The following is a 72,089-nucleotide window of genomic DNA, read 5'->3' as shown; positions in this document are numbered from 1 at the left end:
AGTGTGACTTACTCCCAGCTCAGGATGGGGGAGGAATTGGATTCAGGGGATATTTAAAGGTGAATCTTCCAGTTTTGCACTTTCGAAAAACAATATGAGAACCAAAACACAGACATTCTTTGAAATTCACATGGATCTGAATTTTGGGATGAGGTTCTCCAACCAAGCAATGTTTACCAAAAAAATAATGAATGTTTTTGGGGAAAGTTTGCATAGAAATGAAGATATTGATGAAAATAACTACCAGACTTTTAGAAGACATCTGAAGGCAGCCCTGTTTAGGGAAGCTCTTAATGTTTAACTGACTATTGTATTTTAATATTCTGTTGGATGGGCAGGGTATAAATACATTATTATTATTATTATTATTATTATTATTATTATTATTCAGAAAAATGCATAGCATTAGGAGAAATTGCTTGCAAAGAGATGCCCATTAGTCAAAACTGCTTGTTAGAAGAAATTTGTTCTGAAGAATTTTCATAAGAATGCATTTTTAGGTTGTGAATTGCTGCAGAAATGTAGAGAGGCAAATTTAAGAGTTAAACAATGAGGAATTGAGACAGCGAAGAAGGTCAGGCCCTTCCACCCCGCATCCCAGGCTTGTACACATGGCCTCAAACCCCACATACATTTACTCAAAGTAGCTCCACCTCTCCATGACTGGAGGCTGATTGTCCTAAGAGGAGCATGGAGAGCTGCGAACCCATAAATACTTTCATCCTATTTTCTTGGTGGCATTTTCTTCTCCTGTATTCATCTCTGTGCTGACGTGAATTGCGCTGTCTTCTACTCAGCCATAAGCCTCTGAAAAGGCCTCTCTAGAGTCAGGAGCCTTTTGGCACCATCTCTTTAGTTTTTGCGAGCACAGAAGACCTCTGAGTTTTGAGCCTCTGTCAGTCACCTTTCACGAAACGCAGTTGCAATGCTGGAGAATATGGAGGCAGCCTTTTCCCACTGCAGAGAGCAGCAGTGCCGGGAAGATGACCACATTTGCATAGTGCTTGGGGTTTTGAAATAGCCCTTTTTCCATTTCTTTGACTTTTTTGGTTTTGTTAAAAATCTAACTGCGTGGTGGTCTTATACAACATCTTTCCTCTGGAACTGAGGCTTAAAAAAACAATTAAAGTTGTTAGGGGCAAGGAAGAGTAGAAGACTCTAGAGTCCTCGTTGGCACAAGCACTAATGACACCTATAGGCCTGAGCACAGCCCTGCAGAAATATGGCTTCTAACTGCAAGTCTTAACACACACAAAATAGTTAGGAATATTCTGGAGGAGACCCAACTGCCTGTCAATAAGGCGAGCAGTAGTTTCAGATAGACAGCACACTTCAGACTTTCTAATGGGGGAGGATAGGAAGAACAAACTGCCTAGCATTGGGCCTAATTAGTCAGAAAGCAGATTTGCAAGAGCTGAATTCAACAGGATGCAAATTTCTCTACCAAACTTCAGATTCAGAGCCGAGTCCTTGACAACAAATATCCCAACCAAATAATGCGTCTGGTGGAAATATATGAACTTTAATTTCCTCCCTCCTTGTTTAAAACCAGGGTACGTGTGATTTAAAGTAGTTGACATGACAGATGGAAAACCCCAGAAATGTTGCCTGAATAATACGCAGTAAATTTGTGTGTGTGTGTGAGTGTCACTGGGGAGTTCAGAATGCAATAAGATTCCTGCCTGGCTCTGCTGCTTATACAAGGGACGGGGGGGGGGGGGGGGGGAGAATGTATTTATGCTGTTTCCCTCGGAAATGTATCAGAATGCGCCTTGCCTTTAGCACGCTTTTTATAAACAACCAGCACACTGCAGTTTATTAACAGTTAACACATCATCTCTCCAAATGGGGCTTGTTGCAAGTGGCAATGTGCCCTGCACGAAGCTAATGAGCAAACCCCTGCCTAATATTGACAATTAATCAGGCATAAAAGCTTCTAGGATCAGGACCCATTGCCAAGCAAAGGAAGCTCATGGAGACTTCAATGAACCAAGATAGGTGAACAAATTTGTCTAATTATATAACCGTCTCATGAACAAATTTCCCACCAAAACACTTAATTATCTATAGCATAAGCAGCTATGCATCAGCCTTGCGAACAGAACAAGGGTGTTTTTTTCCCGGAGACTTCTCCCCCCCCCTTTTTTCCCCTCTCTCTCTCTTTTTGTAAGCCATCTACCGTGAGTAATAAATTGAAGGAAGTGCTATTATGTTTCCTCAGCAGTCTTCCTCTTTTAATTGGCCTTGTATAATGAAGCCAAAGTTTTAGCAGTGGCTAAAGTAAATGAATAAAGTAAATGAATAATGGTTACAGACTAAAAAGTGACTGTCAAAGATGGGATGTGAAATTATGTCATCACTGTTGAGATTTCTCATAGCATTTTTTTTAAAAAAATTAAAACTTGGGACACAGCTTGCTAATATCAATTTGCAAGGATGCGTTGTATGTTCAAAACCCATTTTTTAGAGAGGTGCCCCTAATTGTTATTTCTAGATTCATTCCCTGGATGCTGTCTCAAAAGGAAAAAAAAATCTCTTCCTTGCTCCCCTGCCATCTCACAAGATCTGGGTTTATTTGTTTTTCATGTCTCCTTCCAGTTAAAATCATGGTAGATAGTCTTTTTTTCCTGGACTCGTCAGCACAAGGTCTGCTATGTTACAAAAGAGTCTGTGATGACACCAAAGGGGGAAAATAGTTTGCACCAGAACTGCTGTTTGCTAGAGAATAAAGATTTGTGCAAAGATGTGATGGTTTGGCATTGAGTCTCACACAAGTAAATTGGCTGGTTTTCCCAAGAAACACTCTTGTTGACTTGTTTTCCCCCCAATGTATCTGGTGACAGCATGAATCTATCGTAGATTTGTTGGAACTGCTGTGTGATAAAACACACACATACACACAAACCTGTATTATGCTCTCAGATGTGTTGTTTATACAGTCACATTGTTCAAAGTATTGTCTTAGAGTTCCCAAACACATGAACTAGCCTTGCGGTATGTGTGCTTTTTTATTATTATTGGCATTCACAAAGTGATATTTGAAACAGAATGCAGAACAGCCGTACGTACACCCTACTGGCGATATAGTTCGACACATCTATTTCATTCCTTTGAAATTGATTATAATCAGGTTCCAGGTTATCGGCAAGATAAGTAAACCAATTAAGATGGATAATTTTGCCTTACAAAGTGAAGTCCCATTAACAAAGGCCAAACTGGATGTGGCATTAAGCACATCATCACCCTCTTGCGTGATTATTTTGAAAAATAAATAGATGCAGCAGGAGGGATAGAGGACTAAATGGAGACCATGATATGAGGAGGAGCTTTGACCTTTTGCCCTGCCATGGTCCTGATCTACTATTTTACTCTGGGAGGGAATGCAAATGAGAGTAGGGGGGTGATTTGGATTAGAACTGTGGTGAAGTCCAAGGGCTAATGTGCCTCCATAATGCCACAGTTCCAATTTGGACACAGACACATATACACACAATTTGTTTGTTTTTCAATAATTTCACAAGGCCTATTGACATGACTTACATTACATCCAGTTTTGCCCTAGCTTAGCTGAATTCCAGGCATATACAGTGGTACCTCAAGTTAAGAACTTAACACGTTCTGGAGGTCCATTCTTAACCTGAAACTGTTCTTAACCTGAGGTACCACTTTAGCTAATGGGGTCTCCCCCTGCGGCCCCTGCCCGATTTCTGTTCTTATCCTGAAGCAAAGTTCTTAACCCAAGGTACTATTTCCGGGTTAGCGGAGTCCGTAATCTGAGGTACCACTGTAAATATAAATGGCTTAAATAAATTTCATGGACAGCTGCTCTGTCCTGTGGATGCATGGGGTCTGGAGAAATCATCAGCATAGCTGTTGCTGGAGAGTACTAATTGGAGAGGGCTATTTCTTTCCAGCCTTGTTTTGGGGCATCTTGCCTTCTACTGTCAAGCCAGATCTGGTAGAGAAACAGGTATCGAGCTTTGATGCCACCCCAACCCTCTAGATGAAATGCTGTCACAATTACAGGTGGCACCTGGAGCTGAGTCAAGTAAAAGTCACCTTGGACTGACAAAATACCCCTTCCTATTGCTTATTAATGTTGCATCGAATGATTGTGTTTTGTTTTCCATTACAGCCAGCCAAAGGTAAAATTAGGGATGGAGTGAGAAGGCTAATTCCACCCCACTGCAGTTTCTCTCATGCTCATGTTGAGCCGTTTGATTCTGCAAATTTGTTGAAAGAACACACACAAAGCCTGCATTTAAAGTGTACTCACTATTTATGTCAAACATGCAATTCTCAATTCCTTTCCCCATAAATTATGCACATTGTATACATTTGTAAATGCAAAACACTCATTTTTATGTATAATGGGTTTTTTAAAATGCAAAATACTTATTTTTTATGTACAATACTTACCTTGGGTGCACGTTTTGCACACTTAATCTGCACTGCAAAATCCGAAGAAGTGTGTCGTTTGACTGACTGTTGCTTTCTGATCCACAAGCAAGTTCAGGAGTGTCAGGCTGGGTTGGTCCATTGCAAAAGGAGGACCAAATGACTTTCTTCCCCATCATCCCTACTGTCATGCAATATACCTGACAACCCTCTCTGCAATCAGGACAGGATGGCAAGCAGCAATCTTCACACTATGCATACCTCCAAGTCAAGTCACGATAAAGTGACTTGACTTGGAGATTAGGGTTGCCATATTTCAAACAGTAAGGGTGGCGCTGTGGGTTAAACCACAGATCCTAGGACTTGCCGATCAGAAGGTCGGTGGTTCGAATCCCTGCAACGGGGTGAGCTCCCGTTGCTCATCCCTGCTCCTGCCCACCTAGCAGTTCAAAAGCACGTCAGAGTGCAAGTAGATAAATAGGTATCACTCCGGCGGGAAGGTAAACTGTGTTTCTGTGTGCTGCTCTGGTTCTCCAGAAGCGGCTTAGTCATGCTGGCCACATGACCCGGAAGCTGTACGCCAGCTCCCTCGGCCAATAAAGCGAGATTAGCGCCACAACCCCAGAGTCGGTCACGACTGGACCTAATGGTCAGGGGTCCCTTTACCTTTACCTATTTCAAACAGTGAAAATCTGGACGGTAAAGTTGTTGAGCTTTCTGAGCGAAGACACACAGACAGACACACACAGAGACAGACACCACTTTGGGGTATTTTTATGGGGAAACGGCAAAAACGGCACTACATCGGATTTTCCCAGACACTTCCCCTATTCCTGCCCGGACACTGCTGCCGACTGCTGGACATATGGCAACCCTATTGATAGTATGCATAGTATATGGTATATAGTACAGTAGGCTAGTTTCTACACACACTCACACATCCCTGTCTCTTCAAGGAAGCAAGAGGCTTTATCAATACTCAGGGACACATTCCAGCCAAGCGAAAACACTCAAGAAGGGTAAAAATCAGAGTTGGTGAAAGGTATGACTTGGGGAAAGGTGATCTGGCTGAGGAAATGCTGTGGTGAGAACAGAGTCACTGGCAGCAGTGCCAGGTATATGGAGCAGAGGGGGCTTCAGCTTCCCCAATATTTTTTGGCAGGGAGCCACCAACCCCTGCCAATGCCAGGTGCTCTCTGAGCACCCCAGCCACAACCTCTGCCCATCAGCTCAGGGACCAGGCCGAGGCTGGGAGGAGTGAAGCAATGATCGCTTAGACTCATCCCAGCCTCCGTATGACTGGGACCAGCGTGGGCAATCTTTGCTTTGCTCATCTCAGCTGCAGCCTGGCTCCCGCCTGACGCATGCTGAGTGGCATCCATGTCACATGACACATCACATGACTGCGCCCTCTCAATGTGGGGGCAAGTCAGTGTCCCTGGTCACTGGGACCAGATTAAAAAGGGGTGGAGGCCCTGAGGTTCCCCACCTCTGGTGTAAAGGATTATTTTCCATCTTCTGAGACCCTTTAAAATACATGCCTCTTACAGTATAATCCTGTACATGTCTGCTCAGAAGAAAGTTCCACTGAATTTAATGGGTCTTCTTCCCAAATTAATATAGGATTGAAGTCTTAATCCAGTAAGTAATATCTTCTTTCTTTCATGTTCCTAAGGATTGTTTAAAGCCCCCCTTTTGCTCTCTTTTGTCTTGGCTTAGCATAGTCTCATTGTTTTGGCCTGTCCTTTACAGGATTTACCTTCCAGACCCCTTATCATCTTTGCAATTCTCCTTTGAATCCTTTCCAACTTGTCAACATCCCTCTTGAACTGTGCTGTGCAGGGTAAACAGACAAACCTCACAGCAGAACAACTGGGCAAATAAGGAATTTCAATGATGTGATAAATGTTTGAATAGAATAAGGTGGCTGATAGAGGGCGTAAATCAAAGCACACCACAAAGAGCTTGGCAACATATTAGAACAACCACACTCACTGAAACATGTTTGCAACATCCAGACTGAGTATAATTTGAAAATAATGACTCACATTTCTTTCAAGCTTGGCACCATTTTGGAATGGCTGGATGGATCACCATTAAAGAGAAGGAATAACACCAGCAGTACAGTGGTACCTCGGGTTACATATGCATCAGGTTACAGACTCCGCTAACCCAGAAATATTACCTCAGGTTAAGAACTTTGCTTCAGGATGAGGACAGAAATTGTGCTCTGGCGGCGCGGCAGCAGCAGGAGGCCGCATTAGCTAAAGTGGTGCTTCAGGTTAAAAACAGTTTCAGGTTAAGAACGGACCTGAGGTACCACTGTATATGCTCCAGGCTCCACATGCAGAATGGGTAGAACTGTGGCAGAGGAGACACATTTGACTCATGGGCACCACAAATGCCCCTCAGGGGTGTGATTTTATACCTATTTATGTGGCATCACATCCTTTGAACTTGGTGTGGCTTACTTCTCAATAGGCACGTCTAGAATTGCATCATAAGAAGAAATGCTATCTGCCATGTCATCTCTTGAAGTTACCTTCTTGGTCTGAAAGAGCTTGAATGTGTTTCTTGAAACACAAGCAGCTGTCTAATGTGTTAAGCATGACAACTTTTCACTTGTAGGCAACCTTTAAAATGAAGGTGGGCACGGCTTTCCAGTTGTTGTTGGACTATAACTCCCATCCTCCTTGACCATTGGCTCTGGTAGCTGGGGCTAATGGGAGATGGAGTCCAACACTATCCAAAGAGCCACAGGTCCCCTTTACCTCCTTTAGGAGATAAGGGGAGCATCAGTCTTCAGATGACTTCAACTATCAAGTAGATAGTTTCTTTACTGTAATCAGGGGGTTCAGCTAATTGTGGGAATTAATGAAGCACTGATTCCATGATCAACTGACAAAGCAGTTGAACAATATTTGGAACTGTGCGGAAGATGTATCCATTGTCTGAATATGCTTTCAGTAGGTTCTCATGAAGAGATATTTCTTGACCTATAGCCACCTGGGATGCCAAAGCCGATAGTTTTGGTTCCACGTGAGCACCCATATTCACATGTGGGGCTAGGAGCAAAATTACTCAATACAAGTATTAGCAAGCCACCAAGTGATGATTTAGGACCTACAAGATTATAGGAATTTTTGGATAAGGTGCCTGACCAGCCACTCAACAGAATATTAAAAACACAACATCAAACATTAAAAACTTCCCTAAACAGGGCTGCCTTCAAATGTCTTCTAAACATCAGATAGCTGTTTATTTCCTTGACATCTGATGGGAGGGTGTTCCACAGGGCTGGTACCACTACCAAGAAGGTCTTCTGCCTTTGCAACATTAGCATCTTACAACTCAATGATTCTCCAACTGAGAAGCTCATCCCTATACGTAGTCCCTACAACACACTGCTTCTTAATGTGGTTAAGCCAAATGTCTGCATTTGCTTGCACCCTGCCCAGCCAAAGAACAACAGCTATTGGATAAAAGTTCAGCGAGAAGTTTCCGGATGTAATAGAGAGAAGGATATTTCTTTCCTTCTCACTTATTAAAAATGTCTAAGTCAAGTTTACTTGTACTCTTTCCTTCTCTTTCTTAAGTCACCTTTCGGGTTGAGATAAGAAATGTAAAAATTTAGCCCCTGAGGAAAGGATGGATGAAGCTAGCAACTGAAAATGGAATACAGAAACCAACTTTAACTAGAGCTTCCTTGGTCTGTAAAGATAGAGAGAGAGGGAGAGAGAAAGATGTGCTTCTATATGGCCTATATATAGCCACTGAAGTTATTAGAATAGTTATGTCATATCTATTTAGCCTCTCTTTATAGGAAAAATATTATGGGAACCCTAAATGGTATGGTACACAAAATATAGAACTCCGAGCTTAATGTCGATTAATTTTTAACAAGAATTCCTATGCAGTAGGCAGATAGTTCCCACATTCCATTGTGATTGACAAGCCTGACATATGGAATAGTTCACAAATTCCCAGGTGACTGACAGATGGAGAATAGAAAGGCGGATAAAGTTGCCTAGAGAGCTGAGGACGATTTCATATTCAGCGGTTTTGATCAAAAGGATTCCAGATCTCACACTAAATTTAGCACCGCTGGCAATTAGAGACTGATTTATTCCGTCCTTTCATGTGCTGGTTGACAAATGGAAAACAAGCACAAAATTAAAAAATAAGTTTATTTCCAGCATTTTGGATATTTAAAATGTGTGTGCCTTTGTTTGTACATAAATTAACATGAGATGAATTTATAGTGAAATTAAATCTGAAATGGAGATGCGAGCAATAAATAAGAGCTTTTTATGTATCTTTTGGGCAGAACAGGTGTTTGAATTAGGAAATACTAATATGTTTAGCAGCATGGCTCCACCTTTAGCATTAGGGAGTTAATGCTTCCCTAAATTTAGAATAATCTTTCCACAATTTAGGATTCTCTTCATGTGCTTCCAGCATAGGTGACCATCTGTAAGAAAACACTAATGCCTTTTTCTCTAATAATGATGAAAATCAGTCAAGCCCTACCCTCATGTTTTGCTAAACATACAGTGAGGCAGGCATTGGTGATGTGTGCACATCAAAAACTGGATTTATTCCACAACACGTTCTGATAGACATCAGCTACCAATCCAATACAGATTTAGGTGTGGTTTTAAACCTATTGGAATCAAGATATTTGATGAAAGCTGCACACAGAGATTAGTGCATTAAACCTTTCAATGCTGATGGGGAAATACAACTTTCCAGATATTGCTGTGTACAGATTTCTCTGTGCACCGATATCTCTGTGTACAGATTTCATCAAATATATTGATTTCAATAGGCTTAAAACCACACCTAAATATGTATTGGATTGGTAGCTGATGTCTATCAGAACGTGTTGTGGAATAAACTCCATTCCTCATTAGTCCCACCAAGCATGGTCAATGGTTAGAGAAGGTGGAACACGTACTCCAACAACAACTGGAAGGCCATAGGTTGCCCATTCCTGCCCTATAATGATAAAACAAACTCCAATTCTGCAATAACTTTTGTTGTTGTTTAGTCGTTTAGTCGTGTCTGACGCTTCGTGACCCCATGGACCAGAGCACGCCAGGCACTCCTGTCTTCCACTGCTTCCCGCAGTTTGGTCAAACTCATGCTGGTAGCTTTGAGAACACTGTCCAACCATCTCTTCCTCTGCCGTCCCCTTCTCCTTGTGCCCTCCATCTTTCCCAACATCAGGGTCTTTTCCAGGGAGTCTTCTCTTCTCATGAGGTGGCCAAAGTATTGGAGCCTCAGCTTCACGATCTGTCCTTCCAGTGAGCACTCAGGCAATAACTTTTACTCGAGGGTTTTATCCAGCCTGGTGGAAGCAGAGGTAGATTTAGGAAAGTACAACTGGTTTGGTTGCACTGGGCACAGGATCTTGGGGGCACCATCGGGGACACCACAACTATGATTTAGAATGGAGTGCAAGAGGTGGAAGGGGGTTGAATTATGGCATTGCACAGGGCGCTACTGAAATTTGAGAGCCCAAGGTCCTCCATTGGGGGGAGATGGGGGCAGGGAAGGCCCATTGCATTAGTGCTAACCATCATGCTAGTACATTCATTTAGTTGCACGCCACCCAAAACTTCCAGAATCTGTAAAAAGAGACTTCCGGAGGCGGCGCGAACGGTAATGGCTGCCCTTTCCTAACCGGGAGAGGGAAGCTACGCTGGAAAAGGGTCGTCCGCTACGGCGAAGCGGAGACCCATTCTGGAAAACCGCAGGCAGCCGAAGCCTGCGGTCTCGGGACCCGGCGGGCGCCAGGAGCTACCCCCGAAACGTTGAGGGAACCCCGTAAGGGGCTCCGGATCGCAGAGGGGGTAGCGGCGCTGTGGGTCTATGCGCATTCAGCGGAGCGAAGCCGCGCTGCCGTTGCCGGTGAGCGCCGACCTTTCTTCCTTCAACACAAGATTCTAAAACGCAACAACCCGTGAGTAATTGAGGACTTTACTAAATTTCGGGACTAAAAATATTGAAAATTAGCTGAAAGCGGAGAGACGAGGAAAAGGAAGTCCGTCCTCCGCAGCCATTGACTTTTAAAGCAAAGAGCAGGAGGAGTGGAGGCATAGAGAGAACTTTTGACAGCTCAGATTGAGCACCCGCAGAAATTACTTTTCCCTTTAAAGACTGTAAGCAATTGATTTTTGGACTTTTATTAGGACTTATATATTCCTTTCTTTGTGGATTACAATTCTGTTTAAGAAGCCCAGGTGTCAGAACTGCCTGAGCAGCAGAACTGTCAGACTGCAAATTTGGATACATTCTATTTAAACTTTGAGACAGTCTGAGGGAGCTCAGAATGGTTACGTTCTTGCATTTTGGAACTCCAGTAAGCACAATTTGAAATATTGTGGCAAACCTAAAACCAACTCTGCTAAAACTACTCTTGTGAAGATCCCTAAGTATTGGTTAAGATTTCGTATGTGGAATGGACTCTTCTTCCTAGGACATTTTATGCTCCCCCTAGAGGATTGAGGATTTACAACAAAAATTGTTTTACTTTCTACTTCCCGGCCCTCTGTTTGATTGCTACCACCTGGGCCGTAGCTTTCCCATGGGAACAACTCAGCTTGACCTTGACTGCTAGATAACTTTGGAATGAGTGGCGCAAAAAGAAAGGGATTAAGAACCAGACAAACAACTCTGACAACCGTAACTGCAGCCTCACAAGCACGCAGATCATCTGTGCCCACTTTGCCCTCGGAGGAAAAAGCTACCTCCCTGTCACAGGCAGGGGAGGAAGAAACTGAGGTTTTACAACTAGAGGAGATGGCCTCAGGAGGATCTGGTTCTGTATTAGAGAGAATTCTTGAGAAATTGGAGTCTTTGGAGAGGAAAGTTGACCAACAAACTGCGAAAATTGACCTTAATACAGAAACTTTAAACAAATTATCTGGGCAAGTTGCACAGAATGCACAAGCAATTGGACAACTGAAGGAGGCTGCAGGTGAAAATCAGAAACTGGCCGAAGAGACCAGCCAAAGAGTGGGAGAGTTGGAAAAAGAAGTAAGGCCGCTCAGTAAGCAGGTTGGGGAACACCAGACCTATCTCTCCATGTTGGAACTTCGGAACAGGGAGATTAATTTAAGGATAAGATCGATACCAGAAGTGGAAGAAGGTAATCTAGCTGAGTTTCTGACCAAAGAATTCTCCAAGTTCTGGGGTCTAGAGGAGGAAGACTTTAAAATTGTGTCAGCCTTCAGACTTGGAAGACTTACAAAGAGAGAAAGGCCCAGAGACTGTTTGATTACGTTGAGATCAAAGGAGGAAAGGGACAAGATTTTGGGCCTGCACTACGGAAGCTCCTTGAACATTTCGGACAAAAGAATTGAGATTTTTAAGGATATTCCTAAACAGCTGTTGGATCTTAGATCTGAATATTTGGACTTAGTAAAACTGCTGAGAAGCAACTCAATCATCTTTAGGTGGGATTTTCCCCAAGGACTATCTTTTACCTTTAGAGGGAAGAAGATTAAAATTAGAACTTTGGAAGATAGGGACAAGTTTTTGACTGCCTACGGAGAGGACCTTCATAAAGGACTTGAACTACCCTCAGGGCCTGAACCACCACAGGTGCCTGTACCTCAGAACCCTGAAGACTTACAGAACAAAATACCATCCCAAGGAAATTAAACAGATCTATCCAGGATGTCTCTGCAACTTTTAAGTTGGAATATAAATGGCTGCAACAGTCCGGAAAAAAGGAAGAAAATCTTTCACATATTAAAAAAGGAGCAACTAGACATTACTTGTTTACAAGAAACACATGTGACTAGGCTCCACAGAAAAATATTGGTAAATAAAAGGTTAGGCCAAGAATTTATATCTTCGGACTTAGTTAAGAAGAGAGGAGTGGTGATATATGCAAAGGAGAGCCTCTCACCAAAATTTCTATTTAAAGATGAACATGGAAGAATTTTGGCAATTGAAATACAGCACCAAGGAGAGAAAATTTTGATATTAGGAATCTACGCTCCAAATGAAGGGAAATCAGAATTCTACAAGAAGTTGCATGAGATTATGCTGGATTATCTGGACTATGATAACATCATTATGATGGGAGATATGAATGGGATCGTTTCTACAAACATGGATAGGTCACAAAGCCAAAAGGTTACTAAAGAAGGCAGACTACCAAAGACCTTTTTTGAAATGACAGACAACATGGACTGGATTGATATATGGAGGACAAAGAACCCCTTAGGGAAAGAAGGAACATTTTTCTCTGAAGCCCAACTGACTTGGACAAGAATTGACCAAATATGGATTTCTAGAGGTCTGGCTCCTAAGGTGAAGAAAGTGGAAATCTGCCCAAAGACCTGCTCCGATCATAACGCGTTGAAAATGGACATGACATTATTACCAACCGGCTCCTTTAGATGGAAGATGAATGACAACTTGTTTAGAGATCAGGAGATTATCAAGAAGGCCAAAAAAACAATAAAGGACTATTTTGAGATAAATTTGAACACTGCTGTGGAAAAAAGAACAATCTGGGACGCAAGCAAAGCTGTGATGAGAGGGTTCTTGATACAACAGAACGCCATAAAGAAAAGACTACAAAATGAGAAAAAGGACAAGATTTTGGGGAAAATTAAAGAGTTAGAGAAGAAACTAAGAGTAAACCCGAAGTCACAGCCGATTTTGAGAGAAATTAAACTTCATCAGGCACAATATTCCAAACTGATAAATCAGGAAATAGAATGGAAGATTAAATCAATGAAACAAAAAACATTTGAATCGGCTAATAAATGTGGGAAACTGCTGGCTTGGCAGTTGAAGAAGAGACAAAAGCTGAACATAGTAACAAATTTGGAAATAGAAGGAGGGAATATTCAGAACCCGGCGGAAATTAGAAAATGTTTCCAGAAATATTTTAAGAAATTATACACTCAAGGGCCACAAAAGGAGGAAGAGATTGCAAAATTTTTGGAGAAAAATGGACTTAAAAAACTATCACAAGAAAATAGATCACTCCTGAATAGTAAAATAACACGACTAGAGATAGAACAGGCCATTCAGAATATGAAGTTGGGCAAGTCTCCAGGGCCAGATGGCTTGACCTCCAAGTACTATAAGACATTAAGTGACTATTTGATTCAACCACTGATGGAGGTCAGCAATGAAATTATGGAGGGAAAGAAGGCGCCTGAATCGTGGAAGGAAGCTTTTATCACATTGATACCAAAGTCAGAAACTGAAAAGACACAACTTAAGAACTACCGTCCCATTTCCCTTTTAAATGTGGATTACAAAATATTTGCTGACGTTTTGGCAGGAAGACTTAAAAGAGTTTTAAATGAGATAATTCATAAAGACCAGGCAGGCTTTCTCCCAGGAAGACATTTATTTGCTAATACAAGGAACATTATTGACATTTTGGAACTTTTGCAAACAAATATTAACACTAAAGCAGTTCTAATTTTTATAGACGCGGAGAAGGCCTTCGATAATATTTCTTGGAAATTTATGAAGGGGAATTTAAAAGAAATGGGAGTGGGGCGGGGTTTTGAAAATGGGATTGACGCGATTTATTCAGAACAAAAGGCAAAACTGATAGTCAACAATGTGGTTACAGAAGAGTTTAAGATTGAAAAAGGGACACGACAAGGCTGCCCGATTTCCCCCTTGCTGTTTATTTCTGTCCTGGAGGTGCTCTTGAACTTGATTAGAGGGGACCGGTTGGTGCAAGGGATTCAGATCGGAGCGAAACAATATAAACTTAAAGCTTTTGCAGATGACCTTGTTTTGACATTGCAAGAGCCAGAATCTAGTACAAAAAGAGTGTTACAATTGATTCAGGACTTTGGTCGGGTAGCGGGCTTTAAACTAAACAAACAGAAAACTAAGGTGTTGGGAAAAAACTTGACAGATGCAGAGTCAGAACGGTTTCAGAGAGAAACAGAACTAACTGTGGTTAAAAAAGTAAAGTACCTAGGGGTAAACATAACAGCAAAAAATCTGAGTCTATTTAAGGATAATTATGAAAAATGTTGGTCTGAAATTAAGAGAGACTTGGACAGTTGGTCAAAATTGAAGCTTTCTTTGTTAGGCCGAATTGCTGCTATTAAGATGAATGTATTGCCTAAGATGTTGTTTTTGTTTCAAACATTGCAAATTGTGGATAAGACGGAGTGCTTCAGGAAGTGGCAGAGAGATATTTCTAAATTTGTCTGGCAGGGCAAAAAGCCCAGAATTAAGTTTAAGATATTAACTGATGCGAAAGAAAGAGGGGGCTTTGCCCTGCCAGACTTAAGGTTGTACTACGAAGCCGCAGCTTTCTGCTGGCTAAAAGACTGGCTACTTCTAGAGGACACTGACGTGTTAGATTTAGAAGGTTTTAACAATGCATTTGGCTGGCATGCATACTTATGGTATGACAAAGTTAAGATCAATAAGGCCTTTAAGAACCATATTGTCAGGAAAGCAGTGTTTAATGTCTGGACAAAATACAAAGACCTATTGGAAAATAAAACTCCAAGATGGCTATCACCTCTGGAGGCTAAGGCCCGAAAAAGACCCAATATGGAGGCCAAATGGCCGAAATATTGGGAAATAATAGAGAAAGAGGGCAACAATTGGAAATTGCAGAGTTTGGAAAAAATGAAAGACAAAGTGCGAGACTGGTTACATTACGCTCAGATTCAAGAAATTTTTAAAAAGGATAAAAAGTTAGGATTCCAGGTGGAGAAATCGAAGTTGGAAACAGAATTGTTAGAACCTAAGACTAAAGTACTCTCAAGAATGTATAACTTGCTGTTGAAATGGAATACACAAGATGAAATGGTTAAGTCGGCCATGATAAAGTGGGCACAGGATATTGGGCATAATATTATGTTTGAGGATTGGGAAAGGTTGTGGACCACGGGGATGAACTTCACGGCATGTAATGCTCTGAAGGAAAATGTAATGAAAATGATATATAGGTGGTACATGACCCCAGTTAAACTAGCCAAAATATGCCATGTGCCAGACAACAAATGTTGGAAATGTAAGGAAAATGAAGGAACATTCTTTCACCTCTGGTGGACTTGTCCCAGGGTGAAGGTCTTCTGGGAAATGATATATAATGAGCTGAAAAAGGTATTTAAGTATACCTTCCTTAAGAAACCAGAGGCCTTCCTCCTGGGCATTGTCGGCCAGATGGTGCCAAAGAAGGACCGAACATTCTTTTTGTACGCAACAGCAGCAGCAAGGATACTTATCGCCAAGAAGTGGAAAACTCAAGATCTACCCACTCTGGAAGAATGGCAGATGCAGCTGATGGACTATATGCAACTGGCTGAGATGACTGGCAGAATTCGAGACCTGGGAGAAGAGAGGGTTGAAGAAGATTGGAGGAAATTTAAGACTTATTTACAAAAATATTGTGACTTGGTGGAAAGTTAAGTAGGATGTTTGATCATAAATAATTGGCCACCACAAAATCGGATTGAAATGGGATGTAAAGTGAGATTAAGAGAAATTAATTTACAGAGGAATATATTTAAATAAGTGGTTATAAAATTTGCAAATTAGATGATAAATTGCTGGGAAAAATTTATGATGATGAAAATGGCAGCGGGAGATGTGAGGAAGTCCAAAGAAGTTATGAAACTCTGTTGAGATAAAAGAAAGGTTGTTTATCTTTGTACTTTATTTTGTAAAAATCCCTAATAAAAATTTATTAAAAAAAAAAACAGAATCTGTAAAAAGAAGTCAGATAAATAACATAAGCTCACCACAGAACAAATACACTGAGCAGCAGAGAAGACAATTATTAGATTTTCCAATTTAACCAAATACCTAGTTAAAGAAAACAGGACAGCCAGCCAACTAAAACAACCAAGGGGTTTTAGCAGCAGCTCCTGCCTCATCTCCAACCTAGGGCAGCCCACTCACTGCCCTTCTGTCCCTTGTCCAAAGAGGTCCCATTCTGTGCCAACTCTGGGGCTTATAAGCAGATTAGCATCGTTCATCCCTGCTCTCCAGCCCACCCAGGTCCTCACCCTGAGTGGCATGAAATGTCACCTTCAAGCACCCACAGCAAAGGCTTCTCAGCCTCCTTTCCCACAATGCCAGTGATGCATTTGGTGTACCAGTTTTGAGCACTTTTAGTAGATTTCTTTCAATTTAATGGATTTTTTTATTGCATATTTTGTAGGTTATTGTCCCTGCAAATTGCTTCAGGGCTCCTTTTGGCAGTGTGACACAATACATAAAATGAACAAACCGAACGGAATGGATCTGAAGAGTGTTGCCAAATGCGTGTCTTGAACTCTCGTTCTGCTACTCTCGTGTTTGAAAACAAGGATGCCGTTCAGACTTTTTCTGTTGGCTTCCCTACAGGTTTTGCGTGCTAGCGTAAGGAAAGGTCACATGGGGAGTGGCCCTTCGGAAAGTAGAAAGCCTTTTTCTTTTCTGGACCAACTCCTATTCATTCCAGTTTCCATTAGCTCCAGTCCAATTGACCAATGGATAGGGATTATTGAAATGGAACAGGTTAGCCATCCTGCTTTAAGGAAATCCTCAGCTATCATAAGCATCGCAATATCGTCACAAGAACCAGCAACTTCCCTACTCTTTATTTGCAAATGCTGGCACATTCTTGACCAGTTTCTGAATGGTTGAAAAGGGAAGGAAGAATGAATCTGGAACCACAACACCGCAGTCCATTTCTAGCAACAAATCAGTTCTGAGTCAGATCATTAATCTGTTTTTCAATATTCAACCAGCTGGCATTTTATAGTCGCTCACATTTGAGCTTCCGCGGAGTCCCACTGCTTCACTTTGTTTTGGTTAAACTCGGCAATCCTCACTTGGCTATCAAATATTCTGCTATCAGTTATGTCAATAGAAAATGGGCAGGACGCCATTAAAGGTAAAGCATTTAATACCAGAGACACAGAGTTTCTTGGCTCCCATACACCCTTGTATCTTCATGTTTCTGATCTTTGCATTTGTTTACAGACGCCTCATAATTTTCCTGAGAAGCTACCCTTCCTAGTTTCACTGTGTGAATGGGGGGGGGAGAAGGGGGGAACATAGGGAAGGTTACTCTCAGAGCCCTTCCTTCCCTCTTAGCCCCTTTATTTTTCTCTCTAGACATTATATTGTCTATTTAACTACTTAATATTGTTTCCTCCCTGTCCACCCATCTGTTTATTTTACTTGCTTCTTCCTCTCTGCTGGCTTCTGTATAGACTTCCCCCATATGCCTGCTGACGATGCGAGCGAAGATGAATAACTAACAATCACTGAAATGCACAAATAACATGATATTCAGAGGCTTGGGGGGGGGGCGGCGGCAGTGGATTCTGCATGTGCTGGTTATTTCGAAATCCAGGTCCACTTTGTGAGATGCACAATCGATTCGTTCATTTCAAGTATGCAGAACTGGTATAGTTATGCATGATAATGAGAGAATTTCTCCCTGCCTGTGATGGAAATAAGGAGGTGCTTCTTCCTTCGAGTTGGCGGGGTATCGGTCCTTTTCTTGTAACATCGAATACAAATACCAGGCTGAGTACCAGTTGGTCCTTGGGGAGCCACTTGTTTGCACATCAAGCGGACCTTGGGAAACAGAACGTGGCTACATATTTCCCCCTGCTGAAAAAAGTTGGGCAAAGAGTGATGCCTACAAGATAGAACGTGGCAACTCTGAGACATGGGATTCCCCAACAATGTACTCCTGCCAATACAGGAAGACCTGTTATAGCGGCATTGCGGGCTGGTGATGCCTCCTTTTACCAGGATCCAATGTGGGCCATCATTGCTAGGATCTGCTCGGCTGGCAAGGGGCCTTGCCACTCTCCTTGCCAGTCAGGAAAATGGTTCCAAGCCTTCCTGCAAGATTGGCCAAAGGCAGGCAGGCTTGCAGGCAGGGCCTCCCTTGCGGTGGGCCTGACAGAGCAGGTAGGCCTCCCTCAGGTCCCTTCCCAGAGTATTTGAGACAGCCTGCGCTGGCCCTGGCACCTGGAATCTGGCCAATTTCAGACATAGGCTTCCCCAACAATGTACCCCTGTCACTAGGGGAAGCTAAACACTGGTGCTTCCCCACACAAACACACCTGTGGAATATGTCAGCCAATAGGATGAGGCTATGCAAATGAGCTACTAATAAATTTGGCTTGACTTGTTTGAGTGAACCCTGATGTCTCAGTATCTTAAAAAAAGGGGGTGGGTATGATTGCCTTTTTTCCTTGGAAATGTCTGTGTTTACTCGGTGGCAGGCAGGGATGCAGCTGAATAGCTACAACTTTATAATTTGGGGTTGGGAAGCCATGCAATTCAACGTTCCCCTAAGAGCCATTATCCTTTGATTTTCCTTTGAGCCCTAAAGATTTTTTTTGTGAGCTCGAGCTACACAACCAACGAAGCCAACAAATCTCGGCAGTACCTTTAATCTGTCATAGTCTATGGATTGTCGACTAATCAGACACACAGAAATTGCTTGTTTTCTGAGGGCCATCACACAGTTCGACAGCAATTCCTTAGGATGCAGACACCCCTACCCTGAATATACTGTTATGTCTGCCGTGGCTGCATAAACGTTGCTTTATATGGCAGGTGCATGTATGGGCTTGCACCCCAACATGCATATGAGATTGCTAAATGCAACATGAAGAGCCTTAAATCATCATAATGTATCAAATAAATGGAGGTATAGCTAATTGCTAGCATGGTGGTGTACTACTTATTCTGCACTAAATCATTGCAATCAGTTTTCGTAATACACACTTTTAAGGATGTAAATGATGGATGCGTAAATTATGTAAATAAGTAAATTTTGGAACTTGGTACATCTTCATCATTCAGAACCAGCAAGGAAATAATATGGGCATCAGACTTTGCCTTGGAGGCAAAAAGCCGCCTCAGACACGCCCAAGGGCTTGAACATGCCTGGAGATGGATTTGATTTCCTTTCTTTAAATACTACCCCTCTTTGACACAACACAAACTCTTTTTCTTCTTAAGTGTTCTTAATTAAAAAGTGGTTTGTCATGTGACATGACCCTACTGGAATCTTGTAGATATGCCAACAAAGGTTCGAGAATTTGAGAGGCTACTGGCTTCTCATTCTTCCTGCTCTTTCACCCTTTCATCATAGGATGTGTTTTCCACACCACCAACCCTTCTCTGAAGTCTTTCCAATTTGTCTCTATTTTTCAACATCTGACTGGTCTGAATAAAAGGACAATATAACATAATTTATCCCCGCATTCAATTTTATCATTTTGCAAATGTGTGCATTCAGAATAATACCTTGCCGGAGGATCTGCTGGAGTACAAAAATTATAGGCCTCTGTTTCAGGAAACCTCTTATTTGAAAAAGAAAGAAAGAAAGAAATCCTGCTATAGCTTTCCTTTAAAAACAAAACAAAACCCTTCAACAGAGTTAAACAAAGTGCATACTGTTAAAAAGAAGGGGGAGCACAATAAATTGTTTTCACGCTGTGGCTATGTACACCAGGTTTCATCTCTGAATGGATTTTTAAAGGCTGGTTATTTGTTTGTCATAGAAATGATGGCTGAGGCTGAGCTGCAGTAGACAACACTATAATAAAGTGAGCAAAATACCTCTGAAAGATAAGGCAAAATTATTATGGTGCTATTATGGGAGAAATAAAAGGAGATGCGGAAAGTGAAGGGTCTCTGTGCAGGTGGTTTGTATCTGAGCATTTTGTGGGCTTCAATGCCATGAGTCAGCTGGCCTCTGATTTGGAGCTGGGATACAGAAAAATTGCAGACACGGAACTGTAGCCCAGTGTCAAAGCATTCGGATCCTCAGCTAAGGGGGCAAAACACAAGATTGTTCTTCAATTTCAAAAGTGATTCAGTCATCGGATGACAGCTGTCATCATCCACTGTTTTTGCTTCTTCCTCACAACCTTCCTGGCATTGAGAAGCAACTAACAGAAGCTTATTATGATCTATGGACCACAAAATAATATTAATGTAAGGATTTGTTTTTTTTTAATCAGCAGTGTTCTAATACTGGAAGAATAGAGCGTGTTTTTCTATAAAAAAAATAGAGAGGAAGAAGATTTGATTATATAAATAGCTATTTCTAGGGTATTTTTGGCGCGAATGTTGTTCTCTCTAATTTTAGGCAGAAAGAAATCTCAGCTGAGAATACATTATTTTCCATCGGCAGCCAGAGCTTCATTTGAGCACTGATGTTTTAGAGCTCAGCTCAAGGCAGCAGCCTAAGAGCATTACATTCTGGAACCTCAGCCTGGGCTGAGCTGCCAGATGCAAATGTTTCAGAGCATGTGTAGAGTGCTTCCACATCACACAGAAACTACAGCAACCCACCTTAACATGGTAGGTGGTTTGAGCCCAAAATCTTCTTCCTCTGTCAAAATAACTCTTCTCCTGACAGAAGAACATGTTCTGGAGTAAATCCAGTTATGGAAACCTGATCTATGCTGACCGGTAGTGGTACTTTAAAGTTTTGTATGCAAATCATATGTCCTACTACTAAACTGTGATATTTTTCCACACTGTGTATTCTTTATAAATCTCTCTAATGTCCTCACTTGAGCTTTGTGTTTCTTTCATAAAGAAAAATGTTTGAAATGCTTTTGGCCTTTCTTCCTGCAAAATCTGTTCCATCCCCTTGATAATTTGGGTTACCCATTTCTTCACCTTTTTAGCTCTACAATATCCTTTTTTGAGAAGGGTGACATAGTGTTTCACACAATGCGGACAGGTGCTACATCACAGGTTTTTTATATATAAAAAGGGAGAATGATACTGGAGGTTTTATTTTCAGTTCCTTCCCTAATAAACCTCAGCGCAGAATTTCTTTTTCCATCACTTCTGCACACTGTGTGGAGGCTTTCATTGATAGATCCTCAAGATCTATTTTCTTGGGACTCACCCCCAGTTCAGATCCCATCACTATTTATGTGAAACTGAGGGATATATTTGTTCCAAAGCGCATCTCTTTGTACTTAAAATTTGCTTCACTCTAAACTTACTCACACATTCCTGGTAGTAATTATCATTGCACTCAGTGGGGCTTACTTCTGAGTCAAGATGTTCAGGATCCTACTGTGAAAATCTCCTGTGCCATCTTGTTATCCATTCACCCAGTTTGGATAGATCCTTTTGGAGTTCTTCACATTCTGCTTTCAACATCCTGAATAATTCATTGTCATCCAGAAACGTGGATGGCCTCACCATGCAACTCTGATACCAAATCATTTTTTTTTTGTTCTGTGACAGCAGTTCAGGAAAAAGTCCCTTGAGGGAAGCCTCCCTGCTTATTTCTCTACATTGTAAAAACTGTCTATTTTTTCCATCTCCTGGCTTCCTTTTCTTTCACAATCACCCAATGCATATCAGAATCTGTGCTCTCATTGCACGATAATGGGCAGAGCAAACCATAGGAGACCAGCATGAGGTAAATTATGCCAGAGTAATTTACTGCTAGTCCAAACTCCATTCAGGAGTGGGGCTACTGCCAGTTCAGCTATCCAGAGCCTGGCACAGGGAAAATAAGTTTTTTTTTTAAAAAAAAAACAGTGTGTGACTAGAACCACCTTTTTTCCCAGTGTGACTTCAGCCAGGTTGCTAGGTCATATAACCTAGTTTGGAATAGGGGTTCCCCCTGACCATCTCTCCCTCCACACTGCTTTTTTGAGACTGACCCTGGCCTCAGCTCAGCTGGCACTGGCAGGACAGAGGACTTCTGCTGGTGTATCTCCAGCAGAGCTGTCATGAGGGCTGAGCCAGAGATTTGCCTGCTCTAAACTCTGCTCATCTCAGCAGATCTTGAGTTTGGATTGCTCCCCAAGTTTTTTCCAGAGTCTTTGGTGAGAGATTTAGCCAAAACATGCCTACAAGTTTGCCTCTTCCTATATGTTCATTCTCTCCAAAGAATTCTAAAGTTTAGTGAGTGAGGCAGGACTTCTCTTTATCAAAGGCATTTTTGATTTTTCCCTGTGCAAGGCTTACTGTTCAGGCAGGGGTGATACCTTAATCACGAAGGACCACTTACCTGTAGATGAGGTGGAGTGGCAATTGCGGCCTGGCCTGCAATTCCTCTGACCCAAAGTGGTCATTTGGGGGAAGATGTCCCCTCCTTCTCTAGCCGCACAGGTTCCCCTGAGGACTACACTTTAAACAGACCAGTCACATACCCTCCAACATATCTCTGATGAAAATAGGAATGTCCTACCATACCTTCCAACATTTCTCCGATGAAAACAGGGACGTCCTAAGGAAAAGCAGGATCAAATCAGAAACCGGGATGACTTCTGCAAATCCTGGACTGTCCTTGGAAAGTAGGGAAACTTAGAGGGTCTGCAAACACAGGCTTTGTTGGATTTAAACAGATGAAACCAAAATAGTTTATGAGGGCTTAGCTTGCTGGCAGACCTGGATGAAGACTTCAGCCCTTGGTCTTCACTCAGGTCTGTTCGCTAGGGATAAAAAGAGGCCTCACATGGTAACAGCAGCTCAGTTGGGGCTGAATTCCCCATCCTCCCACCCTATGTAGCACAAGACCCTGCCCAATGGTGCACAGGACCTTGCTTTGGAGATATTCAGTCACCGTATTCCTCTGGCTAGGGAGGAATTTTCCTGAAGACAAATTGGGCCTGTCTAGATGTTTAGCAATTCTCACAACATTCTGACAGATGAGGCATTGGGTTGGATCCCTAGTCTGTGTGGGGGAGGTATTTGGGAGCCCATTCCTGTTCACTACAGGGATTCATGGGTACTGCATTAAGGATGTCTGGGAGGGAGTCTTCTGTCCAGATGCTGACGGGGATTGATGGGCCATAGCACTGCACCCCAAAATTGAGGTCTTGAGGGATCACCCCTGCTTAATGTGCATCATAGAAAAATGCTTCACCCAGGATTGACCCTGAAAATATCAACCAAGGAGTTGGGTTGATTGATTCAGAATGCGTACCCAGTGCCTATGCCAAAACCTACTTACATTTGTAAGCAATAAAGTTGTGACCTATTTGAACCCCAAAACAATGCCCAGTATGTTTATTGCATCTGCACATGCTCTGAGCCCCAGCCTGGCCCAGTTTCCCTGCGACTGGGACTGCAAGGTGGTTTTCCCAGAGTGAGGCTCATTGACTGCATTCTGGGGGTGCCAGCCCTTTGAGATTACCCCAAAAATGGGAAGCTCAACCACATAATATTAGCTTTTGCAGTCCTTTCCACTAATTTACCCAGGATAGAAGCTGGTTGCAAGCATGTCATTTCCTCATTTTCCAGGATCCTTTTATTTAAAAAAATGGTGTTGCATTAGCTACCTCTCAATCATCTGGTAAAGAAGCCAATTTTAGTGACAAGTTGTATATTTTTGTTAGAAGAGCAAAAATTTTAGATTTGAGTTCGTTTGTAATTTGTCGGTGATTTGTAATTAGCTGGGGACATTTCTCTGTTTGTCTCTATTTGCCTAAATTCTTTAGATTATTATTATTATTTTCCTAACTTATTCAGTTGTGTGTGGTGCTCAACATCTTCCACAGTGAAGACTGGCACAAAGAATTCATTTAGCTTCTCCACAACCACCTATCTTCTTTCAGCTACTTTTTCATACTTCTGTTGTCTAACAATTCAACAACCTCGCTAGCAGATGTATTTAAAGAAACCTGTATTCATTGCTTTCATGTTTTTAGGCATATGCTCCTCAAATTGTTCTCCTTCTTCTTGTTGTCCTCTGCATGTCCCCTTATATTTGTTTTGATTTGGTTGGTGCTCCTTTGTCAAGACTTAGTCAAGTCTTCCACTTTTCAAAAGAAGTCTTCTTCTTATTATAGCTTCATTGACTTAGCTTGTCAACCACACTGGCATCCTCTTGGACTTGCTAGTGGTGGTACTTTACCTCAGAGGGCCACATTTCCATCTAAGGAAACTTCTGAACCTGAGGAGGACACATACCAGCATGGTCAAAGGCAAATGTGAGTGGAGCTGCAGGTGTGACTCTTACTTTTGTACAGAAAGCCACATTCCAGCCATACAGATGTCAGACGTTTCTACACATGCATGGGTAGGAATGGAACACACTTTCATCCAGGCAAAAGCTATTGAGGAGGGTATTGAGGAGCTTTAACAAGGACCACATACTGGGGAAGGGGTGTGGCCCAAGGAGAGTCCTGGGGACCACAGAGAGACAGGCACATTTTTGGCATGAGGTTCCCTATCCCTGCCTTATCTAACCTGTGGCATGTCTCTTTCCTTTAACACTCTGCTACAGAGTAAGCTTCTGGTCATGTGCAAGATACCCAAAACACGTTTTCTTCTACATCAGTGCCACGCCAGGACACAGGATGAATGGCACTGGTGTTGAGAAGTTCTATATCAGGCATAGGCAAACTCGGCCCCCCAGATGTTTTGGGACTACAACTACTATGATCCCTAGCTAACAGGCCAGTTGTCAGGGATGATGGGAACTGTAGTCCCAAAACATGCCTGCTCTATATGTCCTATATGATCTCAGGCTTCCAACAGCACTAAAGCACTGCAGGAAGGTGATATACTGTGGCAGCTATCATGTCACATCAAGAAGGAGCTCCTCTGTTTCCACTGTCTGTAAAGTTTCCATGAACTATATCAAGTTTCTGGAGCATTCCAAACATGGTGGGTGAGGCAGCAACATATGCAAAGGTTAATCATTTAACCTGTTATTAATTCTCTTTTAATAAATTTGTTTTTTTTCCTTAATCTGCTATTCACTTGATCTCTAATCCTACTCTTGAGACCCCTTATTGTTGGTGTGTAAAATTTCCCTCCCTCCTCCACCCTCTCCCTTTGCCATCTACACTGTGATCTTGAAATTAAACGGCTTGAATGGAAGATACATTAAATATGGTTTCATGGGATTTATTATGAGAAACTGTCTTTGCAAATAGCCCTGTTTCATTTGATTCTGAGGAGTAATTGGAAAATGAGTGAATAATTATTTTGTTCAGATCTGATTGCCGAAGAAACATATACATCCATATGTTCCCCAGTAATGAGAAACTCTCAGGTGAAAGGGGGCATTGAGAAGGCTAATTAAAATAGCTGGAAAATATTGTCTACCACATAGCACATAAAAAAGAAATTGTTAGCAAACATACTTAAGGGTACTATTTCCATCACCAGGCATAAAAGTTCAAAATGCTAAGTATGTTTTTCAAAAACAACTGCAACTCGCAAGTGATGCAATCTAATGAGACCGCCTATGGCCAACAGGGCTTTCATCTTTTCAACCGCTTACTGCAAATTTCTTTTGATAGCCCATAATATGGGCAGGTTGTTGATGGAATGATGGCCCACTGGAGCTAGCCACCTTCCTCTCTGAATTTGGCCAAGCTACTCCTTATGGAAGGCATGCGGGTGGCGCTGTGGGTTAAACCACAGAGCCTAGGACTTGCCGATCAGAAGGTTGGCGGTTTGAATCCCCGCGACGGGGTGAGCTCCCGTTGCTCGGTCCCTGCTCCTGCCAACCTAGCAGTTTGAAAGCATGTCAAAGTGCAAGTAGATAAATAGGTACCACTTTGGCGGGAAGGTAAACGGCGTTTCCGTGCACTGCTCTGGTCCGCCAGAAGCGGCTTAGTCATGCTGGCCACATGACCTGGAAGCTGTATGCTGGTTCCCTCAGCCAATAAAGCAAGATGAGCCGCAACCCCAGAATTGGTCACGACTGGACCTAATGGTCAGGGGTCCCTTTACCTTTACTCCTTATGGGTAGGTGTTATTCACATTAGGATGGCCAGTTCCAGGGAGTTCTTGGACTGCTTCTCCCATAATCCCCATCTGGAATGCTGGGAGTTGTAGTCCAACCGTTTTTGAAGGAGGTTGGCTATGTGCATCCTCACTGGTCCCACAACAGCAAACCGCCTGTGGTAAACCTACAAGCACAACATTTTGTATTGTTTTATTATTATTATTTAACACGAGCATAATAGTCCTCTCCCACTGTTGTTTTCCAGCAACATGTATTCAGATAGATGGTGCCAATGGTATAATAATAATAATAATAATAATAATAATAATAAATAATAAATAATAAATAATAAATAATAATAATAATAATAATAATAATAATAATAATAATAATAATAACAACAACAACAACAATAATTTATTTATACCCCGCCCATTTGACTTGGTTTCCCCAGCCACTTTGGGCGGCTCCCAACAGAATATTAGAAACACGGTAAAGCATAAAACATTAAAAACTTCCCTAAACAGGGCTGCCTTCAGATGTCTTCTAAAAGTCAGATAATTTTTTTATTTCCTTGACATCTGATGGGAGGGAGTTACACAGGGTGGGTGCCACTACCAAGAAGGCCCTCTGCCTGATTCCCTGTAACCTCACAGTGAGGGAACCACCAGAAGACCCTCGGAGCTGGACCTCAGTGTCCAGGCTGAACGATGGGGATGGAGATGCTCCTTCAGGTATACTGGGCCAAGGCCACATGGGTTGCCAGCACTCAGGGCTGTGTAGAGGGGTTGGGTGGCAGAAAAGGAAACAAATGGAGTACGCATGCACATTAAACTACCTAACAGCGTCCACATCACCCAGCAGATCACAGCTGCAGAGATATCATTCAGATAAAAGAAGAAAAGAAATAAAGGAAGTCACACACGGGTGGGGGGAAGTCAAGATTTATGTTTTTATGTTTAGTTTCTTTTGTAATTTAAGTTGATATTTCTTTTGGTTAATGTATGTGTCAGGGAACTGCCATCGGAGCCAGAGGCGGAGGGAAGGCTCCAGAGGGATGCCGAAGAGGGTCCCAGCAGGCAGAGAGGCAGCCCATCTGCTGGGGAAGGAAATCAGCGTAACACCAGTGGAGAAGGGGGGCAGATGGGGGAATCGGAGATGAGGCTCCAGGACTCTTCACCGGAGACCAGCGGGGAGAGCACGGGTCCTCCGCTGCCCACACCCTCCCTGCGCAGAAGACTTCCATGCAGGGAGAGTAGGAGGAGACTTGGCGTCAAAGAACTTCTTTGCTGGAAGAAGTTCAAGAAACACCCACTGACGGATTCTGCCAGCGACTGAAACAGCCACGAAGTGAAGGGCTGTCCAGACAGAAAGGGTTCAACCAGGTAACCTAGCCAGGAGTGGCGGCAACTTAGGCACGAGCAACCCCTAGAACCATTACAGTATGTTTCATTGTTTTCTTTAGTAGGAAAGAAGGAGTTGTATGTATAATAAGTACGTTTTCTGTTTTGTTTTGTGTTTGTGAGTATTGCATTTACCAATAAAAAATTAAAAGAAAAAAGAAAAGGAAAAGTTTCATTGTCTGGAGAACTGACACCCTGGTTTGCATGGAGAAGCCTTTTTCAATGGAGACCAGCAGTGGAAGCACGCAGCTGTATTGAGGCAGCACAGCATATTGAAATTTTTCACTCTTAACAATTTTGCACCCAGGGCAACCGCCCTTGTGCCCCCCTCCCAAGTTACACCACTGGATGGTGCCTCTGTTCCTGCATACAGCCATCATGATGACACTGGCATGGTCATGCCACCCTATTCTGCTTTAAGCACGTACATTCTGTCACATGATAAGTCACGCCATGGCCACTTCCCTTTGCCACGGGTGTGCAATCGCGATATCTGTTTATTTACAATATTTATTTACAACTTCCGGGTATTTCTTTCAAGGCAGTTTTCAGAAAATGAAAATGACAAGTGAAGAAACAATATGTGCATATGTTCCAAACAACAGCCGATAAGATGTTTTGAATGCCAAAAAAATGGTTTTACATGACTCAGTGAATTAGAAATATGAAAGATAACATTTGATTGGGCACATCTCTCTGGAGAGGGCATTCCGTCACCAGAGCACCATGGAGAAATGAAAACATCTCTCTCCCTTGCTGCAGCAAGCCTTACCTCTGGAGTAGATGGCATTTGTGGAAGGGCATTAGCCAATGATTTAATGTGCACTCAGCTCTTAGGAGGAAAGGGGATCCTTTAAGTACTTGGGACTTAAACATTTAGGGTTCAAATGGGTAAGCACTAACAATCTGAATTGGAACCATATGTGACTACACATATGGTGGTATCATTTTTAAAGCTGGTGGGTTATGATCTGAGAAATCAGTGCAAGTCCCCCCCCGCCCCCCAAAAAAACACACCAAAAACACACACCCTCTGGCCACTGCATTCTGCCCTCAGACTTTTGAACCATTTTCAGGGCTAGCTCACTGCAGTCATCCAGACCGGGCTTGAAATAGGTGAAATCTGTCAAATTGTGGGTTCTTGTTTTTCAATTTTCAATTTATTTTTAAATATTTTTAAATATTTTATTTTTAAATTGCAATTTTGCTTTGCAATTTATTTTTATAAAGAGCTCGTGAAAATTCGTAGACAATGTAATACAAAATCTATCCTAATACAGTGGTACCTCTAGTTACGAACTTAATTCGTTCTGGAGGTCCGTTCTTAACCTGAAACTGTTCTTAACTAGAGGTGTGCTTTCGCTAATGGGGCCTCTTGCTGCCGCTGCGCTGCTGGCACATAATTTCCATTCTCATCCTGGAGCAAAGTTCTCAACTCAAGGTAACTCTTCCAGGTTAGCGGAGTTTGTAACCTGAAACATTTGTAACCTGAGGCATTTGTAACTCAAGGTACCACTGTACACATATTTTTGTATGCACTGCTGCACAATTTACAATTCTGTACAATTGTACAATTTACGTGGCTGGAGAACTGCGTTGCCAAATTAGAAGTGTGAATTTTTAATGGATGACTACGTCTTGGTTCGCGCATTGTTTCAGGAAGTGCGAATTGGGTAGATTCGCCATTAAATATGAACTGAACCAAATTTCTCCCCCCATCTTAAGACATAACCAAAGCGTGGAAAGTTTTATATTCCTTTAGATTAAAATTACCCTTCCTCATTTGACCATTGCTCTGCCTCTCAAATGACTATGGGGAATTAGACTACCAGACCTGTCGGAAAGCAGGGACATTTTTGGACAGTGATTTCGCAGCCCAGCCCCAGCCATTCCACAATACTTAGGTTTCTATTGAGACTTAAAGAATGCGCACATCCGGCACTTTGTTTCCATAAGGAATTGTCTGTACTCTGTCTGGCACTGCAAAAGTCAACAGGGAAGAAATGTCCATTCCCGGCAAGGTTTACCTTCTGAGGCAAAGGTGGGCCAGAGGAGGCAGGAGATAAACAGGCCAACAGAGGTGAAGTGATGGGTCTCAAAGTCACACAGCAGCTGTATGTTAAGCCCTCGGCACGAGCGCCTTGAGAACCATTTCCTAGCAAAAGGCTTCAAGCGCCGTTTTTGTTCTCTTCCTTTATAGCCAATAAGTCTTCTCATTGAGCTTTTACTAGGGGCAATCAATATCCAGAAAGAAACTTCATTCAGTTTTGCAGGAAAATTTATCTCCCTTTTTGTTAGCGCTATTGAAAGCGTTTGCAGCTAAATAAATCCCCAGGTAGTTAGATCTCAAACAGTCAAATGTAAAATTAGCAAACGCAACATCTGTTCAAAACTATTATTTTATAATAACATTAATTGGCAGATGTCTTCAGATGACAAAGTGAAATGTATCTGCCCTAATTTGTTCTTTTCCACTGAGGTGACCTTGCGATCGTTGAAGGAGATGTTCCTAGCAGTGTAGTCCTCTACCCTTCGACTCAGAAACAAACCCCATTGAATTCAATGGGATTTATTTCCAGGTAAGTCTCCACAGGAATGTGTTCTAAAGCAGCAGAAGGCAACAATTCATTGGATTCAATCCTGTGGGTCTGCATGATAAGAACTCAGATACAGAGACTACCAACCCTCTGAAAATGATAAACCCAGTGTCCAAAAAGAAATCACATTGTGGAGAAAGTTCCTGTCTCTTCTGCCAAGTTTGGTATTTCACAAGGCACATACAGTTTGCACAGAATTCCTGTGCCAATTCAATTACTGCCTGATTAATGAAGTGTTTCAGGTTTATTTCAGGGGTACTGCTAGCTATTAATTAGCACATGGGGGCCAATACTCTATCCTGTTTTACCCTGATATGATTTGAAAAATCCCAGTGCAATTAAATAAGCTCTATTATGCTTTAAATAGTTCCTCCCCAAAGAAAAGGAAAGTTAAAGACTAGCATGGATTTTAAAGTACACACACACACACACACACACACACACACACACACACAAATAAAATAAATAAATAAATTTGAATTATACAGTGTAGCCTTTTCTATACTTCTCAGCAGAACAAGACAATGGCTGAATCTAGACACATCAAAAAAAGTGTTTCAGGAAAACGCGTTGTAAACCACATAGTGGGAATCACGTTGATGAAAGGCGGGACTCCACAGCGCCATCTGGTATCACAGTGGTATAATGCATATAACATGCTTTTTCTTTACTTACGTAGCTGAGTCCAATGTCACAGTTCGCTACAGGATATCAGTTCCCTACCAGCAGGGAATGTAAGAAGGCAGCATTTTCTGTTCCTACCTGACTTTGTCACCATCAGACACATTTCCGTTCTGCTGCAGTTTGGCTTCCACCAAATCCTACGCTACTCGTCATTTAACATAATATACGTAATTGTTCGCGTAAGTTATGCAAGTTATGAATTTAACATCATTAATAGTGTATTTCCCCACCATTCGTCTCAACGCAAACAAAACAGAATCTAAATAGGGGACGGGTGTCATCGATAATGTAGCATTCTGGGCAAGAGAGAACTAAGCAGACGTGGAAATTTCAACTCATGTTTCCATTTTCATCAGAATTCTCGATTTCCCCTAGCTACAAGTCATCTGCTCTAAGAATGAGATTTGGGGATTCCTTCGGCATAGGTGTTCCTGCAGCAGCACCTCTCCTTCCTACGTCACTGGGGTAGCATGTATTGTAAAGTTGCGGGCAAAGGGGAAGGAGACCATGCAGCCGCTCATCTGCTTTCCTGACGTCTTGTTGCTTCGTGAGATCAATACAATAATTTTGTCTGTTTCATGTTAAAATGCCCCTCCCATGTGTGTACTCAAATCCAAAAACAAAAAAAATCCTCTCTACTTCTCCAAGGAAGGAAAGAAGGAAGGTGAGTCATCTATAAAGATCCAACTTAAAAAAATAAAAAAATAAAAAAATGGAGTCCACTTTGCTAAAGGGTGTGAAAGAAAATGAAATTAATGTTGATAAAGATGGAGGCTTTTGGTTTCACTTTCATTGACTGGAGCAACAGAGTGCAACTAAGGAGGTTGAAAGGAAAGCCCTTTACTTAATTAAAATACATTAGATACATGAATTTATTTGAGAGTTCATGTTAAATAAAGACAAATGAAATGTTTTATGGAAGGCGATGAAATACGTTATTTACTCTGGATAAGTAATTCTCTTCTGTCAATACACCAGAATATATTTAAGTCTGTGCCATATATCTACACCGTTAGGTATATTAATTATTCTGCTAAGCAATGCATGTGTTTGATTTGTAATATTCAGAATGATTGCTGTGGGGATGATTGCCAGCAAAAGCCCATGATCTGGAATGCTGGCAACGCATATTCTGTGAGTCAAATCAGAATTCTCCTTGCCATATGGAGACTGTGCATAATATGGAACGCTCAGTACCATGTTCAGGAATTCGCTGCATCTTTTCCGGTTGTTCATTGCCTCTCTTGCCACTTTACCTTGCCACAGCGCAAAAATAAATTGGTCAAAGAGATCCTCACAGCATTCTCAGGTCACCACCAGGATTTTGTGTGTGTGTGGGGGGGGGATTCAATGACATACCAGAAATTTAGATTTGCACAATGAATGTGGATTAAAGTGCTCTGTTGACCTGATGTGACAAGTCCACTTTAGAAAAGAAGACTTTTGCAGCTGCAAGAATGATGGGGAAATATGCTGAAAAAGTGTGCGGCTGAACACCTGATTAGCGGGAAGATGCCCACAAGCAAACCAGGATGAATGTGTCATAGAACCTCCCAATAACAAATCAGTATAAATGTCCTAACCCCGGTGAAATCTTTTCTGATTGTGGGATTGAAATTGCTCCCTTGCGGCTCCAGTTCAAGCCAGTTAAGGATCGACAACTGATCTGGCACATGTTGGTTCCTTTTCATGTGGGGAAATGTAAACAATATTACAGTGCTGATCTCCCTATCTGTTAAGGTGATTAATATCTCTGTCATGTTGTATTCTAACCTGACAGCATGCTAGTTAAACATACTAGAAAGAAAAGCCCGCAGTAAGGACAGGAAGTTAAAACATGGGAGGAAGATAATATGAAAGAGGGAGAACACAAGCAAAACTGCCTAAATTGTTACATTTCAGTGAGAGTGGGTGACCCTGTGTCATGGACTGGTTGGACACAGAGGAATGGTGGGAGGAACCAACTGGGGTACCCCCAAGGGAAGAAGGCTCATAGCCGGGGGTGTGGTGGTGGGGCGATGATGAGTGGTCAGAAGGAGAAGAAGGAGAAGACCAGGAGGAAGAGGTGTCAGAAGCTGAAGAGGTACCAGGGCTTAGTGAGCAGGGAGAGTCTGTGGAAGACAGAAGTGAAGACAGAGGCAGAAGCTGAAGCAGGAAAGGAAGGAAGCCAAAAAGGCAGGGATGGCTCAGGCTTTTGAAGAGGCACAGATTTCTCCCTCTCCTGCTGCAGCAAGCTCTCCTCACCCCTGGTCTCCCAGAACCAGGAAAGACATGAAGTGAGAGGAGCAAAGAAAGGCATGCAGGCATAGTCTCCAATTGCATTGGGGGGGGGACCATGGAGGACTGGCTGTGGGAAGGCGAGGACCTTTAGTTTGGCAACTGCTACATGGGGGTAAGCTGTGCTCATTAGGCCTGACACTCCTGTGCAGGTCCTGTTTTGCTAATAAAGAGTTAACACCAGCTTCCTCAGTGTGATTTACTGCTAGCTCACTCCTGTCGCTGTGTCGGTTTCAGTTTCTCCCAGATTTTTGGGTGTCCCCCCCAGTCTTAAGTTCGTTTCTCCAGATTTCCACATCAGTTTGTTTTAAAAAAAGAAATGTCTTCATGAAAAATTCATCAGCATTTCCATGTGAATATCTGCTAATATACAGATTTTTGCAAAGCAATTTCCTCTTAAGTAATGCATTTTCACTGATAAGTGCATTTTTACAGACACCTTGCCCTATTCTTGTATAGGTCTCTTGGCTGGAGAATTGCACTGCAGCATCTAGAGAACCGATTCAGGGTGTGGCACTTCCTGGAAGCGTCAGTGTTGCTGTTGCAGAACTTAGCAGGGAGGAGAAGCTAGAATTGGTTGTCTCTGCTTGTCATTGGTTCTGGTGCCACCTTCTGTTGACCTCCCTGCCTTCTAGTCCATCAGTTCCAACAGGCTTCAACCACTACCACTGCATATAGAGAAATAAACAATACATTTCACCCCCTGAAATCTGATGGAGAAAGTTGCAATAAACTAAGTAAAATCTAGGTCTCTTGCTTTTCTCCCTCATCCACCCTCCCCACTGCAATATTCCCTCTCTCTGATCTTAGAGTTACCCCAGAGTTTGGACACTGAGAGGCTGTCTTATTTTGCCCAACCTGGGACGATGTAGCTCTAAACACCACAGATGCTGTTGTAAGGAAACTCGCTTTTTAACAGCCAGTACTGTGGAGATCAAAGGTTATAAAGCAAATATTTCCTCAACAGTATGGGGGAAGGAACTCTCCTGTGCATTGAAACCAAGTCTCTCCCCTGCCCCGTCTTCCACCAGATTGTTTATCTTCATATTTAATCCTAAATCAAAACTTTTTGCTTCCTTTGAAATCCCCTGGATGCTTTGCCGAGCCAGGAACTCACAGATGCCCCTCAAAAGTTTGCATTAGGCAAAACTGGGTGGCACTTGTTCAACGGAGTACAGGATTCTGGAAAACAGTGGTCAAATTACAAGGGGAAGAGGACAACAGCCTTCTCCGTTTTCTAATGGCTTCCTTAAGTACTGTTTTTAGAAGACTCTGGCGGTCGAGTGTCCTGTTTTCTTTACCCAGGCATTGGGACACACTAGAAATGCTAATTGTTGTCCTCACTGCAGTATGTTTTTGCTTCTTTCATTATGGAGCTGTTAATTTGCTTATGTTATATATTGGACTTGTTTTTTTGTGGATTCTGGAGTTTTTGTATATTATATTTTTCTCCTGTATATTTTTTATTCCTCTTTTGCTTCATTCTTCCTCACTCTGGGGAATAGTCGGTGAAGAGTGGGTTAGAAATATATCATCAAGATACATGTTTTCCTTATTCAAAGCATTCACACCCTACCTTTTAGCCCCAAAGGCTTCCAGAGTAGCTTATAAGAAATGGCAGTAAGATTGTCCTTGCCCTCAGGCTTAGCATCGAAAAGAACAAGGAAGAAGGGATTGTGTGGGAGGAAGGAAAAGGCTAACTCAGGCAACATTATATAGTTTTGCCTACATAGATTCTGGCTTTCTTGGTGAGCAGCTCCTACCCAGAAAATTGTCTCCCCAATTAGACTTAGGAGCAGAGCACACTCCTATTTCCTGGATTACCCCAAATCTTTTGTTATGCATGTAGGGTGAATAAAGCTGGCTGTTGCTCTGCTACGTCTTGTCTTCTTTCAATTTTCTCATTCGCCTCGGTTTTTCACATGGACCATATGCAGGTGAAGCCATTTGATCTGTGCCCCATAGACGCTATACATACACCGTATGACCGGAAAGTTCGATGGATGGTCACAGAAATCAGACAGTGAGAAATGTTCGAATGTACAGACCTGACAGACCTTCAGGGCCCCCTCTGATACAATGCACTATTGACAACGTTCATAGAACTGTTGGAAACTTCTGGAGAAGTCCTCTTTTCGTACTGCTTTCAGTTCCCTCATCACAGCGGCTTGGACGTGTGAAATGTTGGGAAATCTGTGCCCTTTCAGTTCAGATTTCAGTTTTGGAAAAAGAAAGAAATCTGGTGGGGCCACAACGGAAGAATATGGAGGGTGGAACAACTCAGTAACGATTTCACGTGGAATATACAATTCTTCCACAACCATTCGGACGGACAAATGCCAATCCCGCATCAATAACTCATGAACTCTGTCGACATTTGCTGCCGTTCTGCTCGTCAACAGTCTGCTAGGCTGAGGGTCATCTTTGATGGTTTGCCGCCCTTCACGGAAATGCTTAAACCACTCATACACTGTCTTTTGAGTTACATCTTCATCTCCGTACACAATTGTGAGCATTTCATGGGTTTCCAATGCCGATTGTATATTTGAATATTTCTCGCTGTCCGATTTTTGTGACCATTCACTGAACTTTCTGGTCACACCTTGTATTTCCGCCATACCCCTCCCTACCAAGACACAGTCCAATATCTCTTTCCTGACCTATCAGTGGTAGTTGGAATTCTGGAAAGGAGAAAGGGATGAGCCACTGACCTCCACTGAGAGCCAGTGTGGTGTAGTGGTTAAGAGCGGTAGACTCGTAATCTGGTGAACCGGGTTCGATTCCCTGCTCCTCCACATGCAGCTGCTGGGTGACCTTGGGCCAGTCACACTTCTCTGAAGTCTCTAAGCCTTACTCACCTCACAGAGTGTTTGTTGTGGGGGAGGAAGGGAAAGGAGAATGTTAGCCTTAGGGTAGTGATAAAGCGGGATATCAAATCCAAACTCTTCACTGCTGTCACCATTAATTACAGGTGCAAACTGCTTTGAGGTATGCTTGTTTGTTTTTTTTAACAATCAAGTAGTGTATAGATTTTATGAAATTAAGCAAATAAAGAAGGTTTAAATCCAAGCTGGAGAAGGTCAGAGTTTCAAGAAGTCATTTGAAATTAGGATTGGGTTGATTTGTCAGTTTGAGTTCTCTTGATTTTTCCTTTTTCTGATCTTCAATTTAGTCCTCCACATTTTTGGAGCAATTTGTGTTTTGTTTCTAAAACCCTCCTGAAACTTCATCAGCATTTTAGTGTGAATTTATCCTAAGACAATGCATTTTTGTAAGGTACTGTCGCCATTACATTCCTTTTTGTGCAAACTCTTCACCCAATACACCCATCTGTTTTTGGAAACATTGAAAACTGCATCACAAAATTCAGTTACGAGCAAATTTTGAAGGGTAAGTGTGTTTCGATTCACATATTAGTTTGAGAAATGCAAATTAGGTCATTTCTCATTAAAATGCAAACAAAATGCAAACAAAATCAAATTTCTCCCCCTTCCATCTTTGAGACTAGCTTGTTAGAACCCTGCTCCCAATGATTTTCAGGTCTGAGTCGCAAGCATTCTTGGACTTAGTGGGCCTTACTTGTGAGTAGAGTTGCAGAGGATTGTGCTTTTAGCTACTAAGTTGCACAAACTCTCATGTCCAATTACAAACACAAATCTTGTGTCAAGAAACAACATTTATTGGAATCACTATTTAATAATTGGTCCCTGAACTTTTAATTCCCAGGAGACTCTGTGTATGTGTCTGCATTCTCAGTATTCACTTTCCTAGTTGGCTGTCGTAAGCCAAGTTTTAACCAAAGAAGAATGTTTATGATTGAGATATGAGGGCAATAAAGCAATAGATGCAAACACAATGTTAAGTACAGTATTGGAAATGCTACACTGTAATTTTATATGGTAATCTATCCACACATAGTATGTGAAAACATATGCTTACAGACCATGACAGACATGTATAAATGAGGAGGATAAAAAAAACCCACTATCTCACTTGCAGCTAAGGAATTTCCATCAATTTAGAGTGCAGTCAGACTTTATTGTAAACCTACATACATTTGGATTTTACTGCTTGCCTGTAACAAGTTTGCTTTTATAAAAATCTTTACTGAATTCATGCAATTTACTAGACAGATAAGAAAAGCTATTTTAGAGAATCTCTCCAGTGTGCAGAACCAAAACAAACAAAATATGTTGTAAAAACTGCTAGAAGACAGCAAGGAAACAGATCAAATGTTTCTTGTTTGAGAGACAAGATCTCTTTCATACTCAGGTTATGGGAGGGGGTACTTCAGCTGAATACAGTGAAAGGGGTGTTTGCACCAAGTCTCTTTTCAAAGACAAAGAGCGTAGACTGCTGTTCAGACATTCTCCCCCCCCCCCATGTGGTTGCATCCATGGGGATCTCCCATGTGAAGGAAGGACACAGAATGCAGTGTGATCTACTTTTCTCACACAAATTGCTACTGGAAAGTGGTGCCTGTCATCAGTGGTTCTTCGGACAGATAAGACATTACTTCCACAGCGCAGTTGCTTCAGATATGTTGAGTGTTTAGCTCTGGGGGTCTAGAACAAGAAATAAGATGCTTACGAAAGAGACATGCACACTTGTGAACTTTTTTCCATGTCTATCTCCATGGGTACTCTCATTTTGACTCAAGAAAACCACCATTTTATAGATCAAATTGGGGAAAATAAATACAGTAAATGGACAAAAGAACAAAAATTCACAAAATGCTTAGGGGTATCCCCCCCCCCGAAAAAAAGCACTGTCTATCCCACTCCACAACTAGGGCATCTCCACATAAAAAGTCCATGATGCTAATTTTGCCCAACCCAATAAAGCAAGATGAGCGCCGCAACCCCAGAGTTGGTCACAACTGGACCTAATGGTCAGGGGTCCCTTTACCTTTTTACCTAACTTCGCATTTACTTTAGCCAGGAATTTCCATTATCAGGGTTCACGTGCTCTCATTTTGTCTGGTTCCCAACGTCATATCATTTATCTATTTCCGTGATTGATATTCAGTTATTAATATTCAGAATTTATAGGCAGTTCTTTAAAGAAAAATGTCCTATGCCTCTGCAGGAAAAAGCAAGAACAACTTTTGTGTGGAACCCAAAACCATCTCACAATAACTCAACGGCATGGAATATCTAGTGAGTGTGGGGGAGACGATGACAAATGAAAGGTCTGGAACAGGAAGATATTATATACAGTGGGGGGGGGGGAGCTATCTAGATAGATTACTTCCTGGCTCATCCCAAGAGCTGTTTTTGAATGTCGCCAGGAACAGAAGAGAGCTGCCATTGCTCACAAGTGTGCCACTTCCCCATCAAAAAGAAATTCCACAATGGTCACAGGAGGAACCCAAAATATATTGATGAGGGCTCAGTACATTTGGTGGGCATGGAATGCTGACTGACAGGAGAGGGGAGGGAGGGCAGAAACCAAGAAGAGGGCTGGATGGGATGGAATACGAAAGTGATACATACCATTTGTTGTTTAGTCGTTTAGTTGTGTCCAACTCTTCATGACCCCATGGACCAGAGCACGCTGGTAGCTCATGCTGGTAGCTTCGAGAACACTGTCCAACCATCTGGTCATCTGTCGTCCCCTTCTCCTTGTGCCCTCCATCTTTCCCAACATCAGGATATTTTCCAGGGAGTCTTCTCTTCTCATGAGGTGGCCAAAGTATTGGAGCCTCAGCTTCAGGATCTGTCCTTCCAGTGAGCACTCAGGGCTGATTTCCTTAAGAATGGAGAGGTTTGATCTTCTTGCAGTCCATCCAGATTAGATCTCTATATGCTAAGAATCAGGCTCAATCAGTGAAGATAGCTTTGAGACTCTTTCAAATGAAAGTCCTCCCCCTTCTTTTGGTGGGCATCTCTTTAGGCTCCCATAGGGATTTTTTGAAACTGGATTCTATCCAAACGTGATTCCTTAGAGCCATCCTTAGGATTCCCCCCTCGGTAGCAGGTGCGGTTATGCGATTAGAGGTCGGCTGGCAAGCTCTACGGTATGTGGCCTTGAAGACGAAGCTCTGGCTATGGCTCAAGCTTTGTTTTAAACCAGTGGGTACTGCCCCCTTGATACTGAGGGACGATTTCCAATCATCGTGGGAAATGGAGGTCATTAACGAGGTTCAATCCTGCGGATTGTCTCACCTTTACTTTGAGTCTATGACGTACAATCAAGCTAGAGCTGTGATCTCCCGGAGACTGAGTGACATTGCCAGACAAGAGCACATAGCCCAGGTAAAACCAGGGACGTTCCTAGGGGACCAGATTTATCGGACCATGCCAGCCCCCTACTTTGCAGAAATCCAATATGTGGAATACCGCAGACTTCTTACAGCGGCTAGATTAAATGTCCTTGACTGCGATATTGTGGGGAAGGTACAGGGGAGTACCATATGCCCAGAGAACCTGTCATTGTGCCATGGGTGTGGTTGAGTCCACTGAACACATTCTCTTGACTTGCCCTTCTTATGCAGAGCTTAGACAAAATTTTATAGATCCACTCCTATGTCAATTTAGCTACCTACCCAGAGAAAACCAGGTTTTACACTTGCTGAATAATGTCACTAGAGCTATACCTTCCTTGGTGGCCAAATTTCTTTTTTTAGCTTTTAAGCGTCGCAAGACTATAATTGACTGTATTGATATGGGGCTATCTGTTTAGCCCATTTTAGTGTTGGCTAAGCTCTAAAATCTTCCTGGATGTTTAACGGTGTATTGACAAATGTACTTTTTCTGACTGACGGTCGAATAAAAAGGTTGATGACTGACTTGAGGGGACTCTCAAGAGTCTCCTCCAGCACCATAATTCAAAAGCATCAATTCTTCGGTGATCAGCCTTCTTTATGGGATACATACCATACACCTATACATTTACAGCATGTCAGTATGTCCTGAAACATTTGGTATAATCTGATAAATAGGTTCTTTTTTTTTACAATTTAATATGTTTTTTAATTCTCTTGGCAGGCTTCACTGAAACTGCTTAGCCAATATTACCAACATTTAAAAATATAGACAGAAACATTAAGGCAAAGGTCAGGTATTCGCTGATCAGTAACCAGTCTTTCGGAAGGAAAACAAAACACTTGTTAGCACCTGTCTCTTTGGCAAATTAAATTACTTATTTTGTTGGCATACACCAACTCAACTCACGGTTGTTGTTTTTCCTGTTATAACTCAGCAGGGTCTAAACTGGAACCAGCAAATGTTAATTCATGTTTATTTCCTCCCGCAGAGTAGGAGGACAGAATTAAACTGTTATTTTAAACTGAAGCATTGATCACACTCTACTCCTACCTTAAAACACGATCACTTGAAGGAACTCCTACCTGGTGGGAATCTGAGCTTGAATGTTGTGTAGCATTGGGGAATTAGTGTTACATGGTGAGTAAGAGAGTAGAAACTGAGAAGGTATGGTTCAGATTTCACCTCAGCTGTAACTTTGCTGAGTAGCCTTACAGCAGCCTTTCCCAACTTGGTGCCCTCTTCCAGATGTTGTTGGTACCCAACTCTCCTCGTCCCTGACCACTGGTCATGCTGCCTGGGGCTGATGGACAACATCTGGAGAATTCAAGGTTAGTGCTGGCTGCTTTAGGGCCAAACTGAAGATGATGTGGTGCATCTCCTTAAAAGATCTGATATGCATCATGTATCACCATTTCTCGTATCTAGTCTTGTTCCAAGCCTTCATGAACCTTGTGCTCTTCAGATGTTGTCTGACTGCATTTTAAATATCCCACAGGAAGATGCAGACCACTCATTTGGAGAGTTTCTTCAAAGACCTCCAGAAGTTGCCATATTACAGCTTCCACCATGCTGGCTGGGGTTGATGGGAACTGAAGCCCCACACCATCAAGGAAGCCACTGGTTCCCCTCCCTTCTTTTATAGAGTATCATAAGTGAGTAGGAAAAAAGAAAATGAGAATTAGCCCTAAATGTGTCTCTCTACATTTTTTAACTTGAGCAGCAGTCTGTTTTGCTAGGACTTGGGGGGTGCATGAAAATTGGCACTTAGGTGGCAAGGTTCACTTTGAGCCATGCTATATTGTGGATTTGGCCGCAGTGCTGAGCAATTGGATTTAATTGGCTTTGGATTTCACTTTGCTTGTGGTGGCATTTCAAAGTCCGCAAAGCGCTTTGGGATCCTTTCCAGAAAAAGCAATTTCAAGAGAACTGGCCTTTATGATCCATGCAGGAGTTTCCTTTTTAAAAACTTTTAAGAGAAACCAGGCAGCGTGCCTGGCAGGCTTTCAGAATAACTGAGGCAACGTTGGACTAGTTATTCTTCTCAAATGCCTTCTGTGTCTTCTGAAGCCAATCCAGAAAAAGGAAAGAAAACCGGGAGGGAGGGCAGCCAAGGAACAATTACTCGACTGCAATCTAGAAAGCAATCGGCAATCAATTAAGCCAAACACAGATTTTCTCCATTGTATTAATCTGCCAGGACTTTGCCTGAATTTACTTGTTAATAAAACCTAAACAACTGGTGGTTTTTAAAACTGGGTAGGGTATTGTTTTGTTTATTATTATGTTATGTATTTTTGTGCTTTTTTATATTGTAAACTGCTCCGGGATCCTCAGATGAAGGGTGGTATATTAATGTAGTAGTAGTAGTAGTAGTAGTAGTAGTAGTAGTAGTAGTAGTAAAAAGCAGAATATTTTCAGCATAGTAAACTTCTGCTCTGTTGAACTAACCATAGAGCTTTCTTGGTTGTGGCACCTTAGCATTCCCTTGCCAGGGTGGTTTTCTAAGCATATTCACTTCACAGGTTTAGGTAGGTGAAAACCTTTCCGCATATGGCTCTTGGATTGGCCCAGAAAAGTCATGCAATATAGTTGGGCCTTTTCTGGGGCCCTTAAAACGGTAAGGGGTCCATGCAGTCTCTCTATATTACTTCTGAGTAGGCCACATGGAGGAGGTGTGACAGTAGTCATTATCTGCTCCTGCTCTGGTCCTTTGAGTCCAATCCTCATCATCATATAGCAGTACAGGAAGGAGACTTATACCGAGTCAAACCATTGGTCCATTCAGCTCAGTATTGTCTACACTGATTGGAAGCAGCTCTCCAAGATTTCAGATGGGATTCTCTTCTGGTCCTACCTGAATCTGGGGCTTTCTGTGTGCAAAACAGATGTTCTACCACTGAGCTATGACCTTTTCCTCTGTTGGTGACAGGTGGTCACAAGAAATAGGGTGAAGAATAGTCCCTGCCAGTTTCACTCTCCTTCTGGGCTCTCTCCCTGTGTAGCAAGAAGGAATACCAGCAGTTGCCACTGCCGGAGGTATTGAATGAGTGGAAACAGCCCTGCTTGGGGTCCACTGGCTAAATATTCTTAATTCCACTGTCATTCACTGTATTTCAATCATGTATCTTCTTCTATTTTAATAATGATTTAATTGGGTTTAATTGTTCAATTTATTTGTCCTATAACTGTAAGCCGGATACATTTTAATTAAAGTTTAATGAAATTGAGTAAGTCGATTTTTCTTCTCTGGACACATGCTGGCCATGAATTGGTCTTCTATGCGGGTTTGATATTCTGTCTTGCTTTATTGTCATTTAATTGATTTTATTGAGATTTTGAATGCTTTTAACTTGGTGTGAGCTGCCTTCAGAGTCCATTTATGGACTAGATTGGTGGAATAGAAATTGTAAATAAGTATCTTAGGCTTGCGCATGTGAACTCAGTGGCAACTAACACTTTGATATCCCCGAAGTGTTAAAACCGTAACCTTAATGTGCATAAAATACGCCTGTATGCATGTAAGTTAAAACTTATGTAGAGGTATGCATCTTGTAAAGAGAGGTTTACATTAGGCAGGAGCTTTAGCTATAGCAAATGCAGTAAATCTGAGCAGCTATTGTCAGGAGGAAGTTGAAACTTGAGAAGCCAGCATCTCTGTGTCATGGGGAGCCATTAGAGAGATCACCATCTCCATGCTGGGAGGAGGAGCTTCCAGCATAATGGAGGATTGATTTTCAGGAAGTCTCTCTGGGATCAGAGAGTGAAGTTCTTGGACTGTATTAAATGGATTTAAATGACTGCAATGCACTGCAGCCTAAGAGCAATATGTTACCTGTAACATTTAATGTTATTAGTTTTAGGACTGTTCTGCAGTAATGCTTTGAAACTCATTCTTGTGGCGGAGAGCATTCGTTTCTACTCTGCACAAGGTCCAGATCAGGAATCCCATTGTAACAGCTCTAATTTGAAGGTCATGCCATGCATTCCAGCACATTGTTAAAGCTCATGGAAGATGACCTTTACATATACCATATTTTTCTGTGTATAAGACGTCCCCATATATAAGACGACCCCTGTTTTTTTAACCCAAAATTAAGAAATTAAGTTGTTCAGCTTTTGGGTGGGTGGGGGAGGTCATTTCTGCCAATCATTCACCTGCCTGCCCACCACTGTCGATCACTTGCCACAGCCACTGCCAATCGCACACCTTGCCACAACCGCCACCCGCTCACCGCCACCAACAGCCCATCCTCCAATCGCCTGCCCAATTGCTGCAGCCACAGCCAATCACCAGCAGGCCTTGCTGCAGCCACCAATCACCCGCCCAATTGCCGCTGCCAATCTCTTGCTTGCTGCTGCCATTAATCGCACGTCCCCCCGCTGCATTCACTATCCGTGTATAAGACGACACCCAATTTTTGCCTAATTTTTTTAAAGCAGAAAACATTGTCTTATACAAAGAAAAATACGGTACTTCCTGTTACAGAATAGTCTAAACCAGAGCTTTCCAAATTGCATGTTGCAACATGTTAGTGTGTTGGCTGCAGTGTGTAGGTGTGTCTTGCAAACACTACCCGGGCTGGTAAGAGGTTAGTTTAACCTCCGGTTTGCTAGTAAAACTGAATTACTGTGTTGCTAAACGACATATGTCTTAAATGTCTGTCACCAATATGAAAAGTTTGGAAAGCTCTGGTCTAAAACATGGGTGGTGAACCTCAAGACTGCACCTGGCCTTCAGGACTCTCTCTAGTCTACATCTCTACCTCATCCACATACTTCTCCCCAAGCCATACCCATCACCAGACATTCCTGGCTGGAATATGTCCTTGTACTCCATTCATGCCTCCTGCTTGCCTAAATAGAGGATAGAGAGAGGCATGCAAATGTGCGTACAAAACTAGTCTTTGTACAGTTGCAAAAAAATCAATATTTTAGTATTCAGTCTGCACTTCAGACATCCCTGCCTTTTGAAGCATCTTCATTCTACTCTTTTCAGTGTCCCCCCCCCCCAGACACCGAGATGCTAACCTGTTTTAATCTATTTTACTATTAATTTTAAAGTAAAAAAAAGAAAAAGTTTTACATTGTTTTTAACCGCTCTTAAAAATGGGTCGTTCCAATGTTTCTTGTTAATCACATCAAGGTTTTGCGACGATCACGCAGTATATAAATGTTGCTAAGTAAAAATAAAGTAAATAAAAATGTAAGGTTCACATTTGTTGCTCCATTCTCTTAGCGGTTTCAGGACCTGCGCCCTCCTGGCAGTTGGAGATTTGCCTAGAAGGGAACCTAGCCCACAGTCTGTAAAAGCTTCCCTCAAACCTGCTTGAAGCCCTAAACACCAATTTGACCTAAAATTCTGAGAAATAATATTGTAAATGACAGCTTGAGACACTGTCCACGGAATTAGGTTGATACTTCTATGGAATACCTTTACTTCTCCCTTTATTATAAGCCTGGCATGTGATTGGATTGGACATGATAGTGAATGATGAATGACCAAGGTGGCCAATATTTTCCACTGGAAAGCTCTTTTTCCTATCCCTGTAATCTGCTCAGAGAGACCCAGGCAAATAGCTCAGTGAGGGCCATTGTATTGCTCTCCTACTCTGAGTCTAGAGCGTGTGTAGTCTTTCTAATGGGTATCAGCTATCTGTCAGTCGTATCAGTCAATCTTCATCTTTATTCAGCTCCTGGGTATTGTGTTGAAATTCATTTTGATATTCATCAAGTTTTCAAACAGTAGATAACAGCAGCTGGGGATAAAAAAAAAGGCATCTGAGTCAGCACTATTTCCCTCAAAGGCTTGAGCATGGGTCGCGCAGATAGTTTCATTCTGGCACTGGCAGATAGTATAATGAGAAGATTTTTGCAGAAATTCAGAGGATTAGATGCAGATCTGGGACACAAAGCGGCAAGTCCTACTCCTGTGGAAGAGTGAAGAAAATGCACGGTTGGAGATGAGAAGATCTTCCATGGAAGTGCTCCAAATGAAACGGAGTTAAGAGAAAGTTCATCCCACCCTTTATCTCCATGGAGATGAAGAACCCCAAGAAAGAAGGTGTGCTTCATACCTGTGATGTGTAAGATGTAGCCTTGGCACAAAGGAGGGTGACCAAAATGCTTTCTTTATAACAAACCCAAAGGAACATAAGGCATGAAGAAAAGCCCACCAGAAATAGATGCCTTCAACTGTCTCAAGTCTTGGTTTCTCTAGAGCAACGGTACTCAATCCGGTCTGTGAATCCCCAAGTCTGTCCATTGGCTTCATCCAGGGGGCTTGCAGCACGTCTACATTACATATTCATTGGTTTTTAATTGTGTCTCCATTGCTTTTCTCACATCGTATGGCAGTTTGGAATGGCAATGCATTAAAATACAACATTAGAAATAAAAGAAGCAGTAAACATAGAATCACCGAATTGTAGAGTTGGAAGGGACCGCAAGGGTCATCTAGTCCAAGTCCCTGCAATGGAGGAATCTTTTGCCCAATGTGAGGCTTGAATCTATGAATTTAAGATTAAGATTATCCTGCTTTAATGGCTGAGCGGTCTCTCTCTCTCTCTCTCTCTCTCTCTCTCTCTCTCTCTCCCTCTCCCTCTCCCTCTCCCTCTCCCTCTCTCTCCCCCTCTCTCAACAATTAAAAATCATACAGCATCTAGCCCAGTGGTTTCCAACCTTTTTTTTTTTTGGCCATGCCCCACCTAAGCATCTCTAAAATCCTGGTGCCCCCCATGTGACATATAATTCTTATTATTCAAAAAGTGAACTCTTATTCACGTGGAGGAAGCCTAAAAGGCCATTAACGTAGTCTAACTCATTCTCAAATTGCCCCCCTTAAAAATCAAATTGCCCCCTGTGTGGTATGTGCCCTACGTTGGGAACCATGGATCTAGCTCCAATGGATAAACAGGAGGACAAATCATTAAGCAATCAGCCAAGCTCACCAGCAATTGTCAAATGGTCCATGGGGAGAAAAAGTTTCCGAAGCCTTGCTCTAGAGCTTATGTGCAAGACCTGGACTGGGGCTGTTTCTGACCCCAGCGAACCGAAACAAATCTAAAACATGGACTGGGCTCTCCAACATGGCATCCTGCTTGTTGTTTCATACTCTGTTACTCACACTTGTTGCTGAGTGAAAAGAACCAAGTTCAGAGGTTTTTAAAAGTGCTCTTTCTGCTGAATTGTTTGCAGCGAACACCCTTGAAATTGCTGTAAGAGTCTCATTGCCCCGAAGCTGGTGATCAGCCATATGCACCAGCAGCAGAAGATGAAATAAAGTCAAAACTAGAGTTTAGCCTACGGTCTTTTTCACAGAAGGTTTTTTTTTTTTTTTAAGGATCAAAGTAAGGGGGTGAAACAACCATAGCAGACAATTTCAGCTTCTGGAATGAGACTGCGTACTAGGTTAACCAACTCTTAATATAATAATAAAAAATACATAGCATTTATGTAGCACTTTTCAGCAGCCAAAGCACTTGCATAGATTCGCTTGCAATAGAGGTGGGGAAACCTGAAGGCCGTATTCACTTCTGGTCAATCTTCCGGAGGCCCCATTGGTGGCAAAAGAGGCCAGAGCAATGAAGGCAAGTTTTAACTTGTGTATTGAAGGCTAGTTTCTCATTTACCCAGCTCTAGCCCCCATCTAGGCAATCCAGAAGCTTGTGTTAAAGGACAGGTAAAAACACTGAAGGAGGATGTGAAGCAGAATTGGTGAGGGATGTGATTCAGGACCGTATGGCATGCCCTGCATGTGTCACAGGAAAAAGGGACATCTGGGTTTTTTGTGTGAGAGCTTGGTGGCCATTTTGGGTGCTGTGATATCACATGATTTCACACTGAAGTCTCACCCTGAAAAAGTACTTTGTCCTAAAAAAGTGCTTTGGGGGGGGGCCTGCGATCTTGCACAGTGACCCAAAACACGTTTTTTGGGTGCTGTGCATGCATGCCCCCCACAAAAAATGTCTTTTGGTTTCCATGATCTTGCACAGTTCACATGACTCACATGGGAGCACAGGTGGAAAGACACATGTCCCAGTTTGGGGACTTAATATGTTGGAGGGTATGGTATGGGGAGAGTCCCTAAGGTAGGAGTGACATTTTATATTTATATTTTTGCAAAGTTGTGTGGTGAGGGGCAAAGTGGTTGAGCAGTTTTTGAGAAATTTTAAAGGCAATTTGCCAAAATCTAGACTTCTGACATGGGTTGCCATATGTCCGGATTTTCCCGGACATTTAAGCAAGTTCATCTCGGACACTGTTTCTGACTGCCATATTCTGATTATGTCCAGGAAATTCCGGACATATGGCAACCCTACCCTAAAGGCAAGATAATTTGTCTCAGAGGGGCACAATGGGGCCCAGGATGAGATTCCTCACTCCTACTCACAACAACCATGTAAATCAGGAAGGTATTTAAAAAATACAGTCATTCTGTAGCAAAGGTCCCCCAAATTATTTGGCCTACCACCCCCTTTTTGGGGGAAATTATAATAACTCAGTGCCCCTGGGAATCTGAGTACTTAAACCTTCTTTAAGCGAACAAACAGAAAGACACAGTGAATTTGTAAACGTGAAGCTTGAAATTATAGTATTGATTAAAATCAACCACAGTAACATTTAACTCTTTGTTAAATTTTTATTCAATGCCTCCAAGGCACCTACTACCCCCATGGATCATTCCAGCATGCCCCACCCCCAGTGGGCAGAAAAACTGTACTGGACCTAGAACACCTGTTACATAGAACCTGGACTTTCTGAAACAAAGCGCTTTTATTTTTAGGGCTACATAGGAATCTTCCTCTCCCATTCCAGTGTGATGTCTCAGTGGGAGCACAGTTTGGAAGTCGGAGGAAAGAGTCCCTCTCCCCCCCCCCTCCACTGCCCCCTGTACACATCCATCACATTCCCAATAGATGGCTGATGTCCGCCTGGCTATAAGAAAGCAGAGCTTTTAAGTATGCTTAGTGTTCGCCACAATCACAACTGGGATGGAGTTGTGTCCAAAGACTTAATCAGACGGCAAGCCCTATAGCCGGCATAGTGAATAAATAATGAACCAAATCAAAATCAGTCATGCATCTAATTGGGACATTTACACCGCTTGAGGCATGCCATGCTTTTTTCCATGCTAGATATGTGCTAAGGAAAATTAATCAGCTAATCAGTTTCCAGTGTCACTCTGAGCTTCAAACTTTTCTTTTCTTTTCTTTTAAAAGAGCTGACATTAGAGAGGTGATTGGTGGCACAAAACAACACCGGTGCCAGGACTCAGGGAAATAGCGGCCTCCTCCTGCTGCTTCGTGATGGCAAGCAGGGCTCCGTTCGGGGTATTGTGTACAGCCCTGGATGTCACAGCGGGGGAAGGAGGTTTGCAATTTGGGGAGGGCTCTGAGGAGAACCGTGAGAATGGCAAAAAGGCTCAGAAGCAATGGAAGGAAAAGAAGCAGCAAGCACGTCATCTGTCTGGAAACACCTTAATAGTCTCTCAGGTGTGGGGACCGGATGTAGTTGCTCGTGGGGGGGGCGGGGGAAATTGCGCTCTGCTTAGGCGTATTTCCATTTTTAAATTTTTTTTAATGGAGAACCTTTTGCAGCCTGAGGGCCACATTGACTTCTGGGCAGCCTTACAGCAGCCACATGTCAGTGTAGGTGTGAGGAGTCGATATGTTGGCAGCAACCTAAAATGCCTAGGGCAACCCAGTCAGATGGGTGGAATACAAAGAAATAAGAATAAGAATTTCCAAGATTAAGGGGCTATGATATGCATTGTATGCGAGTGACGTCATGTGCCCTGTGCACACTGCGCACATGTGATGTTATGTGTGCGAAACTGCATGGTTTGGAGTAAGCCATGGCTCCAACGTTCGGTGGTTCTTCCTCTCTTGCACTCAGGAGTAGCCAGCCAACGAAGCCATGCCACACTAGGCTCCACACTTGGCCTCCTCCACCCCCTCAAAGTTGAGGGGGCCCAGCCCCCTCCCAACAGTTATAAAGGGTGGAGCAATGAAGATTGCAACAGTTGTGGGTGGAGCAATGAAGATGCACATTATGCTGTACAGTAGGCTAGCGTTGAGACACACACATTTCCGCTCTATCATCTATCTGGACTAGTGGTTCCCAACCTGTGGGTCCCCAGATGTTGTTGGACTACAACTCCCATCATCCCTAAGCTCTGGCCTTGCTAGCTAGGGGTGATATGAGTTGTAGTTCAACAACATCTGGGGACCCACAGGTTGAGGAAGGCTGATCTAGACGAAAAGGAGGTGTCATCGTATCCCAGATAGGTGAAATCAGATACTGAAAGCAGATGATAGGGTTGAACTCAACGAGTCCTGGGGTGGACTATTATTTTGCCAAATGTGGGGCCTCTCCACCTCCCAATTTTGACAGTGAGGATAAAGTGTCATGGATTCTATGTGGAATATGTCCGTTCCACACCGAAAACTATTTCACTATTGCAAACTTAGTAATTTAGTTCTCCTAAAATCATAGAGTTGGCATTTCCTCTTATTCTGTCCCAGAATTAGAGTGCAGATAGTCCTGGTCCTTAGCTTCAATTACTACTTCCCAAAATTTGTTTGAAAACTCGTAACACTGGAGAATTTATTGCGCCTGCTGGAAATCATTGTATAACTGCTGATACAACAAGCTGTACAAATTCAGGCTGTGCAATCAGACCACAAATGCAAAACAATAATACCTGCAGAGGGCTCGTGACACCATCCTCAAATAAAATAAAATAAAAAATTGTGCCATGATTAAGTTTTCTATGCCTAACCCATGCTGTGGGTTTCAAAAATCCCCCAAATGTCATCTTTCTGATACTTCCGAAAATTCAGTTTTGGTTTTTATTTCCATGATTTGAATTGATTTTTCTACATTCTTTCCAGTGTCACTTAATATTAACCACATGTTTCTGTTAGGAAATAAATATTTTTTTTGTTCTTTGATGATGGGATGAATCAGACTTTGACTTATTTTTTTGCAGGAGCATTCTTCTCTATGATTATGAATAAAGAACTGAATGGACATCTTATGATCTTTTAAACTGAAGCCTTCAATAGTCATTCATCTGGAGGCCACTGAGAGTGGCAAACTGCCTTTTCATTGCATTGCATGTCTCCAGCCACTGTTTAATCCAAAAGATACAGGTAGTACCACAGCTAGAAAGATAGCTTAATATACAAAATATGAATAGTTCATGAAAATACTGCATTCATCCTTGGGCACTAAAGAAGGGGTTAATGGTGGATGCTTATAGTGGTGGCATTTAGGTCTTTGAGGAGGAGGATGCAAGTCTTTGATCACGATACCGCCTTGTTCTTATATTCCAGCCTTTTCCTCTAGATCAGTGGTTCTCAACCTGTGAGTCCCCAGATGTTGGACTACAATTCCCATCATTCCTGAGCTCTGGCCTTGCTAGCTAGGGGGTGATGGGAGTTGTAGTTCAACAACATCTGGGGACCCACAGGTTGAGAAAAGCTGCTCTAGATCTTGTATAGCTCCTTGACTCTTAATATTACCGTACCTAGTCAACACAGTGCAATTTATATACATAATAGCTGCCTGCTAACATATTATCCCTCTGAGCCAAAAACCCCAGACTTGACTGTTATGATGGGTGTGAGTGGGTCTTCTTCACCTGTACTCATTCAAAAAGTAGTTCCAGCCTGTTTGTGCATAAAAATCTCGATGGAAATGTGCACATATTTATTTAAATACTTATTCCTGAAAATTTCGTTTTCTCTCAAACAATGCACTTCTAAATGTATTTTAATCAAACATGCCTTTAAAATGCATTTTGATTGGGTCCCCCCATTTTTGTTTCAAGCAATGCACTGCAATATTTGGAGAAGGATGAAATCCAAGGATAACTGCAGTCAGGTCTGCACTTGCCTTGGTGGGGTATGGATCACATCAACTCATACCAGAATTTGCAAAAAGAAAAGAAAAGAAAAGAAAAGCATTCCACAGTCATTCCAAACCATGGGATCCCTACGCCTGCTTAAATATTTGAAATGCCATGCGCATCTGCATAAGCACATGAGCCACACCATTCATGAAAAGAGATAGTAGACCAATGGCATGTCCACCCACTTGGTGGAAATTGCTGACATTTTAACCCTACACACAAATGGAATGAATCATCATAAGGCAAGTCAGTCTTCCTGTGGCAAGCGTGGAGAATCCATGGCCTTCTAGATGTTGTTGGACTCCAACTCCCATCAGCGCCAGTATGGCCAATGCTCAGGGATGATGGGAGTTGTGGTCCATTTGGAGGATCACAGGTTTCCCACCCTTTTTTCAACAGGATGGGGTACATGCAGTATGTTTCCATCAACAAGCGGTTTGCCTGCGGTCACTGTCACACCAGCCATATTCTGAGTGATTGCGCTCAAGCCGTAGCAGGCAGCATGGTAGTGTTGGTGGAGAGATGTTTGCCTGACCTTCTAACAGGTAAGTCACTGTCACTTATCAGGAGGGAAAGAAGATGGGGCAAGGTAGCAGGGAGCTCAGATTGGTGGAAACACACCGGAAGGAGCCCTGAATTGTCTCTGCTGGTGTATTTGCAACATGCTGATCTCAATGCTGCCTTACTACACCACCTCCCTGTAAGCCGCAGCAACTCATCTGGTGGATACCCAGGTAACTGCCTGCCCCCCCCCCCATAACACCATCCACTACTACACTTAAGGTATGGGGAACAGGGAAGGCAATGTAATGAAGTCTCAGACCATGTTTTAGAGGCATCCTACATCACAAAGGCCATACCCAGCTGTGTATTGAGAAAAACTGGAGGATATGACCAATACCATCTATATTATTAGGATATATCCTGCCAACCTAGCAGTTCGAAAGCATACCAGCGCCAGTAGATAAATAGGTCCGGCAAAAAGGTAAATGCCATTTCTGTGCACTCTGGCACTCGTCCCAGTGTCCCGCTGTGCCAGAAGCCGTTTAGTCATGCTGGCCACATGACCCGGAAAGCTGTGTGTGGACAAACATTGGTGCTCTCGGCCTGAAGGCAGAGATGAGCACTGCAACCCCATAGTCAAATTTGACTGGACTTAACCATCCAGGGGTCCTTTACCAGTTGCGAACAACTCTGGGGTTGCGGCGTTCATCTCACTTTACAGGCCGAGGGAGCTGGTGTTTGTCCACAGACAGCTTCCGGGTCATGTGGCCAGCATGACTAAGCCGCTTCTGGCAAAACCAGAGCAGCACACGGAAACACCGTTTACCTTCCTGCCAGAGCAGTACCTATTTATCTACTTGCACTTTGACGTGCTTTCGAACTGCTAGGTTGGCAGGAGCAGGAACCGAGCAACGGGAGCTCACCCTGTCACGGGGATTCGAACTGCTGACCTTTTGATCAGCAAGTCCAAGCGGTACAGTGGTTTAACACACAGGATACAGTTTAAAAATGAAATTCCAGCTGAATTGTAGAACAGAACATTTGATGTATGCCAAAGCAAACACATGCACCATTTACAAGCGAAATGAAACTTTTTGAAATCTGATCCGATTTTAGCAGAAACAATATGCTTCCGAATATCAGTTGCTGAGAATCACAAGTGGAATGAATGCTCTTGTGCCCATGCCCTGCTTGTGGTTTCCCCAAAGGCATCTGTTGTCCACTGCCAGAAAGAGAATGTTGAGACTAGACAAGCCTTTGGTCTGATGCGGCAGGGAATCATCACTTGCCCTTAAGGAACTCTACCATCCTCAAAAGCGCATTTAAAAAAAAGATAGAAACACACTTTCCTCTCCCAGAATCCACCACAATGCTACTTTTTTATTTGTTACAACTTAGATTTTAATGATGGCAACTGACATTGGTCTGTCGTTAAAAATATAAAGTAATCTAAAGATATAAATGGTTACTTCTGGACAGAGGCTGTTGCTAAATATGTCGTAATGCTAGGTCTAAATGAGCTATAAAACAAGCAGCACACACTACAAAGCCTTTGTGTGTGATTTCAGACTGTTATAGGTGGAGAAAGAGAGATTAGTTTGCCTTTGTTTTCCTCTTCGGCAAGAGATTGCTTATTCACAAATGTGTTTGATGAGCCCAAACTTTTGTGATAATATCCAAATGGAGACTATAAAACAGATGTGGAGTTGCTTCTGGTTTCAGCCACTAGACTAGCTCATGTTTCAATTAAAAACAAAATTATTACATTCTTTGGTTCATGCCGTTTTTTGATAGAATAGTACAATTATATGTTAATTTCACTAAGATCAACTTTATTTATCTACAGGAAGCCATTCCAAAGATTGTTGTATATTTTCTTCGCTTCTGAAATGTTATCACGTTTAATTGCCTGATCTTATTTGGGTTGCAATCATAGTCATTAATTAGAAGGAAGGTGAGGGACAGCATCATATCTAACTATCTGTTATGGCTGCTTTAATGAGGAAAATACCTGCCACCGTTTTAAAGGCATCCTGTATACTTCACAAATACAGCTTGCTGTAGCATTCTCATTTAGACTGTGAACATCAAAGGAAATTGATGTCAGGTGTGAACAGAAGCTGTTGCATATATCTGTTGGAGAAGCTGAATGGTATGTCTGGCTGAGAGAGATGAAGGGCAGCTCAAAACATTAACAAAACTACAGGTAATTAGTGTAAACTTTCAAGGGTAAGGTATGCTGGAGGAATAAAAATGTTGTTTATAGCTATTCCCCGTTGCGCCGTGATAGCTAAGGGTCTGTCAATGTTTTCATTTATAAAGCCCTATTTTTATGAGATTGTGAATTAATAATAAGAATTTGCTTGGGGCTAACCTTTGACAATTTAAAGGGGGGGGAATGCTTTTTGTTTCTCTGCATTCTGTAGCCATATGAATAACACCCCTGTACCAGTCCAACTCTGTTACTTAAATACCAAATCCCAGCACATTCTGCTCTCAGAAGTGAGGTGGTAGTGGTTTGGTTTGGTTTGGTTTGGTTTGGTTTGGTTTGGTTTGGTTTGGTTTGGCAGGTGTGTGTGTTTTGTCTTGTTTTTAAAAAAGAAGTCCTAATTGAGGTATGTCACTGGTAGAAAAAAGGCAGGAAATCAGAGAACTTAAATCATGGGTTGGCAAACTAAGGCCCGGGGGACGGATCCAGCCCAATAGCCTTCTAAATCCAGCCTGCAGATGGTCCAGGAATTGACATGTTTTTACATGAGTAGAATGTGTCCTTTTATTTAAAATGCATCTCTGGGTTATTTATGGGGCATAGGAATTTGTTCATTTTCCCCCCTTCAAAACATAGTCTGCCCCCCCCCCCAAGGTCTGAGGGACAGTAGACCGGCCCCCTGCTGAAAAAGTTTGCTGACCCCTGAGTCTTAAATGAAGTTCTGTTGATCCAGACAATGCGATGTGAAACATCACAGAGAAAGCTGCAGTGGCCCAGGCCACTGTGGGGAAGTTGCCATAGCAATCGTCACAACGTTGGCAGTTTAGGCACTGGGTAGACCTTTGTCTTGGGTGGATGGGAGGTTGTAGTCTCTGCCTGCCCCTCCGAAAGATCCGTGAAGAGTCCCCTTATTGCAGTGGTGGCCAAACTTGGCCCTCCAGCTGTTTTGGGACTACAACTCCCATCATCCCTAGCTAACAGGACCAGTGGTCAGGGATGATGGGAATTGTATTCCCAAAACAGCTGGAGGGCCAAGTCTGGCCACCACTGTGCCTATTTGATTTAAGTCATAGGACTTCCCTTCTGCCAGGTTGATCCTTCCAGTAGGCGGGTCAGGAGTCAATGGTTATGTCCAGTGCCAATGCCAAACTTCTTAGGTCTGTAGTCAATAAAATTGTGGCCTTATTTGACCCAATTAAACTGTGTTGTATCTGTTCTTCCTATCCGTCGAGAGCCGGTGGAGGTGCTGTACCTGGGCATGCAAATCGGCAGCTCGGTGAGGATCCTTGCCCATGTGCACCTGTGTCAGGAGGTGCTGCACTCAAACATCATTTTTCTTGTCTAAGGCATCCTGTCACCGGACTTTGTTCTGATCTGGATGTTGTCCCATTCCTTGGACAGTGGGTGGGACAACATGCTGATGCCAGGGGAAAATTCTGGAAGATGGCAAGCCAAGCCAATCAACATCTTCATCTCCCTTCCTATCCTCAGCAACTGCTTTTGAAGCTTTCTTTCTGAGTGCACGGCAGAGTACAGAGAGAAGATATTGGAGCATTGGGTAACTAGGTCACAGTTTTTAAGCTTAAAAACAGCAGGATCTGCAGCTCAAGCGTGGGAGGGGAGTTAACTAAATTACAGAGTCCGCTACGGATTCAATTTACTTGTGGACAGAGAAACTCACCTGCCCCCTGCATTGTAGGGGCCTTCGTACCACTTTATTCCTTGACACTAGCCCCACATATTAAGGATTTCCCTCTGGCCCCCAGGTAGTTGAAATTGGTTGGCCCCAGGTGGAATCCTTATCCCATGTCATGAATCGCACAGCCCTGAATGGCAAGACTCTGATATTCTTAGTCTGCTTAAGTGTACTTTGGGGTGCTCACCAGATTCTTTCTGCACAGTCCTGTGAAAGGTGACCAACTAACTGCTAGTTAAGAAAACTGCCCCATTGGCACTAACTGCTATCAAGTGGCATTTTGGAGTTTGTTCTGTGCTCCAAAACTACAGTGTGGTGCAGGCAAAAAGAAAAAAGACAGGATCTATCTATCATCTCCTACGTGGCCCAATAGGCAGCCAGATAACCATGAAGCAGGATAAGTGCATGCCAGGAAGGGCAGAGAGCCTCATTCTGGGCTAGGAAAATCCCTGTCCCTGGCCAGTGCAGGGGAACCAAAATGCTTGTTTACAAAGCTATTGTACTACCAACCTTACTATATGCTTGTGAAACATGGACTACTTATAAACACCATCTCCAACTCCTCGAAAGATTCCATCAACGGTGTCTCCAAAAAATGTTACACATCACTTGGGAAGACAGGCGAACTAATACCAGTGTATTGGAAGAAGCAAAGACCACCAGTGTTGAAGCAATGATTCTTCAACATCTGCTTCATTGGACTGGTCATGTTGTGTGGATGCCTAATTAGCATCTTCCAAAGCAACTACTCTATTTCAAACTGAAAAAAGAAAAGCGTAATGCTGGTGGTCAACAAAAGAGGTTTAAAGACTGTCTCAAGGCAAATCTTTAAAAATGTAGTATGAACACCAACAATTGGGAAACACTTGCCTGCGAGGGCTCCAATTGGAGTACAGCCTTTACCAAAGGTGTCATGGGCTTTGAAGACACTTGAACTCAGGACGCAAGGGAGAAACGGGCTAAGAGGAAGGCACGCTTGGTAAATCCACACCCTGATCAATTCCCGCCTAGAAACCAATGTCCCCACTGTGGAAGGACGTGTGGATCCAGAATTGGCCTCCACAGTCACTTACGGACTCATTGTTAAAACCGTGTTTATGGAAGACAATCTTACTCGGCTACGAGTGATTGCCAAAGAAGAAGAATACAGGGCTAGCAATTTGGGTATTTCTAGGTGTTGTGGACTACAACCCTCATGATGCCTAGCCATTGGCCATGCTGCCCGGGACTCATGGGAGTTGTAGTTTACAGCAGCTGGACAGCGCAATGTTGACTATCCCAGGTGGCTTGTGTGGATGCACATTAGCATGCCAATGTTCCTTATCTCCATCGGTGGCACCCTCAAAGCCAATCCTGCCCACACACTGTTATAGGCAGGTAAGTCTGCTTCTCCTAGCGAGTGCTGTAAGTAGCTGGTATTTGGGCAGTCCTCCAGAAGGGCTTTCTGAGGCTCGAAGAATTCCCATCCCTGCCTGTGGGTGCAGCTGGAGCAGTCTGGCCGACACCCCATGCACAATGTGAACGGCTAGCAACTATTTCATTTGTAAGAGCAGGTGAAATAGCTTGCGTACTATGAGGTGTTTGTTCTGAAATAGCTACATCTACCAGTTAACCTGTTATTGAGAACTCTTGTTGTTAATCCCAGCACTTCTGACATTGGAAAGGAGGTACTGGAACATTTGGGGTTTTCAACATGGATGCGAGCTAATGTAATCTATGAGGATGCAAGAGTCAGCCTGGGTTGGCAGAGCCAGGCGAGAGCCCGAGAAGCCTGTCCAGGTAGATGCTCTAATCCGTACACAGCCAAATAACTCTCTAGCACCTCCAGCTCCTCCATTGCTCCCTGGTTCTGCAATGATGAACTGCTCCACTGGCTTCCCTGCCAGGCGTCATGGCTGTTGATGAGGATGACCTCATTGTCATGCGACATCACTGACACCGTTTCTCATATTTGGCAGGAGAGAAGGTCACAAATTCTAGAAGGCAATTAATGCAGCACATGCACAGAACAGCCTTCTTTTCATAGTGATGTCAGTGTCGTCCCTATTTATAAACCTATGAGGCATCTGTACTGAAATAGCTACATTACCAAGTTGCCGGGTATTGATAACTGTTGAAATGAGAGAACGGCACAATTTAGCGTATTTCCGCCTTTCAGCATCTCCCCATCTTTTCGAAACCAAATTATATTTGACATTGCAGCTCCTTCATTTGGCCTTGCACAATAATTTGCCACGTGATTTCTAATTAATAATAATATCAATGAAACTATACTAAGGTTTGTCAAATGGTATTATTATTATTATTTAATTTTAATATAATTCAAACAAAAACAATGTGGGATAAATCATTGTTTAACGTTCTTATTATCGAGCATTAGAGTGAGATTTCAAGAGCCGCACTGTTGTGCTGACATTGGTTTTCAGTGTAATAAAAAAAACATGATGATAAAGACGTTTCAAGGACACAACGGGCAGGGAATAATATTCCCTCTATGGGTCATTCAGCTATTCTGATTGCATAACTACTGCAGATTCACACAGATAGCAAAGACGAGCACAGAAGAAGCCATAAGGAGGGGTTGCCTATTGTTTAACTTCACAGAGCCCAAAGATCATTGTCAAGCGCCAAAAGCTTTTCTTTCAGGCTTTGCATGGGATATCACTAATTTGTCAATCAAAGAGAAAATTTCTAACACTGCAATTTGTTACTGCCATGTTAAGATTAACATATCTGTTATTCAATAAAATGCCTTTGACGTATGTTTTCCTAGGTCAGCTGAATGGATGCTGGGTTCCAATATTAAACCCGTGCTAATATTAAACCCATCTTTTGTTCTTTTTTTTATAATCTTTGCTCCGAGTCCTTTTTCAACGCCAGAGTTCTAAATTCTCAAATATAATATTAAAAATGGCTGTGAAAATAGTGTGCTGTGGGCTTTATGACTCAATATGGCAGGTGTTTAATGAACCCAGTGCAGGTTTTTGTGCATATGAAAAATGGACATGTGGCAAGCTGCATTTTAACAAATGTGGCAACATTTAGAGCAAAAATACAACGGTGTTGCTAGCCCCACTTTTCTGAAAATTGAGAAGTTCAAAGGGCAGTTTAGATGAGAGAGCACTGAAGACTTAGGCCTTTGTTTAGTATTTGTTTTCTTTATCACTATTTGTACCAGAATATAAGTCGAAGCATTATACTAGCAGAGCGTAAGTGGAAGCTAAGATGCACATCTCCTGCAAGGTAGCAGAGCTGCTGCCCCGCATCACAAATCCAGAGAAAGCCCACATGCTCATATACTGATGTGCTTCCGCCACCCCAGGTTCATGTGTGTCCAATGGCGGAGGAAGAGGGGGCGGGGGGAGCGCAATACCCCTGGCAGCGCGATCCCGGTGGGGTTCCATCACAGCTGCCCCTTCCGCCTGTGCTGGGTGCCTCGCCCCCACAGGCGGTATGCCATGCCCCCAGAACGCATGCCACGCCCCTGTGGGCAGCGCACCCCACCCCCAGAACACACATTCTGTCCCTTTGGGTGGTGTGCCATGCCCTGGGAAATGCGCCAGCCCCTCCCCCACTTGCTCTCCACCCCTGGTGCTGGAGCATGAAGCTCCACCACTGTGTGTATCTCTTCCTAAGTGGAAACAGATGTTTTTGAGAGCACACAAACACCACTGTTGTCCCTTTTCTTTAGTTTGGTGTGTGTGTGGGTGTGACACTTTCCCCAAACTCTGATGGGTATTGTGATGGTTCTAGGGGTTCCTTGTGCGTAAATCGGCGCCACACCTGGCTGGCTTGCCTGAGTGAACCCTTTCTGTCTGGACAGCCACTCGCCCGTGGCTGTCTCAATCGCTGGCAGAATCCGTCAGTGGGCGTTTCTTGAACTTCTTCCAGCAAAGAAACTCTTTGACGCCTAGTCTCTGCCTACTCTCCCTGCACGGAAGCCTTCTGCGCAGGGAGGGTGTGGGCAGCGGAGGACCCGTACTCTCCCTGCTGGTCCCCAGCGAGGAGTCATGGAGCCACCTTGCCGATTCCCCCATCTGCCCCCCCTTCTCCACTGGTGCTACGCTGATTTCCTTCCCCAGAAGATGAGCTGCTTCTCTCCCTCCCAGGATGCTCTCCGGAATCCCTCTGGAGCCCTCCCTCTCCCTCTGGCTCCGATGGCAATTCCCTGACAGGTATAATATTCAAAGTTCATATTGTTGGATCCCAGCATTCCCCGGTCATTGTTCTTTTGTGCAAGCAGAATTGCCATGGACTTTCCACACTTTGCCGATAGGTCTCAAGTGGCTTTTGTTGTGTGTGCCCTGCCGTTTGTGTATATATCCTACTATGGTCATACAAAATAGAAGACATAGCCAGGGGGTTGGAAGGGCAATTAACCTGAGAGGACCATATACACAGAGCTGAACCTGGAAGTGACCAAAAACATCACCAAAAAGCCATGAAAAGATTGGAATGGGGGCAAGATGGGGGCAGAGCATAATGGGGTGGCATTCGCTTATTTGCGCTCTGCTGATGCGTGCAGGAATCAGGAACCCCCATATGAAATGGTAATCAATTCTATATATATAATTAAACAACAACATAAAAGCATTTTTAATTTGAGATCTGTTACGTCTAAATCCAATTAATAATGTAAGTAAAGGTAAAGGTACCCCTGCCCGTACGGGCCAGTCTTGACAGACTCTGGGGTTGTGCGCCCATCTCACTCAAGAGGCCAGGGGCCAGCGCTGTCCGGAGACACTTCCGGGTCACGTGGCCAGCGTGACATCGCTGCTCTGGCGAGCCAGAGCCACACACGGAAACGCCGTTTACCTTCCCGCTGGTAAGCGGTCCCTATTTATCTACTTGCACCCGGAGGTGCTTTCGAACTGCTAGGTTGGCAGGCGCTGGGACCGAGCAGCGGGAGCGCACCCCGCCGCAGGGATTCGAACCGCCGACCTTTCGATCGGCAAGTCCTAGGCACTGAGGCTTTAACCCACAGCGCCACCTGCATCCAATTAATAATGTACCTGCTGCATATTATTCAGTCACTTCCTTAAAATGTTCTGAAGCATTCTAGGGCAAATTAGAAAGAGGGACCACGATAACAAAATGGTTCTGACAACAAAGAATGGACAAAAGCGGCATGAATTTGTGCTGATATACAACAAAGATTGGGCTATAAAGACTGTAAATAAATAAACGAATGAAATCTTCTGGGGATTTCGGTTGGAGAGCTGGCCTGGGACACAGATCTCTACTCCTGGCATCTCCTGGACGATACCAGTGGGTGTGTCTCAGTTGCACCTAGATAACTAGTAATGTAAGAATGTCATGGATTAACGTTCCCTGATAAATTGATGAACATGGCACATGGCCAGGAAGGTCTCCTCTCAGCACTATTTCTGGCTCATTGATCATGCACAGAATTTGCCAAGAATCTTAACGAGACTACGTAGCAGTAGAGTATAGCTACAGTAGATGTCCTCATATATGCCTTAACGTCCAATGACTTAACGTTAGAAATGGCCTGATTAACCCTATCCATTGTCAACTTGTCTTCCTTATGGTGATGTACTCACCAGTTAAATCTGCCTCCCCCCAAAAAAACCAAGTACCCAGCCACGGCATCAGAGAAAGGGAACCCATCAGTCCTCTAGAAGTTGCTGTTCCACAATTCCCATCATCCCTGAAGCTGCTGAATGAAATTGGGCAAAACTTTGTTGATTACAGGTGTAAGTAGGTTTTGGCACAGGCGTTGGGTGTGTGTCCTCAATCGACCGAACCAATTGCTGGCTGGTTACTTCATCCAAATTGATCCTGGGTTAATCCTGGCCTCCCATGACACATATTAAATAGGGTGATCCCTCCAGGAAACCATGTGAACAGAACCTTCCCCCGGACCTTTTTACTGGGGGACCCTGATACTTCGTTTATGAAGAGTAGGGCTCCTTCCCACCTCCCTTTGTTTAGACTGAAGATCCAACCCAATGCCATCTTCCGCCAGCAAGTTGAGACTGTTGCTATGAGTTAGGCTTAATCCTCCAGACTGGCCCAATTCGTCTGCAGGTGAATTGCTCCCTGTCCCCCATTATGGCGACTGATAAATTCCATAGCAAGGTCATGCACAAGTGCTGCCCACTTACCTTACAGCAGGACCAAAACATACAGTGCGGGTGGGTTCATTGCTGACTGTGCTGCTGGCTCCAAGCACAGTCTGTTTAATCAGGTTTGCCATATGTTGGGAAAATTCCTGACATGTCCTGATTTTCACATGTAAAAATGGCGTCATGGGGGAATTTTGCAAAATGTCTGGGGAAACCCGGATGTATGGCAACGCGAAGGGAAAAGCAGCAGAAATAGCTTCAAAAGTTTCAAAATCACTATTTTGGAGGGGGTTTTGGGGTTTGTTCCCCCCAAAAGCTGGTGGGTTTCTAAAAAAATCAGGAATTTAACTTTTTGAAATATGGCAGCCCTAGTTTAATTCCACACACACACACACACACACACACACACACATTTTTATTGATTTTTTAACTTATCATTTCCAACAATCATTTAAGATAAATTCTTATCTTATACAATATTTTAGGCTTCCATCAACAACCTCTGAAGATTTCCCATTCTTTATCACTTATTCTGCATTTCTTAATTTCTCTATTACTTTTAATTATCCTTAACTAATGATTCTCTTCATAATCTTCCTTGCAATATTCACATAATCCTCTTTACAGAACTTCTTGCAGTCCTACTAGCATAACCTTTTTATTACAATTGCTTTTTAGATAGTTCAAATATTTACTCCAGTCTTCTAAGAATCTCTGGTCCTGCAGGTTTCAAATTCTTCCTGTTAATTTGTCTAATTCTGCATAGTCCATTAATTTCATTTGCCACTCTTCTTTCGTCGGTAATTATTCTTGTTTCCATTTCTGTGCCAGTAATAGTCTTGCTTCCAGCAACCCTAGTTTAATTCAGTTGGAGGCGGATCTGAGAGAAGCCAGGCTCTCCTCAGGTCTGCTCCAAGTCCCGCCTTCTTAACTGGCCATGATTGGCCCATTTAAATTAACATTGTAAAAAAGCTCCAATAGTCACCTGCGGCCACACTGGACCTCAGCTGCCACTGCTACAAAAGCAGTAAGCAGTCTTTTTCTTTAAAGCTGTTGAAAAGAACGAAAATAAATAAAACAAAAAACTTAAAACAATGAAAATGAAATGAAATAGGACTAGAGGAAATATGTAGCAAATGTAGTTAACATCTAAAATTAAAAATAAATGAAGGAGGACTTTTTATCCAGCCTTTCATGGGTATTGGCGGATGGTGAGGCGACCAAAATACCAAGCATGTTAAATGCCCATCCTTTTTCCACTGGTCACATTTACTCAGTCAGAATTTTAAAAATTCCACACGCATGTGTGTTCTGAGGAAAAAACCTTTAGGTCAAGTCTTTTTGAAAGAATGCCAAATGTCTTTGTGTCCAGTTATTTATGGTTTCAGATAATTGTACAGAAAATATCAAATTTGCATAGTGTGATTATTGCTGATTATTTATCCAGCAGTCAAAATGTTTCAGTGGTTCCTAGGATGACAGATTGACAAGTACTTAAAACTCATTCATTTTATGAAATTTGCATGTAATTAGGCAATAATGAAGGGGATGTTTGTGGACAGCGGATTATACTACAATATGCTGGAAAGGATTCAAATGCTTGACAAAGTGTTAACACTTATCTTCAGTTTCAACTAAGTCTTGAATGTTCGGTTAAAAAGGGACCAGAAGGAAACGGAAATGGATACAAGGACTGAAAAATGCAAAAATGGAGCGAAACACCTTTTCTTACCGGGTTCCCCTTATATATATTCCTAAGAAATTAAATTCTTCATTTAAAAAAAGAAAGAAAGAAAGAATCATGCTGCATTTATGGCAGCACATTTGTTCAAAGCATGTAGTTGTGATTTTGGTGAAGGCTCATGAAATATAATCTCCCTTGCTTGCTAAGATACGGTTTTCTGATTTAAGCTGAAGCTCCTCTTGAGATTTATGCAGATAGAATATGTTGCTCAGCTTTTATATAAAAGCCAGTCTGAGCAAAAATAAGAGAACTCAGGATGAAGCCATGCAGATACCTGTCAATGTAACGTAGACGAATCTGGGTTGGATAGCCAATTGTCTTACCATACAATAGGTATGTTCCTCTGGGTCATGTTGCTATGTGAGAAAAGAGTTCCTCCAATCATTCGTTCATTTTATTTGCTTTTCCACACACAAAAATCATGCTCAAAATACCTTGCAAACTTTCATGTGCCAGTTTCTTGTTTTGGGCTAAAGGGTCACACTACAAATTTTAAGCAAGCTCCCCCAGCCCCCACCCCGAAAAAATAATAATCATGGGAACTGTAGTTTGCCCTCACAGAGCTGCAATCCCCAGCACCCTTAACAAACTACAGTTCTCAGGCTTCTTTGGATGGTGGGGAGGGGAAATACACTTTAAATATATTGTGTGTTTACAGGTTGGATGAACCTGTCTAAAAGTGCAGCCCAAAGTGGGGACTACTGCCTTCGTTTTCCTGGCTGTAATGCTAGCAATTCTGCCCCAGTTTTGACTCTGCGTTATCTGCTGCATTGTGGAACTGCGGCTTCGTGATCAATATGCTAGCATGTCATGCTAAGTTAATTCACACCAGGGCACATGGCTTGTTGCCCATGGGGGCATGGCACATCATCAGGGGGTGCGCGGCAAGCGTCCTGCGTTCTGGGGTGTGCCCTGCGAGCTGCAAGCGGCCCAGGGGTGTACACCAAGCGCTGAGCATCCCAGGCAATGGGGATGGGGGCGGCCGTGATGTCATCCCCCCCCCGGGATGGCACCTGGGGTGGGCCACTCCCCCGCCCACACCTTCATCCGCCAGTGGGTTTGACACAACAGCAGACATTATCAGGCATGTCACCACCACACATCCTTTAAGCACATATGCCAGGGAGGAACTAGGTTTTATTTTACGAGGGTCAAAGACTCAGCTTGGTACCCTCCCCCATGTGCATTTGCATACACACACACACACACACACACACACACAGGCTGGGATCCTCAGTGGCAGTGGAGGCTTCACCCAAGTCAAAAAATCTGGCTAGCAACCCCGTAGTTATGGCATTGCATGTGTGTTTCTGTTTCCCTATGATTCCGCCCATGTGTCAGGAACCAAAAGGGTATTACTCTGAGGAAGAATGATAAGAGCCCCCCTATCCGTCTGCTCAGGGGCCTGATCCTGAAGCTCCTCTGGAGCAGGAGGATAGTATCAACCTAGAGCAATGGTTCGAGGAAGGGCACAGTTTGGAAACTTGACAGTTGGGCTGAGCTGGGAGAAGAGCAACCAAGGGGAAAGGAACAGGAAGAGAAAGTATGCAGCCCATGGGCCCTAGGGCTAGGCATCTGGATAGGGTAGACTCTCAGGCTTTGTCTTCGTGCTGTTATCTACAGAGAAGGGAGAGGTAAGCCTTGCCTGGCAGCCTGACACCATGAAAACAGCAGGAAAGAACTGTATGCCAGTATCATACCCAAAATTTCATACCGCAATTTCTTGGTTTAATAGGGTTGCCAGTAGATATTTTATTTTTATTTTTTTGGAAGCAATTAACACAGAAAGGAGCCAGCCCTTAACTTCCACTAGATTTCCAGAAGTGGCTTTTTGTCTTTGTGTGTGTGTGTGTCAAACTTCACACACACACACACACACACATATACATACACATATCATTTTCAACAATTGTAAAACATACTTTTATATCTTATACAATTTTTTAACTTCCATCAGTCACATCTGAAAATTTTCAAATCTTTTCCACTTAATTTACATTTCTTACTTTCACTATTACTTTTAATTATCATAACTAATGTCTCTCTTCTTTATCTTCTTTGCAATATTTCATATATTCCTCCTTACAAAACTTCTTGTAGTCCTATTAGCATAATTTGTGGATTACGGTTGCTCTTCAAATAGTTCGCACATTTATTCCAATCTTCTGTGAATCTCTGGTCCCGCAGGTTTCGAATCCTTCCTGTCATCTTATCTACTTCTGCGTAGTCCGATTTCCAGAAGTGGCTTTTATATCATGCAGAAAGGTGACATAAAACACACAAATGACCAGATAAGAAAATGGAATAAAGTGCTGTCTGAGTGCAGCCACATTCAAGTGGCCTTCACCAGCCCCTGATGAAAAGGGATGAACCGTGTGCTGGTTTTCTCTTGCCTGTATCACAACCATGAACGCCATTCCCCTTCTCTGACCTTTTAGCATGATCCCTACGACGCTTTATTCCAGGAAGCATTGTTCACTTCCAAAAGCACATGGATCATAAACAGGTCATCATAAACTTTGCACACCAATTGTGGTCCATTGAAAAAGCTTTCTTTTCACATTTTGAATAGCATGTTTTAGCATAAAAGATGTTATACTGACTAGGCGGGAGGGAAAGGGAAAACAATCTTTGGTTCCCTGATGGGCATTTCTCAATGAATTATATTCATAGTATTCTCAATAGCCTTATGTAATCTGAATTAATTACTAAATCTATTCCCTTCGTTCCCTAATTAACTCATCCTACGGAAAGTAATTCTCCTCTTTAAAACCGGCTCATTTAGATTTCGGTATATTCTTTAGATATGGGGTCTTGAGATGTATCAGCCAGAACGTGAGGCGCTGTCTCTACAGAAGACACCTGAATCCTCCAGTCTTTCTTTAACTTCAGACACTCACTTAAACCACCAGCTCTTTGTTTAACAGGTTTTTCTAGGTTGTACCAGCACAATTAAGTTGACAGCTAAAAGACAAGTGCTCCCCTTCTAATGCTGTGAACCAAGGAGAACGTGAACTATAGTCAAGATGAGAAAGTTTTTGCAGGAAAATTAAAACTGGAATGCACCTCTGCGCTGCAGTCTGTGTGCCAGTACTACATTATATCCTTATTAGTGGCAATGTAACTTCAGAATAATGAGGTGTGTATCTCTTGGAATGGCCAAGGTGCGCTTGGTGGCAATATTTTCTTCTCTCCACATCCCATGCTTAAATCCTTATCTCAGCATTGAGATGCCACACGGAACATGCGATGGCATCTATCAACAACTGAAACAGTTGCTTACTGGCACATATGATCACTAGCTTTGCCAAAGGCCCCTCCCCACACCCTCCCATCCTGTCAGAGCTGCTGTGCCTTTGACATCTTCATGAGAAGAAGATATTCAGCCGTTTAGGCATTTCCCAGCATGAAGTGAACAGCTAAACCTGCCGACTTTCTGTTTGGCTGTGCAACTGTGAAAAAGCACAGGCACTTTGCCAGGACCAAAAGTTGGCAACCCAAGAGAACTGCCCGCACAGCCAGTGCTTTCCTTGCAGTTTTCACAGCTGTAAGTACCACAGCTGAGGAGGCAAGCTGCGGTAGAATTTTTAAATGGTTTGCTAGGCTTCCCAACAAGGAAAGCCTCACACAGTGTTATGTACTGAGTTGAATAGGATCCAAAATGCAGCAGTCTGATTGGTCCTAGAACAATAGGACCCAGAATGCAGCAGTCTGATTGGTCCTAGAACAATAGGACCCAGAATGCAGCAGTCTGATTGGTTCACAGGAGCCACCCTATCCAGCTTCAGGTGGAAGTGAATGCGCAACCTGATTGGCCTACAGAAGAATCCCAGAATTAGCCAATCACGTGGGGCCCATTGTGTAAATAATGTATATAAAGCAGACATTCTGGGGGAACTTCCATTCCTCCTCACCACTATGAGCTGAATAAAGAGCATGAAATCCACTCTCGACTCCAAATATATTTCACACACAATCCAGGCTCCTCCAGGCATGCTTCCCTTACATCAGGGTTAAGAACTGGAGAACATAAGGGGAGTCTGCTAGATCAGGCCAGTCGTCCAGCATCATGTTCTCACAACAGCCGACCAGGTGCCTATGGAAAACCTGAAACCAGGATTTGGGCACAAGAGCCCAGCTGTGGAGGCAGAACATAGCCATCATGGCTAGTAGCCATCAATAGCCCTTTCTCCCATGAATTTGTCTAAAGCCATCTAGGTTGGGGAGTCAGCACTGCTTCTTGTGGCAATGAGTTCCATTGTTTAACTGCATGAAGAAGTAGTGGATGGGGGACCTCCAGATGTTGATGATGCTTAACACACCCAGAAGTTGTAAAACAGGAGACAGAAGGCAGTGGAATGGAGAAAGCACAGGAAATGCCAGATTTAATGAATGTGACGACGAGAATGGTGGGTTTCTGGAAGAGCAGAAAATAGGAAGGAAAAGCAAATGAAGAAGAGGAAGGTGATTGTAATTCTTATGTGTCATCTTGAAGGAAACGTAGTATTCAGGGATGGGAGCGTTGTGCCATTTTGACACAATTTCTGTCTAAAAGACCTGAGTAGCTTTCATGAATCTGTCTTGGGGTTTGTTTGTTTTTTTGTTAATACGTGGTGATTATTCATCTCACCGCCATCAAACTTAATGATGGAGAATGCTATGCTATTCAGTGTTCCATTCATTTATTTTCTGTTACTGTATTTCCTACTTTAATTTGCTTCTAAAATGCAAAGAGGTTTAGCATATTGTGTTAGTCACTCATTTCTGGGCTATTCAGTTACAGCTGGTGTTGTTTACTATTGCAGCAAATGTCTCCTGTACAAACCTGATTGAAATGAATGAGAGCTTGCGGCAGTGGGTAGGCGCAGTTTAGCAGGATAATGGATTTTGACCCATATTGGTAAAGATTTTATGCTTGTGAATGAGCCTACCCCTATTGTGCATTTCCTGTGTGGGGTGGGTCTCATGTGTTTGATTCCCTTTACAATTAAGTTCTAGAGATCTGGGCCAGCCTGTGCTTTTGCTTTCACCCAAGAGAGCCTTACAACTTTCCTCTGTTGGCTGTCATTCAACAACTAGTTTAGCCTTCCACAATGTGACACCTTCCAGATGTTTTGGACCACAGGTCCCAACAGGGCCAGCCGGCATAGACAATGATCAGTGGTGTTGTAGCCCAAAACATCTGGATGGCACAAGGTTGGGGGGAGGATGAACTGGTGCATGGGAACATTTTTTTGGTCATTGTGTAGTGTGTGTGTGTGTGTGTGTGTGTGTGTGTGTGTGTGTGTGTTATTTTTAGTTGTTGGCTACACACTCCAAACTGCTAGCATGGGTTGAGATAGAAACTGAACTAAGGAAAGCTCTTTTTTTATTTTTTAAAAATCTATTTAGGAGGCGTTTATGCACCATCAGAGGGATGCGGGTGGCGCTGTGGGTTAAACCACAGAGCGCAGGACTTGACGATCAGAAGGTCGGTGGTTCGAATCCCCAAGACGGGGTGAGCTCCCGTTGCTCGGTCCCTGCTCCTGCCAACCTTACAATTCAAGGGCAAGTAGATAAATAGGTACCGTTCCAGCAGGAAGATAAACGGCGTTTCCGTGTGCTGCTCTTTTTTGCAAGAAGCAGCTTAGTCATGCTGGCCACATCACCTGGAAGCTGTACGCCAGCTCCCTCGGCCAGTAAAGCGAGATGAGCGCCACAACCCCAGAGTCAGCCATGACTGGAGCTAATGGTCAGGGGTCCCTTTACTTTACCTATGCACCATCAGAAGTAATGATGACGTCTACGAGACATCTCCATGAGATGCACATTATATTTTAGACCATGGGCAGGCAAACTAAGGCCTGGGGGCCGGATCCTGCCCAATCACCTTCTAAATCTGGCCCGTGGATGATCCAGGAATCATTGCGTTTTTACATGAGTAGAATGTGTCCATTTATCTAAAATGCATCTCTGGGTTATTTGTGGGGCATAGGAATTTGTTCTCCTCCCCCCAATATAGTCTGGCCCCCCACAAGGTCTGAGAGACCGTGGACCGGCCCACGGCTGAAAAAAATTGCTGACTCCTGTTTTAGACCCACAAATCTGGATGCATATCGAAGCATTTTTCTTTCTATATTTTCTTCCAATTGTGAAGCATCTATGTCTGTTCAGCAGAGGAATGGGGGAGTGCAAAACAAACAGCATGCCATGCTAGGGATATGGTGCCCCAACACATGGACAGGCTAACATTCATAGCCTTTCCCCCCAGTGCTTCATGCCCGATGGGATTCAAAGCTGGTGCATATTATATTTGGATATATTTCAGGTCTAAAAGCATTTATAAGGACTTCGGTTAATTAAAACCATTAAAAAAATATTTGTTTTGCCATTGTCTATTTTTCGTTGCTCCAAGACTGTGGCTCTCATAATTCAACTTTTAAATGGACATATACCATAAAGGGTTAAGCAGTATGCTCAACGGTATGGGACCTGAGGTTAATACAGTGTAAAAATCTAAAATATTTGGCCTAGTGCTCGACAGCAGCTTATTTCTTTTTTTTAAAGAATTAAGCAAGCAAAGAGGAGGGATGTATAAATGGAGGTATTGAAGTTGGAGGAAATATCCCAGCAGTATGCATGAAGTTAGTGAAGCAGCATTTGTTAACACATGTGCTATTCTGGAGAGCCTGTACAAAAGGAATATTAAAGAAATGGAGTGAATAAGACAGGAACTAAAACCGACCTGCACATTACAGGCTCCACATGAAGGCCACTGCAAATCATTCCACATGGCGGGGATAAGATTGTCAGCTCTTGAAATATGAGATTCTGGCACATCTGGACAGAGCCCAAGGGTGGGGTCCAGGGCAGGTCCCACAAAAATCTTCTGTTCCTAGGTGTACAATTTGCGCTTGAGTTTATATAATAATAATAATAATAATAATAATAATAATAATAATAATAATAATAATAATAATATTTATTTATATCCCGCCCTCCCCAGCCGAAGCCGGGCTCAGGACGGCTAACAATAATCAAATAATCAAACAATCAAATAATCACATTATAAAAATTAATTAAAATCAAATTAATGGCAAATTAATATAAGTTCCTCACCACCGAGCAATATCAAGTATTATGTTGTGTGAATGTGTATGTGCATGGTTTTGATACTTGTATATATGCTTGGTTTCCCCCCACCCCTTAATATTTAGGATATGTTCATTATTATAGACATGTACTGTTGTTACATTGTATTTTGCTTTGATTTTATGGTTCTTAGCTGTTTTCCTTATATATGTTGTTTATTGTTATTTATTGCTACTGTGTTACTTAAAATATGGAAGTGTTGGTAGCCTTGCTTGGTTCTGAATGCAGAATTTGCATTGCATTTCTTATATTGATTCCTTTTTCCTTGGAATGCTATGTAGATAATAAATAAGCTAAATAATAAAGAAATCAGATGTGATGTGATATCTTCATGAAAATTTTAAAAACACGATAAGCTGCTGATCTGCAGAAGAAGATAAACTATCCTGTCCCTTCCTGTCTACTGAAGTGGTCATGAAGTACGAACTGACTTTCAGATTAATAATAATAATAATAATAATAATAATAATAATAATAATTTTTTATTTATACCCCCAGCCAGAGCCGGGCTCAGGACGGATAACACCAATAAAATTACAGTAAAAACATAATGGGGGGGGGCAATTTAAAATACAGGTTAAAATATAATTTAAAATGCAGCCTCATTTTAAAAGTAGCCCATAGATCAAAACCATAAGGGGAGGGAAACATAAGGGTCAGACTGTGTCCAAACCAAAGGCCAGGCGGAACAGCTCTGTCTTGCAAGCCCTGCAAAAAGATGTCAAGTTCTGCAGGGCCCTAGTCTCTTGTGACAGAACGTTCCACCAAGTCGGGGCCAGTACTGAAAAGGCCCTGGCCCTAGTTGTGACCAATTTAACCACCTTGCAATCTGGGACCTCCATCTCTGTCATCCCCTTCTCCTTGTGCCCTCCATCTTTCCCAACATCAGGGTCTTTTCCAGGGAGTCTTGCCTTCTCATGAGGTGGCCAAAGTATTGGAGCCTCAGCTTTAGGATCTGTCCTTCCAGTGAGCACTCGGGGCTGATTTCCTTCAGAATGGAGAGGTTTGATCTTCTTGCAGTCCATGGGATTCAGTGTAGACATAGTCAGGATTGTATTGTTAATCAGTAAGATTTCATTTATGTCAGTGTAACTCTACTGGCTTTAGTGGTATGTGAGAGCACTAAATATTTCAGCTGATTAACATTCTATGGCTTTTAAAATGTGTTTGTGGAAGGGGGGTTTGGTTTCTATTTGTTTTCATTTTATTATGAATTTTCTATTATTGTTTTGCATTTTTCTGTTGTGAATTGCCCTGGGATCTTCAGATGAAGGGCAGTATATTATTATTATTATTATTATTATTATTATTATTATTATTATTATTATTATTTCTTCCTGCTTTGTTTGATTTCCCCCCAAGCAAAATTACTTCAGAAGTATCATTTTCTAATCTCTCTTCCTCTGAACCACATGCTTTATTCATTTCTTTCAGGTTATTATTATTTTTCTAGCCATTTGTCATTTACATAATACTA

Source organism: Podarcis gaigeae (assembly GCF_964106915.1).
Source record: "Podarcis gaigeae genome assembly, chromosome: 4".
NCBI classification, from domain to species: domain Eukaryota; kingdom Metazoa; phylum Chordata; class Lepidosauria; order Squamata; family Lacertidae; genus Podarcis; species Podarcis gaigeae.
Note: the sequence above shows the minus strand (reverse complement) of the source record.